At 40.3% G+C, this 72,089-nt stretch overlaps 1 protein-coding gene across 1 annotated transcript; it reads right to left on the bottom strand.

Annotated features, from left to right (window-relative positions):
* Nucleotides 1-34,805: 34,805 nt before the first annotated feature.
* LOC128642971 (LIM domain transcription factor LMO4-A) lies at nucleotides 34,806-71,814 on the bottom strand. The gene is made up of 5 exons (XM_053695877.1): nucleotides 71,545-71,814; nucleotides 55,799-56,045; nucleotides 43,040-43,136; nucleotides 40,745-40,915; nucleotides 34,806-39,209 (listed from the first exon to the last, which is right to left on the bottom strand). The coding sequence occupies exons 2-5, from the start codon at nucleotides 56,035-56,037 to the stop codon at nucleotides 39,201-39,203; spliced, it is 516 nt and encodes a 171-aa protein (XP_053551852.1). The 5' UTR covers nucleotides 56,038-56,045; nucleotides 71,545-71,814; the 3' UTR covers nucleotides 34,806-39,200.
* Nucleotides 71,815-72,089: the final 275 nt, after the last annotated feature.

The following is a 72,089-nucleotide window of genomic DNA, read 5'->3' as shown; positions in this document are numbered from 1 at the left end:
AATGGTGGGAAAACTGTGGCATTGTCTCATGTCTTATCAAGATGAGGTGTATGTATAAAAGATGTGTGTTTGTCCCAATAAAGTCAGTTCTTATTTCACCTGAATGCTATTCTGTCTAGTCAATTAGGGGGGCTCCTGCTAGAATCACTTTCCTGTGCAACATAGCATCTTGTTCCAGGCAGCGGAAGGACCCCTTTGGCGGAGCTACCCAGTCAGGGTAGTCGGGAATCCGTCACATTGGTTGGCAGCGGTGGGATGCTTCCTTCTACCTTGAACGTCCAAACCACCAACTGAAGATCTTGCTGGATGGAGCAGTACCATGGGCTCCAGAAGGAAGAATTGAGAACGTTGCTGCAGGCTAGAGGGAAAGTCACTGGCAACAAGACAAAGGCAGTGCTCCTTTCTGAACTGATGGAGGACGATCGGGCTAGCGAACAGGCTGGTGGGTTGGACAGCAATCAAAGCGGGGGACGGTCCAGTACAGCCTCCACTAAGGGGACTACAATGTCCGACCTTCAGAGGCATATACAGTGGCAACTGGCTCTCTATTGACCTATCCCCCCCTGAGGAGATCATTACTCGGATAGTGACTGAAGCCACCAAGGTACATATGTTGGAGCTTCAGAAGTCTATGGAGGGGGGTCATGCCGGATCCCCTGGACCCCCCTTCCGGCCCAAGAAACTACCTCACGGGGCTTTCCGAGCATTCCAGGATGATGAGAGCGAGGATATCGACCGCTACCTACAGCTGTTCGAGACCCAGTGCCGGATGCATGGGGTCACTGATGCAGATAGGGTTACTATCCTAATTGAGAAACTTTCCGGTAGGGCCCTGGAGGCTTTCCACACTGTTCCCTCCGGAGATCAAGACAACTATGACCGGGTGAAGGAGCGCATCCTTGCCCGGTATGGACTCACACCGGAGGCTCACCGGCTAAGATTCAGGGGACTACAAAGACAATAGGAGCAAACTTATACCAAGTTTTCCTACCGCTTAGTTCAGTCCTTGAACTCCTGGGTGCCACATCACCACCCTAGACGAAGCTGTTCAACTCTACAACCAAACGCCAGCAGAGATAAGGGACTGGGTAAAGGACAAGGGATTCAGAACAGCGGACCAAGCCGCCGCCCCGTCCGATCAGTATGTGGATGCCCGGCACCAGGTGGCCATAGACCTCCGGACAGCAACTCGCTCCAGCCCCAGCTCGACCCCCAACAGCTTTGCAGCAGACCCGGTCGCCCCCTGTCTACCCGACCAGAGGCAGCAATCCCCAGGGGTGTTATGGGTGTGGACACCCCGGCCATATAATACGGAACTGCCCAACAAGACAAAGAAACCCCCCAGCCCAGCAACCCTGTCCCAACTCTGTGGGGAGCTCCTCCAGCCCGCACCTACAAGGCCGCTACCCATTGTAACTATACAGCGAGCTCCGACCTGTATGCTGAGTGGCCAGAAGAAGTGGGTGTCTTGCACCACATCAACTCAGTGGACCTAGACAACTGACAACAACATCGGCAAGAGGTATGGGTCAACGGGCAGGCGGCTCAAGGAATGAGGGATACCGGGGCCACCGTTTCTTTGATTCAGCCCCATCTCGTTCCCCTCTCGGGTCGCACTGGTCGGACCCTTGCTGTAGGGATAGCGGGAGGTGCTGTTCTGAGGGTTCCTACAGCCTGGATCCATTTGGACTGGAAAACCGACGCCCGCAATGTAGAAGTGGGGGTTATGCAAAACATCCTTGCCGAGGTTCTGTTGGGAACCGACCTCGGCCACCTTGTCTCCGCCTTTTTGGGGAATACCTCTCCGGACACCTGCCCTGTGATTACCCGCCAACAGACCAGATGCCAAGCCACCTCACCAACTCTGGGGACCCAGGTAAGACCTACTGCCCTGACTCCTACCTTACCCCGACTGCCCGTCCCCACTAAACCTGAACTTGCCGACACCCCCTCCTGGGCAACCCCTTCTGACTTCGCCAAAGAGACCTTGAGCAACCCGACCACCTTACCGAGACCAAGTAGGTGCTGATGCCCAGGGCCCCGGAGACAAACAGTTCCAGTGGGAAGGCGAGCTCCTGTACCGGATCTCCAAGAGGAGAAAAGGACCGGTGCCCAAACGCCAGCTGGTCGTACCGAAGAAGTTTCGGTCCAACCTGCTGAAAATAGGGCATGACATTCCCTTAGCCGGCCACTTAGGAAAGCAAAGGACCCACCACTGCTTGACTCAAACCTGGCCAGGGATTACAGCCGATATTAAGGAAAAATGTAAATCCTGTGAGGTTTGCCAGAAGGTAGGAAAGACAGGAGACCATACGAAAGCCCCCCTCCATCCCCTGCCGATTATTGATGAACCCTTTAGCCGAGTAGCACTAGACCTTGTGGGGCCATTAGCTCGGCCGAGCCCCTCAGGAAAGAAATACATCCTTACAGTGGAAGACTATGCCACCCGATACCCAGAGGCAATCCCCTTGGCCAATATTCAGGCGGAGACCATAGCAGATGCGATGCTCCAGATATTCACCAGGGTAGGCTTCCCTCGGGAAGTGGTTTCCGATCAGGAAACACAGTACACTGCGGAAATCCCCCCTGCACAGCGCCCCTTACCATCCCCAGACGAATGGGCTGTGTGAGAGGTTTAACGGGACCCTAAAGCAACTGCTTTGGATGTTCTCGGCCACTCACAAGGACTGGGAAAAATTCCTGCCACACCTCCTCTTTGAATATGGAGAGGTGCCTCAGGAATCCACAGGCTTTTCCCCTTTGAACTACTGTATGGTCGAAAGGTTAGGAGCCCTTTAGATTTGGTACAAGCCCACTGGGAGGAAACAACAGAGGGGGAAGAGCACTCTGTTGTGGGGTACGTACTTCAGCTCAGGGACCGGCTGCAGGACCTGGCTGCCCAGGTCCATGAGAACCTTCAGGCCTCTCAACACAAACAGAAGCGATGGTACGATCGCAATGCCCGTACCTGAACCCTGATAGTGGGACAGAAGGTCCTCACCCTGAAGACTGTCAAAACAGACAAGCTACAGGCCTCTTGGCAAGGACCCTACCGGGTTGTGGAACAACTGAACAACACCACATACCTGGTAGCAAAGTGTTCAGATGGAAGGATCTGTCTGACCTTTCATGTGAACATGTTGAAGGCATACATAGAAAGATCCAGAGACGTGGCTGCTATCTGTGCGCCGGCAGTGGAGGACTCTGAACGTCTTCTAATGCCGGAGCTTCCCGGACCTATTGACGCCCCCCAGGGGGTGGATGACATATCCCTAGACGACAGGTTAGAGCCCGGACAGAAAAGGCAGGTCTGGCGACTCCTGGAACAGAGAAGTGACATGTTTCTTCTGTTAAGTGTGATCAGTCCACGGGTCATCATTACTTCTGGGATATTACTCCTCCCCAACAGGAAGTGCAAGAGGATTCACCCAGCAGAGCTGCATATAGCTCCTCCCCTCTACGTCACTCCCAGTCATTCTCTTGCACCCAACGACTAGATAGGATGTGTGAGAGGACTATGGTGATTATACTTAGTTTTATATCTTCAATCAAAAGTTTGTTATTTTAAAATAGCACCGGAGTGTGTTATTATCTCTCTGGCAGAGTTTGAAGAAGAATCTACCAGAGTTTTTGTTATGATTTTAGCCGGAGTAGTTAAGATCATATTGCTGTTTCTCGGCCATCTGAGGAGAGGTAAACTTCAGATCAGGGGACAGCGGGCAGATGAATCTGCATAGAGGTATGTAGCAGTTTTTATTTTCTGACAATGGAATTGATGAGAAAATCCTGCCATACCGATATAATGTCATGTATGTATACTTTACACTTCAGTATTCTGGGGAATGGTACTTCACTAGAATTACACTGTAAGAAATACATAAAGCTGTTTAATAACTAGAGATTATGTTTAACGTTTTTGCTGGAATGTAAAATCGTTTTCATTTACTGAGGTACTGAGTGAATAAATGTTTGGGCACTATTTTTCCACTTGGCAGTTGCTTAATCTGTTTTCTGACAGTTTCTGTTCTCCCTCACTGCTGTGTGTGAGGGGGAGGGGCCGTTTTTTGGCGCTTTTTCTACACATCAAATATTTCAGTCAGCAACTCATTGTATTCCCTGCATGATCCGGTTCATCTCTACAGAGCTCAGGGGTCTTCAAAACTTATTTTGAGGGAGGTAATTTCTCTCAGCAGAGCTGTGAGAATTATAGTTTGACTGAGATAAAAAACGTTTATTCTGTAATTTGTTTCCTGCTTTCAGAATTTGTTATCTTTGCTAATGGGATTAAACCTTTGCTAAAGTTGTGTTATTTACAAGGATTGAGGCTATAACTGTTTCAATTTATTAATTTTCAACTGTCATAGATCTTCTGTGCTTCTTAAAGGCACAGTACGTTTTAATATTATTCTAATTGAATTGTATTTCCAAGTTACAAGTTTATTTGCTAGTGTGTTAAACATGTCTGATTCAGAGGATGATACCTGTGTCATTTGTTGCAATGCCAAAGTGGAGCCCAATAGAAATTTATGTACTAACTGTATTGATGCTACTTTAAATAAAAGTCAATCTGTACAAATTGAACAAATTTCACCAAACAACGAGGGGAGAGTTATGCCGACTAACTCGCCTCACGTGTCAGTACCTACATCTCCCGCTCAGAGGGAGGTGCGTGATATTGTAGCGCCGAGTACATCTGGGCGGCCATTACAAATCACATTACAGGATATGGCTACTGTTATGACTGAGGTTTTGGCTAAATTACCAGAGCTAAGAGGTAAGCGTGATCACTCTGGGGTGAGAACAGAGTGCGCTGATAATATTAGGGCCATGTCAGACACTGCGTCACAGGTGGCAGAACATGAGGACGGAGAGCTTCATTCTGTGGGTGACGGTTCTGATCCAAACAGACTGGATTCAGATATTTCAAATTTTAAATTTAAACTGGAAAACCTCTGTGTATTACTAGGGGAGGTGTTAGCGGCTCTGAATGATTGTAACACAGTTGCAATACCAGAGAAAATGTGTAGGTTGGATAAATATTTTGCGGTACCGACGAGTACTGAGGTTTTTCCTATACCTAAGAGACTTACTGAAATTGTTACTAAGGAGTGGGATAGACCCGGTGTGCCGTTCTCACCCCCTCCGATATTTAGAAAAATGTTTCCAATAGACGCCACCACAAGGGACTTATGGCAAACGGTCCCTAAGGTGGAGGGAGCAGTTTCTACCTTAGCTAAGCGTACCACTATCCCGGTGGAGGATAGCTGTGCTTTTTCAGATCCAATGGATAAAAAATTAGAGGGTTACCTTAAGAAAATGTTTGTTCAACAAGGTTTTATATTGCAACCCCTTGCATGCATTGCGCCGATCACGGCTGCAGCGGCATTCTGGATTGAGTCTCTGGAAGAGAACATTGGTTCAGCTACTCTGGACGACATTACGGACAGGCTTAGAGTCCTTAAACTAGCTAATTCATTCATTTCGGAGGCCGTAGTACATCTTACTAAACTTACGGCGAAGAATTCAGGATTCGCCATTCAGGCACGCAGGGCGCTGTGGCTAAAATCCTGGTCAGCTGATGTTACTTCTAAGTCTAAATTGCTTAATATACCTTTCAAAGGGCAGACCTTATTCGGGCCCGGGTTGAAAGAGATTATCGCTGACATTACAGGAGGTAAAGGCCATGCCCTGCCTCAGGACAAAGCCAAAGCCAAGACTAGACAGTCTAATTTTTGTTCCTTTCGTAATTTCAAAGCAGGAGCAGCATCAACTTCCTCTGCACCAAAACAGGAAGGAGCTGTTGCTCGCTACAGACAAGGCTGGAAACCTAACCAGTCCTGGAACAAGGGCAAGCAGACTAGGAAACCTGCTGCTGCCCCTAAAACAGCATGAATTGAGGGCCCCCGATCCGGGATCAGATCTAGTGGGGGGCAGACTTTCTCTCTTCGCCCAGGCTTGGGCAAGAGATGTTCAGGATCCCTGGGCGCTAGAGATAATATCTCAGGGATGCCTTCTGGACTTCAAATACTCTCCTCCAAGAGAGAGATTTCATCTGTCAAGATTGTCAACAATCCAGACAAAGAAAGAGGCGTTTCTACGCTGCGTACAAGAGCTCTTGTTAATGGGAGTAATCCATCCAGTTCCACGATCGGAACAGGGACAGGGGTTTTACTCAAATCTGTTTGTGGTTCCCAAAAAAGAGGGAACTTTCAGACCAATCCTGGACTTAAAGATCCTAAACAAATTCCTAAGAGTTCCATCGTTCAAGATGGAGACTATTCGGACAATTTTACCTATGATCCAAGAGGGTCAGTACATGACCACTGTAGATTTAAAAGATGCTTACCTTCACATACCGATTCACAAAGATCATTATCGGTACCTAAGGTTTGCCTTCCTAGACAGGCATTACCAGTTTGTGGCTCTTCCATTCGGATTGGCTACAGCTCCAAGAATCTTCACAAAGGTTCTGGGTGCTCTTCTGGCGGTACTAAGACCGCGGGGAATCTCGGTAGCTCCATACCTAGACGACATTCTGATACAAGCTTCAAGCTTTCAAACTGCCAAGTCTCATACAGAGTTAGTGCTGGCATTTCTAAGGTCACATGGATGGAAGGTGAACGAAAAGAAAAGTTCACTCGTTCCACTCACAAGAGTTCCCTTCCTGGGGACTCTTATAGATTCTGTAGAAATGAAGATTTACCTGACAGAGGACAGGCTAACAAGACTTCAAAGTGCTTGCCGCACCCTTCATTCCATTCAACACCCGTCAGTGGCTCAATGCATGGAGGTAATCGGCTTAATGGTAGCGGCAATGGACATAGTACCCTTTGCACGCTTACACCTCAGACCACTGCAACTGTGCATGCTAAGTCAGTGGAATGGGGATTACTCAGACTTATCCCCTTCTCTGAATCTGGATCAAGAGACCAGAAATTCTCTTCTATGGTGGCTTTCTCGGCCACATCTGTCCAGGGGGATGCCATTCAGCAGACCAGACTGGACAATTGTAACAACAGACGCCAGCCTTCTAGGTTGGGGTGCCGTCTGGAATTCTCTGAAGGCTCAGGGACAATGGAGTCAGGAGGAGAGTCTCCTGCCAATAAACATTCTGGAATTGAGAGCAGTTCTCAATGCCCTCCTGGCTTGGCCCCAGTTGACAACTCGGGGGTTCATCAGGTTTCAGTCGGACAACATCACGACTGTAGCTTACATCAACCATCAGGGAGGGACAAGAAGCTCCCTAGCTATGATGGAAGTATCAAAGATAATTCGCTGGGCAGAGTCTCACTCTTGCCACCTGTCAGCAATCCACATCCCGGGAGTGGAGAACTGGGAGGCGGATTTCTTAAGTCGTCAGACTTTTCATCCGGGGGAGTGGGAACTTCATCCGGAGGTCTTTGCCCAAATACTTCGATGTTGGGGCAAACCAGAGATAGATCTCATGGCGTCTCGACAGAACGCCAAGCTTCCTCGTTACGGGTCCAGATCCAGGGATCCAGGAGCAGTCCTGATAGATGCTCTGACAGCACCTTGGGACTTCAGGATGGCTTACGTGTTTCCACCCTTCCCGTTACTTCCTCGATTGATTGCCAGAATCAAACAAGAGAGAGCATCAGTGATTCTAATAGCACCTGCGTGGCCACGCAGGACTTGGTATGCAGACCTGGTGGACTTGTCATCCTGTCCACCTTGGTCTCTACCTCTGAAACAGGACCTTCTGATACAGGGTCCCTTCAAACATCAAAATCTAACTTCTCTGAAGCTGACTGCTTGGAAATTGAATGCTTGATTTTATCAAGACGTGGGTTTTCTGAGTCAGTTATTGATACCTTAATACAGGCTAGGAAACCTGTTACCAGAAAGATTTACCATAAGATATGGCGTAAATACCTATATTGGTGTGAATCCAAAGGTTACTCTTGGAGTAAGGTTAGGATTCCTAGGATATTGTCTTTTCTACAAGAAGGTTTAGAAAAGGGTTTATCTGCTAGTTCATTAAAGGGACAGATCTCAGCTCTGTCCATTCTGTTACACAAACGTCTGTCAGAAGTTCCTGACGTCCAGGCTTTTTGTCAGGCTTTGGCCAGGATTAAGCCTGTGTTTAAAACTGTTGCTCCACCATGGAATTTAAACCTTGTTCTTAATGTTTTACAGGGCGTTCCGTTTGAACCCCTTCATTCCATTGATATAAAGTTGTTATCTTGGAAAGTTCTATTTTTAATGGCTATTTCCTCGGCTCGAAGAGTCTCTGAATTATCAGCCTTACATTGTGATTCTCCTTATTTGATTTTTCATTCGGATAAGGTAGTCCTGCGTACTAAACCTGGGTTCTTACCTAAGGTAGTTTCTAACAGGAATATCAATCAAGAGATTGTTGTTCCTTCTTTATGCCCAAATCCTTCTTCAAAGAAGGAACGTCTACTGCACAACCTGGATGTAGTCCGTGCTCTAAAATTTTACTTACAGGCAACTAAGGAATTTCGACAAACGTCTTCTCTGTTTGTCATTTACTCTGGGCAGAGGAGAGGTCAAAAAGCTTCCGCTACCTCTCTTTCTTTTTGGCTTCGTAGCATAATTCGTTTAGCTTATGAGACTGCTGGACAGCAGCCTCCTGAAAGAATTACAGCTCATTCTACTAGAGCTGTGGCTTCCACTTGGGCCTTCAAGAATGAGGCCTCTGTTGAACAGATTTGCAAGGCTGCAACTTGGTCTTCGCTTCATACTTTTTCCAAATTTTACAAATTTGACACTTTTGCTTCATCGGAGGCTATTTTTGGGAGAAAGGTTCTTCAGGCAGTGGTTCCTTCTGTATAAAGAGCCTGCCTATCCCTCCCGTCATCCGTGTACTTTTGCTTTGGTATTGGTATCCCAGAAGTAATGATGACCCGTGGACTGATCACACTTAACAGAAGAAAACATAATTTATGCTTACCTGATAAATTCCTTTCTTCTGTAGTGTGATCAGTCCACGGCCCGCCCTGTTTTTAAGGCAGGTAAATATTTTTTAATTTATACTCCAGTCACCACTTCACCCTTGGCTTTTCCTTTCTCGTTGGTCCTTGGTCGAATGACTGGGAGTGACGTAGAGGGGAGGAGCTATATGCAGCTCTGCTGGGTGAATCCTCTTGCACTTCCTGTTGGGGAGGAGTAATATCCCAGAAGTAATGATGACCCGTGGACTGATCACACTACAGAAGAAAGGAATTTATCAGGTAAGCATAAATTATGTTTTTCTACTGTCCCTGGGTTTACCACCACAGCCATCCACCGGGTGGAGACCCCAGGACAGACTCCCCTGTGAAAGGCTGCCTACAGGGTCCCAGAGGCTGTCAGGGAAAGTATGCACCAGGAGCTCCGGGGAATGTTGGACCTCGGTGTCACTGAACCGTCCAACAGTCCCTGGGCCTCCCCGGTAATGTTAGTACCCAAAAAGTATGGAACTTCCTGGTTCTGTGTTAACTACCGTAGACTCAACGACAGAACCACCACTGACGCCTATCCCATGCCCCGAGTAGATGTCCTGTTAGATCGAATCGCCCGGGGCCACTTCTTGACCACCCTCGACCTATGCAAGGGTTATTGGTAAATTCCCCTCGACCCTGAGTCCATCTTCAAGTCTGCCTTCATCACTCCCTTCGGCTTATACCAGTTTAAGGTCATGCCGTTTGGAATGAAGAACGCCCCAGCCACTTTCCAAAGAATGGTAGACTGCCTGTTAGATGGCCTCCAGTACTATGCCTGTGCATACCTGTATGACATCGCCATCTATAGCGAGACCTGGGAGGACCATCTGGTCCATCTAGGCGTCGTCTTAGAGCCGCCGGCCTAGCCTTGAAGCCAGATAAGTGTACCATTGGGCTCTCGGAGGTTCAATACTTGGGCCACCGAGTCGGCTGCGGTAAGCAGCGACCCGAACCGGCCAAAGTCGAGGCAGTGGCTAACTGGCCCACCCCCAGGACCAAAACCCAAGTCCTTACCTTTCTGGGTACTGCAGGCTACTACCGGAGGTTTGTCCCTAATTACAGCATCCTCGCCAAACCCCTGACTGACTTGACCCGTAAATGACTTCCCCGACAGGTCCTGTGGTCCCTCGAGTGTGAAAAAGCCTTTCAGAGTCTTAAGTCTGCCTTAATCTCTGCTCCAGTACTGGCCGCTCCTAACCCAGCCAAATGCTTTTCTGTCCACACAGATGCCTCTATGTTTGGGTTGGGGGCCATACTAAGCCAGGCAGACGAGGAAGGAAAGGACCACCCCATTGCCTACCTCAGTCAAAAACTGCTACCCCGGGAAGTAGGCTACGCGGCGGTCGAGAAAGAGTGTCTGGCGCTGGTATGGGCTTTGAAGAAGTTGCCCTACCTATATGGAAGACCTTTCATCGTCCTCACTGACCATAATCCCCTTGTATGGCTCAACCAAGTTTCCAGGGAAAACGGGAGACTGTTGAGGTGAAGCCTAGCCCGGCAGCCATTTAACTTTGACATTCAGTACCGACCGGGAAAAAGCAATGGGAATGCTGACGGACTTTCCCGGCAGACTGAAGTGGCATAAATTCATCCCCAGGCCTACCCGTATGTGGATCTAGCCGGGTCTGCCGAACTGGAAGGGGGGAGTTGTCACGGATACTGGGCTGCAGGGATTGATCCCTTACCCCCCTATGACCTCACCCCTGCTGTCTCTCAGCGGTTTTGGGCTCCTCAGAGCAACCGCGATTCCCCAGACCTTCTGTTCCCGTTGTTTTGTGTATTGAATGTCGTCTTGGAGGAGCTGGTCGCTGACTGCCACTTTCCCCTTCGGCCGGCCGGGCCCCTGGAACTAACGGTCGGCCGCATCATCCAAGATTACCGATGCCCTTTGACCCAGGTCGCTCCAGTGGCCCTTTGTCCCAGAGCTCCGCTCTTCTGGGGTTTGATGCCTCTCAGGGTGAGCCAGAGGTGGGGTGATTGCCTGAAGGGAGCTCCCTTGGGAACCGGGGGTTCCGGTTCCTCCTATAACCCCTATTCTCCCTGGACTTCCAGGTGGACGTTTAAACCAGCATAACTCCGGTCCCCAGCCATGGATCACGTCGCTTTTTGGACTGTAGATTCTGGGGACCGAGATCACCCCTGGGTAATGGGAAATTGTAGACCATGGCTGCTATGGCTGGTGCCAGCCTGTTTGGAGGGGCGGGAAAACTGTGGCATTGTCTCATGTCTTATCAAGATGAGTTGTATGTATAAAAGATGTGTGTTTGTCCCAATAAAGTCAGTTCTTTTTTCACCTGAATATTATGTATCAGTAGCAGATAGGGCAGATGGGTGCAGAAGCAGTAGCAGACAAGTTATGTATCGGTAGCAGATAGGGCAGATGGATGCAGAAGCAGACAGGTTATGTATCGGTAGCAGATAGGGCAGACAGGTTATGTATCAGTAGCAGATAGGGCACATAGGTGCAGAAGCAGTAGCAGACAAGTTATGTATCGGTTGCAGAGAGGGCAGATGGGAACAGAAGCAGTAGCAGACAGGTTATATATCGGTAGCAGATAGGTGCAGAAGCAGTAGCAGACAGGTTATGTATCCGTAGCAGATAGGCACAGAAGCAGTAGCAGACAGGTTATGCATCGGTAGCAGATAGGTGCAGAAGCAGTAGCAGACAGGTTATGTATCGGTAGAAGATAGGGCAAATGGGTGCAGTAGCAGACAAGTTATGTATCAGTAGCAGATAGGGCAGATAGGTGCAGAAGCAATGGCAGACAGGTTATGTATCGGTAGCAGATAGGGCAGATGGGTGCAGTAGCAGACAGATTATGTATTGGTAGCAGATAGGGCAGATGGGTGCAGCAACAGTAGCAGACAGGTTATGTATCGGTAGCAGATAGGGCAGATGGGAACAGAAGCAGTAGCAGACAGGTTATGTATCGTGGCAGATAGGTGCAGAAGCAGTAGCAGACAGGTTATGTATAGGTAGCAGATAGGGCAGATAGGTGCAGAAGCAGTAGCAGACAAGTTATGTATCGGTAGCAGATAGGGCAGATAGGTGCAGAAGCAGTAGCAGACAAGTTATATATTTGTAGCAGATAGGGCAGATGGGAACAGAAGCAGTAGCAGACAGGTTATGTATCGGTAGCAGATAGGGCAGATAGGTGCAGAAACAGTAGCAGACAAGTTATGTGTTGGTAGCAGATAGGGCAGATGGGAACAGAAGCAGTAGCAGACAGGTTATCTATCGGTAGCAGATAGGCACAGAAGCAGTAGCAGACAGGTTATGTATCGGTAGCAGATAGGGCAGATGGGCACAGAAGCAGTAGCAGACAGGTTATGTATCAGTGGCAGGTAGGGCAGATGGGTGCAGAAGCAGTAGCAGACAAGTTATGTATCAGTAGCAGATAGGGCAGATGGGTGCAGAAGCAGTAGCAGACAGGTTATGTATTGGTAGCAGATAGGGCAGATAGGTGCAGAAGCAGTAGCAGACAAGTTATGTATCGGTAGCAGATAGGGCAGATAGGTGCAGAAGCAGTAGCAGACAAGTTATGTATCGGTAGCAGATAGGGCAGATGGGTGCAGAAGCAGTAGCAGACAGGTTATGTATCGGTCGTATCAGATAGGGCAGATAGGTGCAGAATCAGTAGCAGACAAGTTATGTATCGGTAGCAGATAGGGCAGATGGGAACAGAAGCAGTAGCAGACAAGTTATGTATCGGTAGCAGATAGGGCAGATGGGTGCAGAAACAGTAGCAGACAGGTTATGTGTCGGTAGCAGATAGGGCAGATGGGAACAGAAGCAGTAGCAGACAGGTTATGTATCGTTAGCAGATAGGGCAGATGGGAACAGAAGCAGTAGCAGACAGGTTATGTGTCGGTAGCAGATAGGGCAGATGGGAACAGAAGCAGTAGCAGACAGGTTATGTGTCGGTAGCAGATAGGGCAGATGGGAACAGAAGCAGTAGCAGACAGGTTATGTATCGGTAGCAGATAGGTGCAGAAGCAGTAGCAGACAGGTTATGTATCGGTAGCAGATAGGGCAGATGGGAACAGAAGCAGTAGCAGACAGGTTATGTGTTGGTAGCAGATAGGGCAGAAGTAGTAGCAGACAGGTTATGTATCAGTAGCAGATAGGGCAGATAGGTGCAGAAGCAGTAGCAGACAACTTATGTATCGGTAGCAGATAGGTGCAGAAGCAGTAGCAGACAAGTTATGTATCGGTAGCAGATAGGGCAGATGGGTGCAGAAGCAGTAGCAGACAAGTTATGTATCGGTAGCAGATAGGGCAGATGGGAACAGAAGCATTAGCAGTCAGGTTATGTATCGGTAGCAGATAGGGCAGATAGGTGCAGAAACAGTAGCAGACAAGTTATGTATCGGTAGCAGATAGGGCAGATGGGTGCAGAAGCAGTAGCAGACAAGTTATGTATCGGTAGCAGATAGGGCAGATGGGAACAGAAGCAGTAGCAGACAGGTTTTGTATCGGTATCAGATAGGGCAGATAGGTGCAGAAACAGTAGCAGACAAGTTATGTATCAGTAGCAGATAGGGCAGAAGGGTGCAGAAGCAGTAGCAGACAGGTTATGTATCGGTAGCAGATAGGGCAGATGGGAACAGTAGCAGTAGCAGACAGGTTATGTATCCGTAGCAGATAGGGCAGATAGGTGCAGAAGCAGTAGCAGACAAGTTATGTATCGGTAGCAGATAGGGCAGATGGGAACAGTAGCAGTAGCAGACAGGTTATGTATCCGTAGCAGATAGGGCAGATAGGTGCAGAAGCAGTAGCAGACAAGTTATGTATCGGTAGCAGATAGGGCAGATAGGTGCAGATGTAGTAGCAGACAGGTTATGTATCAGTAGCAGATAGGGCAGGTGGGTGCAGAAACAGTAGCAGACAGGTTATGTATCGTTAGCAGATAGGGCAGATGGGAACAGACGCAGTAGCAGACAGGTTATGTGTTGTTAGCAGATAGGGCAGATGGGAACAGAAGCAGTAGCAGACAGGTTATGTATCGGTAGCAGATAGGGCAGATGGGAACAGAAGCAGTAGCAGACAGGTTATGTGTCGGTAGCAGATAGGGCAGATAGGTGCAGAAGCAGTAGCAGACAAGTTATGTATCGGTAGCAGATAGGGCAGATAAGTGCAGAAGCAGTAGCAGACAGGTTATGTGTCGGTAGCAGATAGGGCAGATGGGAACAGAAGCAGTAGCAGACAGGTTATGTATCAGTAGCAGTTAGGGCAGATGGGAACAGAAGCAGTAGCAGACAAGTTATGTATCGGTAGCAGATAGGGCAGATGGGAACAGAAGCAATAGCAGACAGGTTATGTATCGGTCGGTAGCAGATAGGGCAGGTGGGAACAGAAGCAGTAGCAGACAAGTTATGTATCGGTAGCAGATAGGGCAGATGGGAACAGAAGCAATAGCAGACAGGTTATGTATCAGTAGCAGATAGGGCAGATGGGAACAGAAGCAGTAGCAGACAAGTTATGTATCGGTAGCAGATAGGGCAGATGGGAACAGAAGCAGTAGCAGACAGGTTATGTGTCGGTAGCAGATAGGGCAGATAGGTGCAGAAGCAGTAGCAGACAAGTTATGTATCGGTAGCAGATAGGGCAGATAAGTGCAGAAGCAGTAGCAGACAGGTTATGTATCGGTAGCAGATAGGGCAGATGGGAACAGAAGCAGTAGCAGACAGGTTATGTATCAGTAGCAGAAAGGGCAGATAGGTGCAGTAGCAGACAAGTTATGTGTCGGTAGCAGATAGGAACAGAAGCAGTAGCAGACAGGTTATGTATCAGTGGCAGATAGGGCAGATGGGTGCAGCAGCAGTAGCAAAGAGGTTATGCATCGGTAGCAGATAGGGCAGATTGGTGCAGAAGCAGTAACAGACAGGTTATGCATCGGGAGCAGATAGGGCAGATAGGTGCAGAAGCAGTAGCAGACAAGTTATGTATCAGTAGCAGATAGGGCAGATAGGTGAAGAAGCAGTAGCAGACAACTTAGGTATCGGTAGAAGATTGGGCAGATGGGAACAGAAGCAGTAGCAGACAGGTTATGTATCGGTAGCAGATAGGTTCAGAAGCAGTAGCAGACAGGTTATGTATCAGTAGCAGATAGGCACAGAAGCAGTAGCAGACAGGTTAGGTATCGGTAGCAGGTAGGTGCAGAAGCAGTAGCAGACAGGTTATGTATCAGTAGCAGATAGATGCAGAAGCAGTAGCAGACAGGTTATGTATCGGTAGCAGGTAGGTGCAGAAGCAGTAGCATACAGGTTATGTATCAGTAGCAGATATGTGCAGAAGCAGTAGCAGAAAGGTTATGTATCGGTAGCAGGTAGGCGCAGAAGCAGTAGCAGACAGGTTATGTATCCGTAGCAGATAGGTGCAGAAGCAGTAGCAGACAGGTTATGTATCGGTAGCAGATAGGCACAGAAGCAGTAGCAGACAGTTTATGTATCGGTAGCAGGTAGGTGCAGATGCAGTAGCAGACAGGTTATGTATCAGTAGCAGATAGGGCAAATGGGTGCAGTAGCTGACAGGTTATGTATCAGTAGCAGATTGGTGCAGAAGCAGTAGCAGACAAGTTATGTATCGGTAGCAGATAGGGCAGATAGGTGCAGAAGCAGTAACAGACAGGTATGTATCGGTAGCAGATAGGGCAGATGAGTACAGAAGCAGTAGCAGACAGGTTATGTATCGGTAGCAGATAGGGCAGATAGGTGCAGTAGCAGACAAGTTAATTATCGGTAGCAGATAGGTGCAGAAGCAGTAGCAGACAAGTTATGTATCGGTAGCAGATAGGGCAGATAGGTGCAGAAGCAGTAGCAGACAAGTTATGTATCGGTAGCAGATAGGGCAGATAGGTGCAGAAGTAGTAGCAGACAGGTTATGTATCGGTAGCAGATAGGGAAGATGGGTGCAGAAGCAGTAGCAGACAGGTTATGTATCGGTAGCAGATAGGGCAGATAGGTACAGAAGCAGTAGCAGACAAGTTATGTATCGGTAGCAGATAGGTGCAGAAGCAGTAGCAGACAAGTTATGTATCAGTAGCAGATAGGGCAGATAGGTACAGAAACAGTAGCAGACAGGTATGTATCGGTAGCAGATAGGGCAGATAGGCACAGAAGCAGTAGCAGACAAGTTATGTATCGGTAGCAGATAGGGCAGATGGGTGCAGAAGCAGTAGCAGACAAGTTATGTATCGGTAGCAGATAGGTACAGAAGCAGTAGCAGACAGGTTATGTATCGGTAGCAGATAGGGCAGATAGGTACAGAAGCAGTAGCAGACAGGTTATGTATCAGTAGCAGATAGGGCCTGTTAATAGGGTTTTCAGGTGTCCAGTATTCAACCGTACAGTCGAAGTAGTTAAGCAGACGGTTAGGTTAGTGGCAGCAAAGGGGTAAAATGACTGCCTAGTTATGAAATATATACATGGTAGGATCAAGAGTCAGGTCTAAGGTAGAGCTTTGGTGGATGGGACTGGTGTGACCATCATACCCAGTCACCTATACACTGCCCAGTATTTTTGTGGAGGACAGCTGGCGACCCTACCTGTTAATTGCAGTAAAATCAGGTCTATAATAGTGTAGAAAGGTTGACAGGAGGTCAGGAACTATACAGCATTGGCCAGCAGGTAAGAAAAGGTAATGGCCAGCAAGTCAGGCATAGAAAGGGTAGTTATAGGTGGCTAGCAAGTGAAACTATCAGCATCTGCAGTATAACAATATATTAAGGAAAGATGGCATTCATTTATGCAGCAGCCCTTGGGTACGATTATGCAGCATTAAACCTATAGGTGCAATGTGTACTCAGAGCAAATACAGTAACCTTGAGGGATTAGGCAGTTGTCAGTAAGTACAGCAGACGTGGTAAACCCCAGTGAGTCTTGCTTTGAAAAAGATAAGTTTTACTGCAAAGAAATAGTTTCTAAGATAGATTAAATGGATTTTCAGCTCAATGAAGATTTAAAGGGACAGTCTAGTCAAAATTAAACTTCCATGATTCAGATAGAGCATGCAATTTTGAACAACTTTCCAATTTACTTTTGTCAACAAATTTGCTTTGCTCTCTTGGTATTTCTTTGTTAAAAGCTAAACCTATTTAGGCTCCTATGCTAATTTCTAAGCCCTTGAAGGCCGCCTCTTATCTCAGTGCATTTTGACAGTTTTTGTAGCTAGATAGTGCTAGTTCACATGTGCCATATAGATAACCATGTGCTCACTCCCATGGAGTTACATATGAGAGGGCATTGATTGGCTAAAATGCGTCTGTCAAAAGAACTGAAATAAGGGGGCAGTCTGCAGCCTTAGATACAAAATAATCACAAAGGTAAAAACTATAATAATATATGTGTTGGTTTTGCAAAACAGGGGAATGGGTTATAAAGGGATTATCTATATTTTTAAACAATAAAAAATTTCAAGTAGACTGTCCCTTTAAAGCAGAAAAGAAAAAGAGAACAGATAAGGCCCATTATCTTAGAAAAACATATAACACTAGCACCAAGTCAGCAGTCTTTACCCAGAGAAACAGGTGCATGAAATACTGTACTAGCAACAGGCAGGCACATGTTATTCTAACTGTATTCTGAAAACTAAAATCTGAAGCTTCTTTCATTTGCAGGCCCACTGTATCATGTGACAGCCCTCAGCAAATCACAGACTAATATCTATAGTCTAATCTCATACACATGCTCAGTAGAAAATGTGCATATAAAAAAAAACCTCTTTATTAAATTAGAAAGCGGTTTAAAATTTCAAGCTCTATCTTGTATCATGAAAGAATAGTTTCAACTTTAAAGGGACATGAAAACCACATTTTCTCTTGTAAGATGAGTCCACGGATTCATCCTTACTTGTGGGATATTCTCCTTCCCTACAGGAAGTGGCAGAGAGAGCACCCACAGCAGAGCTGTCTATATAGCTCCTCCCTTAGCTCCACCCCCCAGTCATTCTCTCTGCCTCCTTAACTGCTAGGAAGGGCAAAGAGCTGTGTGGTGACATAAATGTTAGTTTTTTATTTCTCAAGCAATAGTTTATTATTTTAAATGGTACCAGTGTGTACTATTTACTCTCTGGCAGAAAAGGGATGAAGATTTCTGCAAGGAGGATGATGATCTTAGCACTTTGTAACTAAGATCCACTGCTGTTCTCACAAGGGCTGAAGAGTACTGGAAAACTTCAGTTGGGAGAACGGTTTGTAGGCAAAGCTGCATATGAGGTATGTTCAGTCTATATTTTTCTAGACAGACTGTGTTAATTCTAGAAAAGGCTGGCAATATCCCCATGAGGGAAGGGTAAGCTGTATTCAGACACTTTGATAGGAATTTCAGCTTGCTTGAAGGGCTCATTAGTTACTGGTGACACTGTTAGGAAAAAACGTCTTTGTTTATTCAGTGAATGATGCAATTCTAACGTTTTTTGAAGGGACTAAAGGGGTCATTGTGGCTTGTTTTTGAGTTTTGTAACTCACATGGTTAATTAAGAGACACTCTAGTGTTTCTCTGATAGGCCTCAAAACATTGAGTGAGGTGGGAGGGGCCTATTTTTGTGCCTCAGTTGTGCAGTTTCTTTTCCTCTGAGACATCTAACTGCTTCTCCTGAGGTTCCTGCTGTGTTTGAGGGCTGTAAAAGAAGTTTTTTCCCCACAAATCTTTCTGAAGGGCAGGAAGAAGCCACAGCAGAGCTGTGGCAAGGTGCTGAAAGACTTTTTTTTACCGGTTTTGACGTTTTTTTCAATCCGGTTTTGCCATTAAGGAGTTAATTGTTTATTTGCATAGCTGTGCAAAGTCGCTAAGTCTTTTTGATGCTACTGTAAAAATTTCGTTAAGTTTACTGCTTTTTTTACACTGTTTTACAGAATTTGTGCAGCTTTTTTTTCTCTTAAAGGCACAGTACCGTTTTATTTCTAAATGTTATTTACTTTGATTACAGTGTTTTCCAAGCTTGCTTGTTACATTACTAGCCTGTTTAACATGTATGACACCAAGGAAAATCCTTGTTCAATATGTTTGGAAGCCATTGTGGAACCCCCTCTTAGAATGTGTCCCAATTGTACTGATATGTCTATAAACTATAAAGAACATATATTAGCACTTAAAAATAGAGCAATAGATGATTCTCAATCAGAAGTAAATGAGGGTTCACCATCTAGCTCTCCCCAAGTGTCACAACCAGTAACGCCCGCACAAGTGACGCCAAATGCCTCTAGTGCGTCAAATTCTTTTACTTTACAAGACATGGCCACAGTTATGAATACAACCCTCACAGAGGTTTTACCTAAACTGCCTGGTTTACAAGGAAAGCGGGACAGCTCTGGGTTTAGGAAAAATGCTGAGCCGTCTGACTCTTTAGTAGCCGTATCTGATATGCCCTCACAATGCTCTGAAGTAGGGGTGAGGGATTTGTTATCTGAGGGAGAAATTTCTGATTCAGGAAAGACGCTTCCTCAGACAGATTCTGATATGACGGCCTTTAAATTTAAGCTTGAACACCTCCGCTTATTGCTCAGGGAGGTATTAGCGACTCTAGATGATTGTGACCCTATAGTGGTTCCAGAGAAATTGTGTAAAATGGATAAATACTTAGAGGTTCCTGTTTACACTGATGTTTTTCCAGTCCCTAAGAGGATTGTGAATATAATTACTATGGAGTGGGATAGACCAGGTATTCCGTTCTCTCCCCCTCCTGTTTTTAAGAAAATGTTTCCCATATCTGACACCATGCGTGACTCGTGGCAGACAGTTCCTAAGGTGGAGGGAGCTATTTCTACTCTGTCTAAGCGTACAACTATACCTATCAAAGACAGTTGTGCTTTCAAAGATCCTATGGATAAAAAAAATAGAGGGTCTCCTGAAAATTTTTTTTGTTCATCAGGGTTTTTCTCTCCAACCTATTGCATGCATTGTTCCTGTAACTAATGCAGCTGCTTTCTGGTTTGAGGCTCTAGAAGAGGCTCTTCAGATGAAGACTCCATTAGAGGAGATTATGGACAGAATCAAGGCCCTTAAGTTGGCTAATTCTTTTATTACAGATGCGGCATTTCAACTGGCTAAATTAGCGGCAAAGAATTCAGGTTTTGTCATTTTAGCACGCAGGGCGTTATGGCTTAAGTCCTGGTCTGCTGATGTGTCATCTAAATCTAAACTTTTGAACATCCCTTTCAAAGGAAAGACCCTATTCGGGCCTGAACTGAAAGAGATTATTTCAGACATCACTGGAGGGAAAGGTCATGCCCGTCCTCAGGATAAATCAAATAAGATGAGGACCAAACAAAATAATTTTCGTTCCTTTCGGAACTTTAAGAGTGGTTCCATTTCAGCTTCCTCTGCTGCAAAGCAAGAGGGGAATTTTGCCCAATCCAAGTCAGTCTGGAGACCTAACCAGGCTTGGAACAAGGGTAAACAGGCCAAGAAGCCTGCAGCTGCCTCTAAGACAGCATGAAGGGGTAGCCCCCGATCCGGGACCGGATCTAGTAGGGGGCAGACTCTCTCTCTCTTCGCTCAGGCTTGGGCAAGAGATGTTCACGATCCCTGGGCTTTAGAAATTGTGTCCCAGGGATATCTTCTGGAATTCAAAGACTCCCTTCCAAGGGGGAGATTTCATATTTCTCGATTGTCTGTAAACCAGACAAAGAGAGAGGCGTTCTTACGCTGTGTAGAAGATCTACATACCATGGGGGGGATCCGCCCAGTCCCAAAAGAGGAACAGGGGCTAGGGTTCTACTCAAACCTGTTTGTGGTTCCCAAAAAAGAGGGAACTTTCAGACCAATCTTGGATCTCAAAATTCTAAACGAGTTCCTCAAAGTTCCATCATTCAAGATGGAGACCATTCGGACTATTCTGCCTCTGATCCAGGAGGGTCAATATATGACTACTGTGGACTTAAAGGATGCGTATCTACACATCCCTATTCACAGAAATCATCATCAATTTCTCAGATTTGCCTTTCTAAACAGGCATTACCAGTTTGTGCCTCTTCCCTTCGGGTTGGCCACGGCTCCAAGAATTTTCACAAAGGTGCTAGGGTCCCTTCTGGCGGTTCTACAACCTCGGGGCATAGCAGTGGTGCCTTATCTAGACGACATCTTAATTCAGGCGTCGACTTTTCAGCTAGCCAAGTCTCACACGGACATTGTGTTGGCTTTTCTGAGATCTCACCGGTGGAAGGTGAACATAAAAAAAGAGTTCTCTCTTCCCTCTTACAAGAGTTTCCTTTCTAGGGACTCTGATAGATTCGGTAGAAATTAAAATATTTCTGACGGAGGTCAGAAAATCAAGATTCTTAACCACTTGCCGAACTCTTCATTCCATTCCTCGGCCATCAGTGGCTCAGTGTATGGAGGTAATCGGACTCATGGTAGCGGCAATGGACATAGTTCCTTTTGCCCGCCTACACCTCAGACCACTGCAACTATGCATGCTCAAACAGTGGAATGGGGATTATGCAGATTTATCTCCTCAACTGCATCTGGACCAGGAGAGACAGATGTCAGCCTGCTAGGCTGGGGTGCAGTCTGAAACTCCCTGAAAGCACAGGGCTTATGTCTCTGGAGGAATCTCTTCTTCCGATAAACATTCTAGAACTGAGAGCGATATTCAATGCGTTTCAGGCGTGGCCTCAGCTTGCTGCAGCCAAATTCATCAGGTTTCAGTCGGACAACATCACGACTAGCTTATATCAATCATCAAGGAGGATCACTCTTGCCATCTCTCAGCAATCCACATCCCAGGAGTAGAAAACTGGGAGGTGGATTTTCTAAGTTGTCAGACTTTTCATCCGGGGGAGTGGGAACTCCATCCGGAGGTATTTGCTCAGCTGATTCAGCTATGGGGCACACCAGAATTGGATCTGATGGCGTCTCGTCAGAATGCCAAACATTCAGAATCCCACAAGTAAGGATGAATCCGTGGACTCGATACATCACAAGAGAAATAAATTTATCAGGTAAGCATAAATTATGTTTTTTCTTTCATAAGTTAGAAAGAGTGTGCAATGTTAAACAACTTTCTAATTTACTTCTATTATCAAATTTGCTTCATACTCGTGATATCCTTAGCTGAAAAGCATATCTAGATAAGATCAGTAGCTGCTAATTGGAGGCTGCACAAAGATGCCTCATGTGATTGGCTCACCCATGTGCATTGCTATTTCTTCAATGAAGCACATTAGATAATAGAAGCAAATTGGAATGTTGTTTAAAATTGTATTCTCTTGTATTCCTGAATCAATGTGCCAATGTCTCTCTGCTTGTATTGGGTTAAATTATTTTTTTGTAACAGCAATTGTAACACAGAAAACGGCCATAATATTTTAGGCGTAACCACGTCCGCCCTCTCATCCCCTTTAATTGCTATACCGCACTATCCGATAGCCAGAAACAGCAGCTGAAAGATTCATTTCCTGCCCAGACTGTTTTAGAAGTGAGCAAACCACTAGGAATATGAGAAGTGAAAGCTTGATCCAACTTGGAGACAACAAATGTTGGGGGCCAGATTTCTTTTTTTTTTTTTTGTGTGTGGTGTGAAATATTACCCAGTGCACTTACAGAATGATCTTAATTGTGCAGCATCTGCAAGTCAGAAACCGGACACTTAACATTTGGCCTTTTAGATTTTAAGAAAAGTATATAAACGTATCTGAAATATTAAACGGACACAAAGCACAGAAATATTACATCATTTACAAATATATAATGAAAAAAACAACCTTTCAAATAAGTTGTAGATTCATTTTTTTCTGACAAGGTTCAAAGTTAGTTCTATTTTACTTCCCACTGAATCATGTGACAGGCATCAGCCAACCACAAAAATGAAAGAAAGAAAAAAAAAAAAAATTGTGCTAAAGTTTGCTCAAACAATATATACAGGTATATAGCGATTTTCAGATAGCAATAGAAACCAAACATTAAAAAAACTCAGGAAAGCATCCCAATATTCAACAAGCAATGCGAGTTCCAAATAGGTAAATGTGCTCCTGCAGTATCGTAAGGAGTAAATAAAGTAACTCACAAACAATTGCAAAGATATGCGGCAAACGATCCAGCAATGTAGACTCAGTCTTCTTCCGATCAGCTCTTCATTCGTGTGCTGCCTTTTACACTGAGCTTTCCTCTCAGTGGTGCACGGACATATAGAAAAGGGAAACAGAAAACAGAGTGCAACAGCGAATCAAGTGAAGTTTATTTTAACCCTTTGATGACAGGGTTAATTTGTCTACATCGGAACAATGTTCCTATGTAAACAAATTGAAATCCTGCGATCGCGAGATTTCAATGATGGGATCGGGGGCGGGATGGGATTGATGATACTAGGCACACCTTCCAGACCGCGATCACATCATGGAAGCGCCGTTGGCTTTAGGACAGCCAATGGTTATGACGTTCTATTTCGTCCTAACAGCACTAGAGCCCAGTGTAATTATGACGGAATAGAACGGCATAACAGCGTTAAGAGGTTAAACAGCCAAATGCGCATAAAAACACACACTCCCTATTATGTAAAATTTCAAGCCTGTAAAATGCAAAGCTCCAGCACGTGCATGGCAAGTGATCACTAAGAGAGGAATCTCAGGTGATACTGATACCCGCTACTGGATGTTTATAGCAACATCAGGGGAGGACAGGTGTCATCAGTAAATGCAATATCTCCCTCTTGAGAAAGCCCGGCCGTTGTCCAGGAGAAATGCGTAGAGGCATCAGTATCACCTGGTCTATCCGAACCCAGCGTGAAGCATCCTAAGGTCACATGATAGTATCCACTCGTGGGATCGAGAGACGCTTGTTAGTGGCACTCTGAAGGGGGATTCCTCTTAGTGGACACTTGTGACGCACAATATGGAGCTTTGCATTTTACAGGCTTAGAAATTTACACATTATAGTGAGTGTGTTTTTATATGTACATTTGGCTGTTTAAAATAAACTTCACGTGATTCGCTGTTGCGCTCTGTTTTCGGTTTCCCTTTTCTATATATCCACAAAAATGCATATATCTATTTCCTGTGAAATCTTGCACATGCTCAGAAGCTGGTGAGTCAGAAGTCGTGCAAATAATAAAAATCTTAAATGGATTGGGCAGTGCATGGAATTTTAAACTTACCAATTTATATTTATTTTTTATTAAATTTGCTTTGTTGTCTTGGTATCCTTTGTTGAAGAGTATAATTAACTACGCTCAGCAGAGTCCATGTAGCTTAAATGGCCATTATACATTAGATTTTTCTTTGCATAAATGTTTTGTCGTTTATCTATATATATAACCTATCTGGGAGTGGTTTTGTAACAATGTATAGTTTTGCTTATTTTTAAATGAAATTGTGCCGATTTTCAGACTCCTAACCAAGCCCCAAAGTTTTTGATGTAAACTGATGTCTACAGAGTCCTGTTTGTGTAATGAGTCTTCTCATATGCAGGGAATGATCAGCTCTTTTTGCTTTCACAGTCCCTTTCACTGGGTGTCCCAGCCTAACCTCATCAGTCTAAACTAGGAGCTTTTAAATAAGTTTTAAAAGGTTTTATACTGGATGTTTAGATCAGTATCTGTGCATATTCTTCTTTATAGTAGTGTATTACATGCAGTAATATGAAAATTGGCGCATACTGTCCCTTTAAACAGTCTTTGGCAGCATTGTTTATAGCATAGAATGCTAGACACGTGCGCTCCTGAGCCTACCTAGGTTTACTCTTCAACAAAGGATACCAAGAGAACAAAGCAAAATAAACGCAAGTTGTTTAAAATTATATGCTCTACATCAGTGTTTCTCAACCACGATCCTTAAGTACCCCCAACAGGCCAGGTTTTCATTATAGCTGAACCAGTGCACAGGTTAAGTAATCAGCTGATCAGTAGCCATGGTTACTAACCTGCTCTCACCCATCAGCTGATTATTTCACCTGTGCACTGGTCTGTTGGGGGTACTTGACTGCAGTTGAGAAACAATGCTCTACATGAATCGTAAACATTTCTTTTTAACTTTTCTGTTTGGTTACAATATGGCCAATCCACAGGTAAAGGGACAGTCTACACCAGCATTTTTGTGGTTTAAAAAGATAGATAATCCCTTAATTACCCATTCCCTAGTTTTGCATAACTAACAGTTATAATAATACAGGTTTTACCTCTGTGATTACCTTGTATCTAAGCCTCTGCAAACTGCCCCCTTATTTCAGTTCTTTTGACAGACTTGCATTTTAGCCAATCAGTGCTCACTCCTAGGTAACTTCACGTGCATGAGCTCAATGTTATCTACATAACATATGTGAAGTAACACCCTCTAGTGCTGAAAAACTGTCAAAATGCATTAGAGGCGGCCTTCAAGGTCTAAGAAATTAGAATATGAGCCTCCTAGGTTTAGCTTTCAACCAAGAATACCAAAAGAACAAAGCAAAATTGGTGATAAAAGTAAATTGGAACGTTGTATAAAACTACATGCCCAATCTTAATCATGAGAGTTTATTTTGGACTTGACTGTCTCTTTAATAGAAGTTATATAATTTAATATAGGTGCCAACAATCATGACTAGAGGTGGAATATTTGCTATAGTACAATAGTCCCAGAGCTAAGACCTATTGCAGCAAACCTAAAGCCGTAGTTTACTTCTAAAAGTAAGAGGGGAGGAAAATCTTTACAAAGTAGCATATAATGTTTCTGGAACACACGTCACATGCTTTCACCAACCCTTTCATATACTTGTACGGGAGCGGCTACACATATCTGTAGTGTCTATACAAAGGTAAAAGTACATTGTACTATTTTTTGGGCTTAAAGGGACGACGCATTTTTCCTTTCTCAATTCAGCTTAAATCATTAAAAAAAAAAAACAACACTTGCCAGCTTGCTTCTATTATTAAATTGTCTTCATTTTCTTGGTGTCCTTTGTAGAAGGAGCAGCAATGCACTGCTGGGAGCTAGCTGTACACATCTGGTGAAGTAATGACAAGAGGCATATGTGCAATCACCAATCGGCAGCTAGCTCCCAGTAATGCATTGCTGCTCCTGAGCCTACCTAGATATGCATTTTTAACAAAAGAAATCAATTGAACAGAGCGAATACGATTATAGAAGTACTATGGAAAGCTGTTTAAAATCACATGTTCTATCTATATCATGAAATAAAGATTTCTCCAACATTGGTGTGTCCGGTCCACGGCGTCATCCATTACTTGTGGGAATATTCTCTTCCCCAACAGGAAATGGCAAAGACCACAGCAAAAGCTGTCCATATAGCCCCTCCTCAGGCTCCGCCCCCCAGTCATTCTCTTTGCCGCTCTGAACAAGTAGCATCTCCACGGAGATGGTAAAGAGTATGTGGTGTTTAGTTGTAGTTTTTTATTCTTCTATCAAGAGTTTGTTATTTTAAAATAGTATTGGTATGTACTATTTACTCTGAAACAGAAAGAGATGAAGAGTTCTGTTTAAAAGAGGAGTATGATTTTAGCAGCAGTAACTAAAATCAATTGCTGTTCCCACGCAGGACTGTTGAGATGAGAGAACTTCAGTTGGGGAGGGGGGGAGGAACAGTTTGCAGACTTTTCTGCTCAAGGTATGACTAGCCATTTTTCTAACAAGACTGTGTAATGCTGGAAGGCTGTCATTTTCCCTCATGGGGATCGGTAAGCCATTTTCTTAGACTCAGAAAGAATAAAGGGCTTATTATGGGCTATTAACTGGTGGACACTCTTAAGGGCTAAATTGATTGTTTATTTAAGTTGTTGTTTGAAGTAGTTTTCACACTTTTATTGTTTGGGGAACGTTTTTATCGCCAGGCACTAGTTAAGACACCTTCCCAGTCAGGAAAGGCCTTTCACGGTAGTAGGCAGAGCCTCATTTTTGGGCCATTATTGCGCAGTTTCTTTTGAGTGCAGTGCATGCAGCTGCATGTGTGAGGGTCTGGTATCCACTGAAAACATTCCTAGAAGGCTTGAATTGGTATCGTATACCCCCCTGGGATAGGTGAAGTAGCAACAAAGGCTGTGGCTGGGACTGTAGTGGGGTTAAAATTGCAAACGGCTCCGGTTTCCACATTTTAAGGGTTAACAGCTTGAAAATTGGGATGCAATACTTTGAATGCATTAAGTCACTGTGGTGAAAATTTGGTAAAGATTGGATAATTCCTTCATAGCTTTTCACATTTTCAGTAATAAAGTGTGCCCTGTTTAACATTTAAAGAGACAGTAACAGTTTTGTTTTAAAACGGTTTTTGTGCTTTATTAACCAGTTTAAGCCTGTTTAACATGTCTGTACCTTCAGATAGATCATGTTCTGTATGTATGGAAGCCAATGTGGTTCCCCCTTCAAATATATGTGATAATTGTGCCATGACGTCCAAACAAAGTAAGGACAGTATGTCACATTTAGTAAGGTTGCCCAAGATGATTCCTCAGATGAAGGAAGTAGGGATAGTTCTGCATCCTCTCCTTCTGTGTCTATACCAGTTATGCCCGCGCAGGCGACCCCTAGTACTTCTAGCGCGCCAATGCTTGTTACTATGCAACAATTGACGGCAGTAATGGATAACTCCATAGCTAATATTTTATCCAAAATGCCAGCATTTCAGAGAAAGTGCGATTGCTCAGTTTTAAACACTGTAGAGCAGGAGGGCACTGATGATAATTTTTCTGTCATACCCTCACACCAGTCTGAAGTGGCAGTGAGGGAGGGTTTGTCAGATGGAGAAATTTCTGATACAGGAAGAATTTCTCAGCAGGCAGAACCTGATGTTGTGACATTTAAATTTAAATTAGAGCATCTCCGTGCATTACTTAAGGAGGTGCTATCTACTCTGGATGATTGTGACAATCTGGTCATCCCAGAAAAATTGTGCAAGATGGACAAGTTCCTAGAGGTCCCGGTGCACCCTGATGCCTTTCCGATACCTAAAAGGGTGGCGGACATAGTGAATAGGGAGTGGGAGAAGCCAGGCATACCTTTTGTCCCTCCTCCTATATTTAAGAAATTGTTCCCTATGGTCGACCCCAGGAAGGACACATGGCAAACAGTCCCTAAGGTCGAGGGGGCGGTTTCTACACTAGCCAAACGCACGACCATTCCCATTGAGGACAATTGTGCTTTCAAAGATCCTATGGATAAAAAATTGGAGGGTTTGCTTAAAAAGATTTTTGTACAGCAAGGTTACCTCCTTCAACCTATTTCGTGCATTATTCCTGTCACTACAGCGGCATGGTTCTGGTTCGAGGAACTGAAAAAGTCGCTCAGTAGGGAGACTCCGTATGAGGAGGTCATGGACAGAATTCACGCACTTAAGTTAGCTAATTCCTTTATTTTAGACACCGCTTTGCAGTTAGCGAGATTAGCAGCGAAAAATTCAGGGTTTGCAATTGTGGCGCGCAGAGCGCTCTGGCTAAAGTCTTGGTCGGCAGATGTATCTTCCAAGACAAAATTGCTTAATATCCCTTTCAAAGGTAAGACCCTTTTTGGGCCCAAATTGAAAGAAATTATTTCAGACATCACTGGGGGAAAGGGCCATGCCCTCCCACAAGATAGGCCTTTCAAGGCTAAGAATAAGTCCAATTTTCGTTCCTTTTGCAATTTCAGGAACGGACCAGCTTCCAACTCTGCAGCCTCTAGACAAGAGGGTAACGCTTCCAAGACTAAACCAGCTTGGAAACCAATGCAAAGCTGGAACAAGGGTAAATAGGCCAAGAAGCCTGCTGCTGCTACCAAAACAGCATGAAGGGGTAGCCCCAGATCCGGGACCGGATCTAGTAGGGGGCAGACTCTCTCTCTTTGCTCAGGCTTGGGCAAGAGATGTTCAGGATCCCTGGGCACTAGAAATAGCCTCTCAGGGTTATCTTCTAGAATTCAAGGAACTACCCCCAAGGGGAAGGTTCCACGTGTCTCACTTATCCTCAAACCAAATAAAGAGACAGGCATTCTTACATTGTGTAGAAGACCTGTTAAAGATGGGAGTGATACACCCAGTTCCAACTGTGGAACAAGGTCAGGGGTTTTACTCAAATCTGTTTGTAGTTCCCAAAAAAGAGGGAACTTTCAGACCAATTCTGGATTTAAAAATTCTAAACAAATTTCTCAGAGTTCCATCGTTCAAAATGGAAACCATTCGAACAATTTTACCTACAATCCAGGAGGGTCAATATATGACTACCGTGGATTTAAAGGATGCGTATCTACATATTCCTATCCACAAAGATCATCAGTTCCTAAGGTTCGCCTTTCTGGACAAACATTATCAGTTCATGGCTCTCCCATTCGGACTAGCCACTGCTCCCAGAATTTTCACAAAGGTGCTCGGGTCCCTTCTAGCGGTTCTAAGACCAAGGGGCATTGCAGTGGCACCTTATCTGGACGACATTCTAATGCAAGCATCGTCTCTTTCCAAGGCAAAGGCTCATACAGACATTGTTCTAGCCTTTCTCAGATCTCACGGGTGGAAGGTGAACGTAGAAAAGAGTTCCCTGTCTCCGTCGACAAGAGTTCCCTTTTTGGGAACAATAATAGATTCTTTAGAAATGAAGATCTTCTTAACAGAGGTCAGAAAGTCAAAGATTCTAAACGCTTGTCAAGTTCTTCTCTCTATTCTGCAGCCTTCCATAGCTCAGTGCATGGAAGTAGTAGGGTTGATGGTTGCAGCAATGGACATAGTTCCTTTTGCTCGAATTCTTTTAAGACCATTACAACTGTGCATGCTCAAGCAGTGGAATGGGGACTATACAGACTTGTCTCCAAAGATTCAAGTAGACCAGATGACCAGAGACTCACTCCGTTGGTGGTTGTCCCAGGATCACCTGTCTCAGGGAATGAGTTTCCACAGACCAAAGTGGGTCATTGTCACGACCGACGCCAGTCTATTAGGCTGGGGCACGGTCTGGGATTCCCTGAAAGCTCAGGGTTTATGGTCTCGGGAAGAGTCTTCTTCCGATCAATATCCTGGAACTGAGAGCGATATTCAATGCTCTCGGGGTTGGCCTCAACTAGCGAAGGCCGGATTCATAAGATTCCAGTCAGACAACATGACGACTGTAGCTTACATCAACCATCAGGGGGGAACAAGGAGTTCCTTGGCGATGAGAGAGGTATCCAAAATCATCAAATGGGCGGAGGATCACTCCTGCCACCTATCTGCAATCCACATCCCAGGAGTAGACAACTGGGAGGCGGATTATCTGAGTCGTCAGACTTTCCATCCGGGGGAGTGGGAACTCCACCCGGAGGTGTTTGCCCAGTTGACTCAATTATGGGGAATTCCAGACATGGATCTGATGGTGCCCCGTCAGAACTTCAAAGTCCCTTGCTACGGGTCCAGATCCAGGGATCCCAAGGCGACTCTAGTGGATGCATTAGTGGCGCCTTGGTCGTTCAACCTAGCTTATGCGTTTCCACCGTTCCCTCTCCTTCCCAGGCTTGTAGCCAGGATCAAACAGGAGAAGGCCTCTGTGATTCTGATAGCTCCTGCATGGCCGCGCAGGACTTGGTATGCAGACCTGGTGAATATGTCATCGGCTCCACCATGGAAGCTACCTTTGAGACAGGATCTTCTAGTACAAGGTCCATTCGAACATCCAAATCTAGTTTCTCTGCAGCTGACTGCTTGGAAGTTGAACGTTTGATTTTATCCAAGCGTGGGTTTTCAGATTCAGTGATAGATACTCTGGTCCAAGCCATAAAAAACCTGTGACTAGAAAGATTTACCATAAAATATGGAAAAGATATATCTGTTGGAAGGGATTCTCCTGGAGTAAGATTAAAATTCCTAAGATCCTCTCCTTTCTCCAAGAAGGTTTGGATAAGGGATTGTCAGCGAGTTCTTTAAAAGGACAGATTTCTGCTTTATCTGTCTTGTTACACAAACGACTGGCAGCTGTGCCAGATGTACAAGCTTTTGTACAGGCTTTGGTCAGAATCAAGCCTGTTTACAGACCTTTGACTCCTCCCTGGAGTCTAAATTTAGTTCTTTCAGTTCTTCAAGGGGTTCCGTTTGAACCCTTACATTCCATAGATATCAAGTTCCTATCTTGGAAAGTTCTGTTTTTGGTTGCTATTTCTTCTGCTAGAAGAGTTTGAGTTATCTGCTTTGCAGTGTGATCCACCCTATCTGGTGTTCCATTCAGATAAGGTTTTGCGTACCAAGCCTGGTTTTCTTCCAAAAATTGTTTCCAACAAGAATATTAACCAGGGAATAGTTGTTCTTTCTTTGTGTCCGAATCCAGTTTCAAAGAAGGAACGTTTGTTACACAATTTAGATGTAGTCCGTGCTTTAAAGTTCTATTTAGAAGCAACAAAGGATTTTAGACAAACCTCATCAGCTGTCAGCTAGGAGGATCCTGACACAAGGCGACTCTAGTGGATGCATTAGTGGCGCCTTGGACCTTCAACCTAGCTTATGCGTTTCCACCGTTCCCTCTCATTCCCAGGCTGGTAGCCAGGATCAAACAGGAGATGGCCTCGGTGAATATGTCATCGGCTCCACCATGGAAGCTACCTTTGAGACAGGATCTTCTAGTACAGGGTCCATTCGAACATCCAAATCTAGTTTCTCTCCAGCTGACGGCTTGGAAATTGAACACTTGATGTTATCTAAGCGTGGGTTTTCGGATTCTGTGATAGATACTCTGGTACAAGCCAGAAAACCTGTGACTAGAAAGATTTACCATAAAATATGGAAAACATATCTGTTGGTGTGATTCCAAGGGATTCTCATGGAGTAAGATTAAAATTCCTAGGATCCTTTCCTTTCTCCAAGAAGGTTTGGATAAGGGATTATCAGCGAGTTCTCTAAAATGACAGATTTCTGCTTTATCTGTCTTGTTACACAAACGACTGGCAGCTGTGCCAAATGTTCAAGCTTTTGTTCAGGCTTTGGTCAGGATCAAGCCTGTTTACAGACCTTTGACTCCTCCCTGGAGTCTAAATTTAGTTCTTCAAGGGCTTCCGTTTGAACCCTTACACTCCATAGATATCAAGTTGTTATCTTGGAAAGTTCTGTTTTTGGTTGCTATTTCTTCTGCGAGAAGAGTTTCTGAATTATCTGCTGTGCAGTGTAATCTGCCCTATCTGGTGTTTCATTCAGATAAGGTTGTTTTACTTACTAAACCTGGTTTCCTTCCAAAAGTTGTTTCCAACAAGAATATTAACCAGGAAATAGTTGTGCCTTCTTTGTGCACGAATCCAGTTTCGAAGAAGGAACGTTTGTTACACAATTTAGATGTAGTCCGTGCTTTAAAGTTCTATTTAGAAGCAACAAAGGATTTCAGACAAACGTCTTCTCTGTTTGTCGTTTATTCTGGCAAGAGGAGAGGTCAAAAAGCTACTGCTACCTCTCTTTCTGGCTGAAAAGCATCATCCGATTGGCTTATGAGACTGCCGGACGGCAGCCTCCTGAACGAATCACAGCTCACTCTACTAGGGCTGTGGCTTCCACATGGGCCTTCAAGAACGAGGCTTCTGTTGATCAGATATGTAAGGCAGCGACTTGGTCTTCTCTGCACACTTTTGCCAAATTCTACAAATTTGATACTTTTGCTTCTTCGGAGGCTATTTTTGGGAGAAAGGTTTTGCAAGCCGTGGTGCCTTCTGTTTAGGTAACCTGATTTGCTCCCTCCCTTCATCCGTGTCCTAAAGCTTTGGTATTGGTTCCCACAAGTAATGGATGACGCTGTGGACCGGACACACCAATGTTGGAGAAAACAGAATTTATGCTTACCTGATAAATTGCTTTCTCCAACGGTGTGTCCGGTCCACGGCCCGCCCAGGTTTTTTAATCAGGTTTGAAAAATTTCTCTCTATACACTACAGTCACCCTATAGTTTCTCCTTTATTCTCCTAACCATCGGTCGAATGACTGGGGGGCGGAGCCTGAGGGGCTATATGGACAGCTTTTGCTGTGCTCTTTGCCATTTCCTGTTGGGGAAGAGAATATTCCCACAAGTAATGGATGACGCCGTGGACCGGACACACCGTTGGAGAAAGCAATTTATCAGGTAAGCATAAATTCTGTTTTTTGGGTTTCGTGTTCCTTTAAAGAACACATTTCAAAATATTTTCTTAAAGGGACCTGAAACAATTGTCATTCATACAATTTTAAACTACTTTCAAATGTACTTCAATTTAATTTGCTTCATTCTCTTGGTATCCTTTGTTAAAGATTAAGAAACCACAATGCACATGGATGAGCCAATAGCATGAGGCATATATGTGCAGCAACCAAACAGCTCCTTAGCCTACCTAGGTTTCCTTTTCACCAAAGGACACCAAGAGAATGAAAGATTATAGAAGTAAATTGGTTTATAATTACAGGCTCTATCTGAATCATGAGAACATTGGTTTTCATGTCCCTTTACTGGATGTTCCTATTGAATAAACCAAATATTCATGTTTGGGGACAGTGTCCCTCTTCACCAATAGCGAAGTGGGAAAGGTCCCCATCAACCAATAAGCAGATGTGAGCAATCGTGAATTTAGTTTGTGTTAACATGTTTGTATGAAACAATAGTTTAACTGACAATCTCCTGTTTCATAGGCTAGATAGAATTTAACATGGTCCTGATTTCGCCACTGTAAATGAATTATATTCTACTTGAAACACAAAATGTATACACAACCCCCTATTGGTCAAAGATTTGTAACAAATAAGTTCTGCTTTCCAACTGGAATAGAATGAACCCTTTACAGTCCGTCTTTATCCAATTCCAAGACAAGGGAGAACTGAGCAGGTTACATGCTGGTAAACATATTTCCTCTTGGAACAGCATCTGATTTAAAGGGACAGTCAACACCAAAATGGTTAATGTTTAAAAAGATAGACAACGCCTTTACTATCCATTCCCCAGCTCTGCACAACCAACACTGTTATATTAATATACTTTATAACATTTAAATCTCTAAATTTCTGCCCGTTTCTAAGCCACTAAAGACAGCCTCTTATCACACAAATTGTTTTATTAGCTTTTCACAACAAGAGACTGCTAATTTATGTGAGCCAACCCATGGGTTGTGGATGGAAGCACTAATTGGCTAAAATGCAAGTCAATAAATAAATATCCTTGTGATCAGGGGGCAGTCTGCAGAGGCTTAGATACAAAGTAATCAGAGGTAAAAGTGTATTAATAGAACTGTTGGTTATGCAAAACTGGGGAATGGGTAATAAAGGGATTATGTTTTTAAACATTTTGGAGTTGACTGTCCCTTTAAGCTGACTGTCATAATGCATTACTGAAGCTATAAGACCAGTTTTTGTTACAAATAGATTAGGTTAAATCATTTAGGTGGATATTTTATTGAGATATTGGGAGACATTTCAAAGTCAGCAAAAGTATAAGAAGATGCTGTGATAAGTTAGCACATTTACTTATTGCACTATTGATCGCTCGTTTCTGTTTAACCTCAGGAAATGGGTTAAACCCATTTAACCCCTGCTCCTAACGTCTGATGAGCCAATGACAAGTTGTATAGCCACCAATAAGCAGCTACCTCATAGCAGTGCATTGTTGCTCCCGAGCCTACCTAAATATGCTTTTCAACAAAGTATACTAAGAAGATTTTTTTTAAATTGAAGAAATTTAAAAAAAAGTCTTAAAATTGTATGCTTAGGTATTGGATGAAGTTTTGCTCAATACAAAATGCATTGTTACCCTTTTCCTTTCACATTAATATATTAATTTCAACTTTGTATTCATTTTGATCTTCATATTATTGTATAAATGTTATTTCCAGTGATTAAATGTTAACACTTTGGATATATTTTACTATGAATGCCTGTGGCTGCAGATTATAATCAATTTCTCTATAGATGGGACCACAAGCCTATGTTATGTATACAGCACCTATAGAACTTAATGTTTGCACTGATTAAAAAGATATTTCACAACAGTTGTCATGGAAACCTGGATTTTATTATTCAATATAAGATCGAAATGGGGAAAGGGGAGAAAAGTGCAATTTAATAGCTCATTTTTGTTACAAAACTGGTTATTTTGCCCCAGGACTGGAAGCTGTACACCAGGAAAAAAAAAAAAAAACAATAGTATTTTCTACAATAAAAAGCACAATACTTTGTATTTTAAAATATTTACATTTTAAGCCTTTTCTTTGCATATACAATAGGTTTGGGAGGAAGAAAATGGATATACAACAAAAGTACAGAAAACTGAGAAGCCCATTACAGAGTGATTTGCTGAGCTCAGAGATCTTAAATATCCGTCGTCTGGCAGGGAAGGTGTTAACATAACAAATCCGTTTGGCAATAAAAATCAACATCACACAGGAGCACAAAATAAAGGTTCGTCACCGCAGTTTTACATCAGGTTAGGCACATTTTTCAAAGGTACATTGGTCAATTTTTTGCATTTGTTTCAAAATGTTTGCAGGGTAAGACCTTATCCTCCAATAGAATTTTGGGAGGTGTCTAACCAGTGACCAATTTGGGATCAGAAGCACTTACATTTTAAAAACTAATTTAGCTTAAACCTTTTCCATACAAAATACATTAACATGTTCAGACTCTTCCTTTTTTCAATGCACAATAGTTTAATTACATAAGGGATATCTGTTAAATGTTTTTAAAAAAAGTTAAAGGGGCAGTGTGTTCAGGAAAGCAGAATAGGATAGTTCATTGTATATAAAGCTGGAGGAACACCATTTAAAAAGGTTTGGTTCTCTATCTCCACCAACCCCACTAGATTGATGTCTTCTGATGTGTCTTGATTACATAGCTTTTCTTTACTGCAGTATTGACATTTTCAGTATAGGTGTTTCAACAGACAAAAGCACCTAATCACAAAATAAAAGGTAAATTAACTATTAGTAAACAATCAACTACAATAGGTAAAATAAATCATTGAGAACACAATTTCACAGCACACCGTCCCTTTAAACTAAACATCTATTAACAGTTTTTTGTTTTTTTTTAGAAAAAGGTCATCAAACAGTGGGGTTTTCTTATGGCATAAACAGCTCTATGCACATGTACCTATAAATGAAGTGCTCTTTAACAAATCAATGTGACTACATTTTGTAAGCCAAAGCCAATCACAGTAGTGTCCCTTAAAATAGTACTGAAAGTAAAAGGGAGATTCTAAAGCAGAACTCATATGTTTTGTTACAGACTTCCAATAAACACTGTTTACTGACATTAAAGGTTTTAAAGTCCCACCTGTAGCGCCTGAGTAGGTAACACCCAATCATTAGCAACTACATGTGACTGCCGCTTTGATTGGCTCACTGGCTGCAGGTTTGTGGCCGCCAGGTGGCACTTTTTAAATAGTTATCCAGGCCCAACAATTATTACATTAGTTAGTCCCTAGTGCAGTAGCTCCCCATGATTAAACATTTAGTAGAGCATTTTGTGGGCTGCTGCTACCTAGCCAGTTGTCTGCTATGTTTATATTTAGTATAGTCCTATCCGCATCAAGCATTCTAAAACCCTGTTATCAAATCAATAAATTCTGTGCCCTATTACTCAATCTCTGCTGTAGTACAGAATTTTCCCTTTACCGTGCAGAAAGCCTAACTGAACCAAAAAACTGTTCCATACTTAGCTTGGGAAAATTTACAACACATTTATAGTGCAATTACCAATTACGTGAAAACATCTAAAATACATCTGTGTGCCAAGGACATTGCAATAGTGTGCTCTTAAAAGTAGATTACAGGACTATTCTAAATATAAAGAACAAATAACTCAAATGGAGTAGGGGTAATACAGTAATAGGCCTAGTCATATCAAATCTGTTTATGCATAACCTGAGCTTTATGTATGGATTTAATACCTAACAGGTGTTAATCACACCGATTGCCAATTAAATATTTCTCACATGGCGTGGCACTTTAACTTCTTAGCTGAGGAGTTCAAACAAATCAAGTGACTGGATACAACAAACAATTTAACTTCATTATTGTGCAAACATGATTTTTAAAAATAAAATAAAAATCAATATGTTTAAAGGGACATTTTACCCTAAATTTTTCTCCCCATTTATTTGTTCCCAGTGATCCAATTTTACCTGTTGGAGTGTATTAAATATTTTATAAATGTACCTTTATTTTAGCATTTGAAATAACTGGTTTTGCCTGTGGATCCGTACATATACTGAATGTCTCTTTATTCATGTATAGGCTATTAACAAACTATGTAAACAGAAGAAGTTACACTCCCAGTGTGGAATGTGAGAGAAAGTTGTAAAATGTTAATTGTCTATTGTATAGACAGAGATAAGGGAAGAATTTGAGTGATAAGATAATGATGTCTGATCTCTCTCCAAGCTTAGCCCTATTTGATGGGTTGTGGTTTCTAAGAGCAAATACTGCTATTTCATTTAAAAAAAGATAAAGGATCAATTTCTTATACATTTTATACTCTGCAGCTGGCATAAAAAGTCATTTGGAACACATTAAGGGGAAACCAGTTTCACAGTACACACCCTTTAATGGTGCATTTCTGTATGTAACTGTTTATTAATACTGCAACATAAGGGGTCTGGTTAGGGCAAGAGCAGGCCGTTCACCTTAAGAGTGAAGATATAGTCGGTATTCAGAGACATTTATTGCTTTGCAACAGACCAGTGCCGCGCTGAGCGTTTCTCAGAATTTAAATGCAATTAACCTTTGATCTACGTCATTCCTCGGGATAGATTTGGCAATGGCCGACCACATAGCAAAGCTTACATGGTGCTAACAGCTTTGTCCCACCTGTTGTGTTCTGCTCTTGTATTCAGAGCTCTGCTTAAACCATTCATTAATATCCGCTGGCATTGGCTGAGAATCACTAACCTGAAATGCATTTTTTTTAGTCATTTTGCTACCATTTTTTTTTAAAGGGGCAGTAAAAAAAATATGTAACTTATAATTCAGAGAGCGTGCAATTTTAAAATACTTTCCAAATTACTTTTAATTAGCTTAATTCTCTTAGTATCCTTTATTGAAAAAATAACCTAGGTGGCCTTATAGGATTTGTGGAGTGTGCATGTGTTGCAATCATTACTGCAAACTGCTGCCTTAGAGCGCTAAGACACGTGCATGCTCCTGAGGTCCTAAGTTTACTCTTCAACAAAAGATATCAAAACAAAGTAAATGGAGAGTTGTATTAAATTATGTTCTATCTTAAACATAAATGTTTCATTTTAAAATGACTGTCCCTAAAATACATAGAATAATCATATACAGATGTTTTACGCTACTGCAAAATGAAGACCCCAATAAGAAATGCTTTTACAGATTTAGGGACGTGGTATATAGAAAGATTCATAGACATCTATTCTGGCATAATATATACACGTGCTGTACATGTTCATACAAAGTGTAGGTAATGGTATGTTCCAGTCCTTTAAGGGATATGAAATCCTAATATTTTCTCCTTCATAACTCAGCTTGTGCAATTTTAAACAAACTTTCCAATTTACTTGTATCTAATTTGTTTTGTTCTCTTGGTATCCTTTGTTGAAAAGCATACTTAGGTAGGCTCAGAAGCAGCAACACACTATTGAGCTAGCTGTTGGCAGCTGCACATATATGCCTCTTGTCATTGGCTCACCCTATGTGATTAGCTAGCTCCCATTGCTGCTCCTTTAACAAATACTAAGAGAATAAAGCAAATTTGAGAATAAAACTAAATTGTAAAGCGGTTTCCAATTCTATGCTCTATCTGAAACATGAAAAAATATTAGGGGTTTTGTGCCCCTTTAAATCCCAAGGAAATTTTATTTTAGAAATTACCCTCATTTTGTAGAACAGCTTTTTGTTGCTAGAAACATTCAGCCTTTTAACCAAATGTTTGAAAATGACACATTTGAAGTCACTTGCACCAGTTAACTACTTCCCTGCCGTTGAGGCTGAGTGCATCCACACAAAAAAAGTCACTGCTTTTAAAATTCTTGGAAAAATCAATTTTTTTATGAAGAAAATCCAGGAGAGAGAAAAAAAAAAACCCTCAATGTTGTGATGTGCTGGATAATAAGGAGAATCTTCTCAGTAAATAAAGTATATATCTGTGTCTTCCAGTCCCAGTTCCTCCGCGAAAGTCTAATGTGGCTGTTTCCAAAATAATTGATTTTTTTTTTTACATTTTATTTACAAGTTCAAAAAAAACCTCAGAAGCCAAACAGAATTTGGTGGTGAACAAAAAGCGAAAATGTGTGCAGGCACCACGTTAGCAAGCAAAAAAAAAAAAAAATTGAAGGGAATATATATTTATTTAGGTGAATATATATGCCAATATTCTGACTCCAAGGGAATATTAACAAAAGGCACAGGAACCGACAGTCTCACAACCTTAGCATACCTGTTAAAAAAAAATACAAAAATCAGTATGGTAACTTAAAAACTACAGATATTCTTCAGAAAAAAACAAAATTGTGTGTGTGTAACAGTCTTTAGAAGTTTCTGCAAAAAGAATTTGTGAACTTGGTCATAGAAGAGTTAATAAAATGTGCACAGGTGCATTTACAATGTAAAATTTTTTTTTTTGCAATATACATTCAATAGCAAAAATGCTTCAAGCAAGAGATACTTTAAAGCAGCATACGCACATATTCTGTGAGTGCTCCGTGCACCAGCATTCAAACACTACATCTGAAACCGCAGTGGGTTGTATGCCGCAAATGAAGTTTTCACTGATTGACTCACACAACACCGCTAGCTCTGAGCAGACTGAATGCTGATCATTTAGTCATACATAGCATATGTGCGTATGCTGCTGAAACCGTAAAATTACTAGAAGCATTTTTGCTAATAGAAGTAAACTGCAAAAATGATTTTATTTAAAACTGAACATTTTAATTTTGACCTTTCTATCCCTATAATAAAGAAATGATCCTAAAATGGATACACTCCAAACCTATAGAATAGAAATCTGCAACAAATCTGCTTCTGCTATGTTACTTGTGTAGTGGCATTTTATTGTCACATTTAGCGCCAGTACCTTGTGACATCACTAACCATGAGTAGCGTGGAAATGCTATAGCCTATGCCTAAGAGCAGTAGGTTATTACCAACAGTTAAAATCTCAAGGTGAGCATTATAGTAAACTAATTCTGCCCCTTTCATGTAATTTAGCTATGTTGATTTTCTAATTCTTACAAATGAAAACATGCTGTAGACTTCTCAAGACTAACCCTGCTACATATCTTCCTAGAATTCTCACTCAATCCTGGATAGAATCCGCCAAATAAGGCAAATAGTAGATGGAGTTTAGCTATTAAAAAATTAAAAATCTTTAGAATATTCTATTCTATAGCAAGAAACCAATTATGATTAAAGGATCATGAAAACCTAAATTTTCCTTTCATGATTCAGATAGAGCGTATCATTTTAAGCAACTTTCCAAATTACTTCTATTATGTAATTTGTTTCATTCTCTTAGTATCCTTTGTTAAAGCAGTACTGCACTACTGGGAGTTAGCTGAAAGGCAATGGCAAGATGCATATAATTGCAGCCACCAATCAGCAGCTTTTAAATACCTAGGTATACTTTTCAACAAGGGATACAAGGAGAACAAAAAGTAAATTGGAATGTTATTTAAAATTAACTCATAAAAGAAAGAAAATAGAGTTTCATCTACAAAATACTTCTGTAAACTGTCTGCCCCATTATGACAAGATCAAAAGAGATCATTAATTCTACCGAAAGTAATATACATCCAACATACACATTTACAAGAAATGAAGATCATTATTTTAAACTCCTTGCAAAAGAACGTTTTGCCTTAGAGGTTTTACCAGTAGGAACCAGAAAAGACCTTTACACCCAAGACAAACCCATATGGTTGCCAGCAGCCAAAAAAAGACAAATTTTTAACGGAGCCATGAAATACTCACTTTCTGATCTGGGAGCATGGGACTGCTTTGAAGGGGGTTATTCTGATGTGGATTTAAGTGTCCGTTCAGAAGTCCTGTGGGCCGGTCATGTTCGCAGAAGATTGTACCGTTGACATAGTGGAACCGGTCTCCTGGTACGAGTCTGTTCCTGCATGTGGCGCATGTGAAACACTAAGAAAAAGGAACTTTTTTTTAGTTTTTTTATTATTTGAAAGAAGCCGTGATGTGTTGTGCTAATTGTACCATGGTGTCAGATTTAATATATTATAATCCACAACCATTCATCAAGGTTATTTAAAGGGACATAATACTCATATGCTAAATCACTTGAAACTGATGCAGTATAACTGTAAAAGGCCGACAGGAAAATATCACCTGAGCATCTCTATGTAAAAAAGGAAGATATTTTACCTCACAATTTCCTCAGCTCAGCAGAGTAAGTTCTGTGTAAAAAGTTACTCAGTTGCAGTCAAAAAATAAAAAAAAATGAAGAAATTAACAGCAGCCAATCAGCATCAACAGTGCTGAGGTCATGAACTCTTTTACTGTGACCTCATGAGATTTCACTTAACTCATGAGATTTCATAGTGAACTTAAACTGAACTTAAACTGAATAGGGAAATAATATGAGTGTGCATGTAAGCTCACTCCCTTAGCTGTCCTGGGACAGACATACTGATTTGCTGCTTAGAAATCCTTTACAACGGGATGTGGCTACTGAGAAACTTTTGAGGTAAAATATATTTTACATAGAGATGTTCAGGTGATATTTTCTAGTCAGCTTTTTACAGCTATGCTGCATCACTTTCAAGTGTTTCAACATTTGGGTATCATGTCCCTTTAAGGTATATTGAAGGTTATTCCTGTTAAAATATGACACAGATCAGTCTGCTATACGTTCACCAGTGCTTAAAGGGACACTAAACCCAAAATTTCTATTTCATGATTCAGGTAGAGAATACAATTTTAGACAACATTCCAACTTACTTCTATTATATAATTTGCTTCATTCTTTAGATATCCTTTGTTTAATAAATAGCAATGCACAGGGGTGAGCCAATCACACAAGACCTCTGTGCAGCCACCAATAAGCAGCTACTGAGCCTATCTAGATATGCTTTTCAGCAAAGGATATTAAGAGAATAAAGCAAATTAGATCATAGAAGTACATTAGAAAGTGGTTTAAAATTGCATGTTCCTTTAAAGGGACATGAAACCCAAAACATCTCATTTTTATCAATTTTAAAGATAGTTTACAATTTTCTTCTATTGTATTTGATTTGCTCTAATTCTCGGTTGATACCGAGGTAGGTCACATGCACATGCCCGAAGCCCTACATGACAGGAATTAGTGCTGCCAAATAGTGCACCTGCTAATGTATAACATTGTTGCAAAACTGCTGCACATAAGAAAAACTAAGAACATTCGATATTAGAAGTAAATTTGATTAAAATTGTATGTTCTATCTAAATCATGACAGAACAGTTTGCGTTTTATGTCCCTTTAAGACCAGTGTTGGGTCTCCCTAATATTTCCCTGCATTAGAATTTGCCATCTACAAGAACATGGAAACAATTTCGTACAGAGGTTTCATGTCCCTTTAAATGTCATGATTCAGACAGAACATACAATTTTCTAATTACTACATATATATATATATATCACATTTCCTTCATTCTCTTGGTATATTTGTTGAAAAGCAAGGGGTAAACTTGGGAGTGTGCACGTGTCTAGAGCACTATATGGCAGCAGTTATGCAATAATGTTATGCATTTGTAAGAGCACTAGATGGCAGTCCTATTTCCTGAAATGTAGTGCTGCAGATGGCTACCTAGGTATCTCTGCAACAAAGAATATCATAAGAACAAAGCGAATTTGATAATAAAAGTCAATTTCAAACTTAAAAATTGTTTGTTCTGTCTAAATCGGAAAATAAAGTTTTTTTGGGTTTCATATCCCTTTAACTTGCCATACGTGGTTGTGCACCACATACGGTTACATTTTTTTTTAAACAAGTTGCACAAAGACAACAAATTACCTGACTATTTCTATGAATATAGCTGAAGGGCTATAAAGGGGTTAGAACCGACTAAAGACTGATCTATTGAGTTCACCAATTATTCAGTGTTAGAGCATTTTATTACTGAGCTATTGTTTAGATAGAATTAGACACGTGGATGAAACCTCAACACCAGAGCAGAAATGCACTACTGGGAGCTAAACACATCTGGCAAGCCAATGACAATGCATGTGTAGCTAGAAATGCTGTGCAAACAAGATTGGTCTGTGCTTACCTTCAGGTGGTACACACTTCCTTGTGCTCTCATGACCATTTCACTGGCTGGTATGGACTGTCCGCACGCACTGCACGCCCCGCTGCTGCCAAATAACCTGCCAAGCAAAAGAACTGGACGTAAGGACTTCAGCAAACTGTGCAAAAAAATAGCCATCTCTAGCAATTTCTATCTAATCATTTTCTTTTGTTTAAAACGCGCATTGGAATCTTCAGCTAAGCCATTTATAATCGTCCAAAAACTCACTAGTTCTTGACTAGTCAGCAGATTGCTATCTTTATTTGAAAAAGCAAGAATATTAGTTTAGGAGCCGGCCCATTTTTGGTTCAGCACCTGGGTAGTGCATTTTGATTGATGGCTAAATGGAGCACTACCCAGGGTACTGAACCAACAATGGGGCAACTCCTAAGCTTTCAAATAAAGATACCAAGAGAACAAAGTAAATTCAATAGGAGTAATTTATAAAGTTGCTTAAAATTACACGATCTATCTGAATCATGAAAGAAATGTGGGTTTACTATCCGTTTAAAGGGACAGTCTACAATAGAATTTTTATTGTTTTAAAAGATAATCCCTTTATTATCAATTCCCTAGTTTTACATAGCCAACAGTTACATTAATACTTTTAACCTCCGATTACCTTATATCTAAGCCTCTTCTGGCAGCCCCCTGATCACATGACTATTTAAAATCTATTGAGTTGCATTAAATATTGTGTTATACCAACTCTTAAATAGCATCTCGGGCATGAGCACAATGTTATCTATATGGCCCACATGAACTATCAGTCTCCTGTTGTGAAAAGCAAAAGCATGTGATTAAGAGGCTGTCTATATATATATATATATATATATATATATATATATATATATATATATGTGTGTGTGTGTTATAAAGTACATTAATCTAACAATGTTGGCTGTGCACAATAACAATTTTTGTGTAGACTGTTCCTTTAATTGTTATATATGCATACCTAGACACTGCATTGCAAAATAAAGTATTTAAAACATTGTTAGCAACAGAGTCACTTCCCATAAAGCACCACAGGGTCTGATATAAACAAGCTGATCAAGCAATCACTGGTGTTTTGTAGTGTTAGTTTAGTATCCAGAAAAGCAGACAAGCAAGTTAGGTATTTTCTTTAAACTATACACATGATTAAAGTGACAAGTGCATGTGTTACAGTATTTTATTGCACTGATACTTGCGTATAACCATTTAATCCCTGAAAAAAAGTAATCTTTACTTGTAAAATCTGGTGAGACCATGACGAGACACAGCCACCAATTAGCAACAAGCTACCAGTAGTGCATCGGTGCTCCTACAGTTGTGCTCATAAGTTTACATACCCTGGCTGAATTTATGATTTTTTGGCCATTTTTCAGAGAATATGAATGATAACACAAAAACTTTTACTCATGGTTAGTGTTTGCCTGAAGCCATTTATTATCAACTGTTTACTCTTTAAATCATAATAACAGAAACTACCCAAATGGCCCTGATCAAAAGTTTACATACCCTGGTGACTGACCTGATAACATGCACACAAATTGACACAAAGGGGTATGAATGGCTATTAAAGGTAACCATCCTCACCTGTGATCTGTTTGCTTGTAATTAGTGTGTGTATAAAAGATCAGTGAGTTGCTGGACTCCTGACAGACCCTTGCATCTTTCATCCAGTGCTGCACTGACGTTTCTGGATTCTGAGTCATGGGGAAAGAAAGATTTGTCAAAGGATCTGTGGGAAAAAGGTAACTGAACTGTATAAAACAGGAAAGATATAAAAAAGATATCCAAGGAATTGAGAATGCAAATCAGCAGTGTCCAAACTCTAATCAAGAAGTGGAAAATAAGGGGTTCTGTTTGATAACATACTGCATTCATCTTGCCATCAATTCTGATCAAAATTTCCTGTGCCTTTGTAGCTCACACATCCACAAAACATCAGCGATCCACCTCCGTGTTTCACAGTAGGAATGGTGTACCTTTCATCATAGGCCTTGTTGACTCCTCTCCAAATGTAGCGTTTATGGTTGTGGCCAAAAAGCTCAATTTTGGTCTCATCACTCCAAATGACTGCCAGAAATTTTGAGGCTTGTCTGTGCTGTTTGGCGTATTGTAAGCGGGATACTTTGTGGCATTTGCGTAGTAATGGCTTTCTTCCGGCGACTCGACCATGCAGCCCATCTTTCTTCAAGTGCCTCCTTATTGTGCATCTTGAAATAGCCACACCACATGTCCTGTATTTTACCTGAAGTTATTTGTGGGTTTGTCTTTGCATCCCAAACTATTTTCCTGGCAGTTATGGCTGAAATTTTATTTGGTCTAAATGACTGTTTTTTTTTCAACAGAACCCCTCATTTTAAACTTCTTTATTAGAGTTTTAACACTGCTGATTTGCATTCTCAATTCCTTGGTTATCTTTTTATATCCCTTTCCTGTTTTATACAGTTCAACTACCTTTTCCCGCAGATCCTTTGAAAATTATTTTGCTTTCCCCATGACTTAGAATCGTCAGTGCAGCACTGGATGAAAGATGCAAGGGTCTGTCAGGAGTCCAGAAACTCATTTACCTTTTATACACACACACTAATTACAAGCAAACAGATCAAAGGTAAGGATGGTTACCTTTAATAGCCATTCAAACCCCTTTGTGTCATCTTGTGTGCATGTTACCAGGCCAAAATCACCAGGGTATGTAAACTTTTGATCAGGGTCATTTGGGTAGTTTTTGTTATGATTTAAAAAGAGTAAATACAGTTGACTGATAATAAATGGCTTAAGCCAAACACTAACCATGAGTGAAAGAAAAGTTTGTTTTATCATTCATATTCTCTGAAAAATGGCAAAGAAATCAAATTCTGCCAGGGTATGTAAACTTATGAGCACAACTGTATGCTTTTCACCAAAAGATACAGAGCAAACCAAGTCAATTTGATAACAGAAGCTGAAAAGTCTCTTAAAATTGCATCAGACTAAAAGTTTTGATAGGGAAGCTTATTCTTGGTGTAATTTCCATTTAAATAATATATTTGGAAAATGTAAGTAAAAATCAATCAATAATGCTGTGCAGATTCCCTTACTAACTAGCTAAAGTGCATGGCTAAAATTGACAATCAAGTGACTCTGTTGCTGTCTGGAGCAGGGCCGGGCAGAAAATGCTGATCAAGTAACGCATTTCGCTATCATAGTTTATATGGTGAAATCCCAATATTGCAACCAAGGAAATCAGGGCTCATTCTCATCTCTTACAAAGATCAGAGGCAGTAATATCCCACTCTGCAGGGGGTCCATAGGGTCTTCTAGTAGTTCTGGCAATAGCAGTTTCTACTTTACACCCAAAGAAGAATATAACATCTATGAGAAACCCGAATGCTGAAGTAGTTTGCAAACCTTTCCTGACTGTCAAATAGCTACATTTCTAGATTTTATAGGAAAATGAAGTTGAAGAAATAGAATGTTGGGGTGAATCATTTACCTGGGATATCACCAGTGAACTAAAACAAGCTCATTGAAAACCGTAGAAAGACCACCACCGTGATTTAATATTAAAGTGCATGTAGTTAATTAGTAGGTTATATTAAAGGGACATGGAACAATTTTCTTTTGTGATTCAGACAGAGCATGTGATTTGAAACAACGATCAAATTTATTTCTATTGAATTTTCTTTGTTCTCTTGGTGAAAAAAAGGTCAGGAGCGTGAATGCGTCTGGATTACTATATGACAGCAGTTGTGCAAGAATGTTATCCATTTGCAAGACCACCAATTCCTGCCACACACACTTATCATTGGCTCACGCATGTGTTCAGTTAGAAACCAGTAGTGCATTGCGTCTCCTTCAACAAATGATATCAAGTGAATGAACAAATTTAATAGAAGTAAATTGGAAAGTTGTTTAAAATTGTATGTTCTACCTAAATCATGAAAGAAATGTTTTGGGTTTCATGTCCGATTAATATCACATTTGCTCAGATGTTTCCCCTCCCATCATCAGAAACAGCAACTAACAGCACCATTACTTGGCAAACCCTAGGGATATTAATGGACTGGGGGGGGGGGAATCAATCAAGCATGACAGGCAGCCAGAGGGTTAAATCTGAGTGCATCTAAAGAATGAGTTACTGTAGTGATGGGGTGATGAAGAAAAAGCAATCTGATGATCTTCAGCATATAACAGGGGCGGCTTACGTTCATTCTGACTTTAAAAGGAAAATCCATTGATAACTCCTGACCTTTAACTGCCTAGATGTCCTCTGGCACTAATGAGTTTTTAATTAGAAAGATCTACAGCCATTCCGGGAAGGGATGTAAATGTACCAACCAGAAATATCAGTGCAGCACAAACAGAAAGACCTTCGTTTTCCTTGTACATAATAGATGTAAAAAAAAAGCCTCAAATTTCACAGAAACCAGGCACCTAAATCCAAACACTAGCCCAGATAAACATGTAATGAGCTCTACGTTAGAAACTCCTCCGGGTCTGGTGCATCCCTTTAGCAAACTGTAAAGCACAGAATTTTAAAAGGCAAATTCTTTAAATGCTTTTTTTTAAAACCTAAATAAATTTGAGCCCTTTGTATCTTGTTCAAATCCCCAAAACCAAGAATTATGAAATACAGAATATTTATTAAAAGGAAAAAAAATGCACCTAAAAATCATCATTTGCCCCCACCAGTCACAATAATCTCTGCCTGCGTTTATTTTGTGTGTGTTGTGTTAAAGCCACAATTTCCTTTCTTCTTACAGCGCTGTACCACCTTTTCACGTATACATAAGTCTTAAAAATGATCTAAAATTAGCTATATAGGTTACATGTCTAAGCTGTATTATGACAAATATTGCCTGAATTGCATAGGATGCTGTTTACACTTGGTTCCACCCCCTTTCTACAGATATTCAGAAATCCACTTTACCAGTCCAAAATAAGTTTAGATAAAGGGTTTTGTACCTGTATCAAAACGGATTACTTAAAGGGATAGGAAAGTCAAAATAGAGTATTACATTTGTTAGAGGCACATCTCCTATACTAGTGGGAGCTAGCTGCTTATTGGTGCCTGCAAACATTTATCTTGTGATTGGCTAACTAGACTTGTTCATCTAGCTGCCAATAGTGCAATGTTGTTCAATTAGCAAAGGATAACAAAAGAATGAAGCAAATTTGATAATAGAAGTAAATTAGAAAGTTGTTACATTGTATGTTCTATCCAAATAATGGAAGAACAAGTTGGGATTTCTGTCTAACAAATCCCTATGCAAAACCATTCCCTGGTTTCTAAACATTGTATGGCCAGTTAGTTGGCAAATTTTAATTGTTTTAACCCCTGACCTGTACACTTTTTGGGAAAAAGAAACAAAGTGTGCTCATATTGTAATCACTGCAGTATATATATTTAAAGGACCAGTAAATATAGATTTGCATAATCAAAATATATTTGAAGTTCAGACAAAGTGCTATTGCATTGCCTTTTAATCATACGAGTAGATTTTTTTCTAACAAAAGTCAGTTATGTCTAATTCCACTCCCCCTGTATCATGTGACAGCCATCAGCCAATCACAAATGCATATACATATATTCTGTAAATTGCTGCACATGCTCAGTAGGAGCTGTTGGCTCATAAAGAGTTAATATAAAAAGAGTGTGCACATTTTGTAAATTGGAAAGTTGTTTAAAATTGCTGCTCTTTCTGAATATTAAAGTTTAATTTTGACTTGAGTGTCCCTTTAAGTGTGGCTAATGTAGGAATGTAATGAAACAAATATACACCCTAAATAAACTGTAAATACCAGGCATTGCCCCCTTCCTTACACCTTCGGCAATAAATGAGACCATAGTTTAGCAAACAGATGTGATGGAGAGAGGAGGGAGAAAATTAAATTTACACAGAAGCTTCCTCACCCCCCTTCTTGCTTTAAAAAAAAAAATCTTCTATTAAATGAACTGCTCTTTATTAAATGTTTTTCCTCCGTCTCCTTGAAAATCTCGTCTGAATCGGCCGTGTAATTGATGTGAGTTTGCCTTTAATATCCTGTTCTCTGGCTCTTTGACACTATCCTAGTGCAGCCGCCAAACTGCCGTCCAATCTCATAAAAAGGGCCCCGTAATGAATTTTCGATCTTAATTTAAACAGTAATTTAAGCGGGGAGAGGGAGGGAGGGCTGGGCAAGAAAGCCCTGTTATTTCTTCTAATTTAAATTTGTCTCAAAGTGGGGGAAGGGTCGGACAGAGTGAGAACTATCAGCCTAGATGAGTTAAGGACTGGAATATGCCAGGCACACCCAGGTTCTAAAGAATGTACAACAGACTCCTTAGCCTTGTAATGCCAATGTCTGATTCATTCTTCATGCATGGTGGCTATCCAAAGCAAGCTATTGCCAAAATGGCATGCTTAGTCCCTGGTATAAGATGCCCACCCTATGGCATGTAATTCATATTGCCTGGTACAATGTACCCATCTGAAGTAATACTCACACCCTTACAATGAACAGAGACCATTATCTTATCACTCAAAACAAAGCTTCCTTATCTTATTAAGCCTCCACTTAGATACTAAAATGTTCATTTTCAATTGTTCTATTACCCCCACACTGAGAGGATGATTTTTTTTTTGGACTTTACATAGGTTTTCTGTATCCAGCACTTCAGTATTTAAAGTGAATGTAAAGTTGAATGAAAGTGTCCGGTTTGTAAAAATACAATAAAAAAAACAGGGGCACTTTCATTCATTAAACTTTACATTGCAGCATTTTAAATCTTCAATATAGGTGGCTTTTTCAGAGAAGACCAGTTATTTCAGATGACAAAATAAAAGTAAAGGAACTGTTTGTAAACCATGTAATACACTCCAGCAGCTAAATAGGTAATTGGGAACGAATTAAGGGGGGGGGGTGACATTTACAGTACACTTTCCCTTTAAGGCTACTCTGTCAACTCTGAAGAATAAGCATTGCTTTTGAAATCAGTGAAGTCAAGGCTACTTTAATATAAATTGGTTCGAGTTTAGAAGACTCAAGGTTAGTACGTCAAAAAAACTAAACTCAAAACTGCTATGTAACAGCTTTTTAGAGATAGCGACAAACTAGAAGGTGCCCAGGAATTCTTGGTGTAGGCCCACAATACAGATTTAGAATAAAAGTGTTCAAACAAGTAACACTGAAACAACTTTATTGTTGAGGGCTGCAGTCCGACCTTGCTAGTCTGTTACAGTGGCGGTTCTACACGGGGGCCTACAGGGGCCAGTGCCCCTGTAAAAATGTCCCTGCCCCCCCCCCCCCCGAGATGGCCACTGAGCTGACTGAATATTATACATACAGGGGACAGGCCTGGAGGGGGGCGCCTGATATAGCTTTATTATTCATGATGGGCAGGGGGGCGCTCGGCGTGTGTGGGCACTACTGGCACTAGTCTGGGCAGTTCAGAGAGCTTGAGTCAAGTTTCATTGCTGCGCATCGGCACGCATAAGTAACGCCCACCCCCCCTGACTAGCTAGAGACTGGCTCACTGTCACTGCGTCACGTGCACAGTCAGAGTCTGACTGTCAGTCAATGAAGTGAGAGGCTGGCGGGCGGCTCAGGCAGTGGAGCAGCCCGTCTGTGAGAAAACACGTGAGGATGCTGGCGCCTCGTGACTGTACTTGTGTGTCACACACTACCTATGATTTTGAAATTGAGGCTGAGGCAGCCTCAGCCACATATATATATATATATATATATATATATATATTTTGTCTCCATTTTTGAGCTGGTGACTCAGTATGTAAATATAAAAAGAATGCACATTTTTTTACTGGAAGTAAATTGGAAAGTTGTTTAAAATTGCTGCTTTATCTGATTCATGAAAGTTTAATTTTGACGTGTCCCTTTAAGGAATATTATTTAAAGGGACACTCAGGTAAAATACAATTGTAATGATTCAGATAGAGAATGTAATTTTAAACAAATTTCCAATTTACTTCCAATAACAAAATGTGCACATTCTTTTTATATTTACACTTTGAGTCACCAGCTCCTAACTGAGCATGTGCAAGAATTCAGACTATACGTATATGCATTTGTGATTGGCTGATTGCTATCACATGGTACAGGGGGAGTGGAAATAGACATAACTGAAATTTGTTAGAAAAAAAATCTACTACTTATTTGAAATTCAGAGAAAAAAACTATTGCATTGTCTTGTTATCTTGCAATTGTTGATTATGCAAATCTGTGTTTACTGGCCCTTTAAAAGGTTTATCAAACGGCACAAGTAGAAAAATGTTCTCTCTTCTTATCCAAGATACATATTTGCATTGCTTACAGTATAAGGGGGGGGGGGTGAGAAAAAAAGCAAAATAATTTTTTGCAATTAAAAATGACTGCAGTTTAATCACAAACCAATAAGACAATTAACTCTCACTAACAGATGGTTGAGAATCCAGCTGGGTGCAGTCAGTGTACAGTTTACACTTTTATGAAATTCTCCGCTTTGCCGATGAGGGGTTAATAAATGTGGCCTGGGGGGACGTGAAAAAGATGGTAATTTTGGAGCGTTCAGGGCCCTCCCGGTGAGGAGCAGAATTGAACTTAACAGAATATAACAGGAATTTAATTGATGCCATATGTTTCAATAAAGCCAACAGGGGACATCACCTGCCAAGGGGGGAGCGCAAAGCTTGTAGCTGTATTAATACCCAGATTCACTTTGTTAATGTAGCCAAGCAGGGGGTAGGTGTGAGGCCTAGTGGGGTCTGCATACAGTATCTATACATATCTGGTGTAGTGTTGCATTGGGGACTGCACATTCAAGGCATGATTTACAGCCAGGCTGCTTGTTATTAAAAAGGGACACTCAAGTCAAAAATAAACTTTCATGATTCAGATAAGAGCAGCAATTTTAAACAAATTTCCAATTTACTTCCAATAAAAATGTGCAGTCTTTATATTTACACTTTGAGTCATCAGCTCCTACTGAGCATGTGCAAGAAATCTGAATACAGATCTGCATTTGTGATTGGCTGATGGCTGTCACATGGTACAGGAGGCGCGGAAAGATGTCAGAAAAAAAAAAATCTACTGCTCATTTGAAGTTCAGACTATTGTCTTGTGCAAATCTATTGTATTTACTGGCCATTTAATGATTCTGCATCAAGTTCTAGGAGCTAGAATAAGACTGGATAACACTAAATAGCATTTGTCCATAGATCACAAAAATATAACAGCATTATTTGCTAACCTTTTATGCATCTTTAGGTGTGGAAAAGTTACTAGTTCAGGGGGGACAATGTTACTAGTCCACCAAATAATAAATACAAGCAAAAGCCAAACATTCTATTAGTCTGCCGCATTTTCTTTCTAGTCCACGCTCCCACGTGTAATGGTATTCTTCATAACAGTAAGCCGACTTACTAGCAAATGGGGTTCACAGATCAATATGTTAGATAACTGATAAACGCCCTAAAAACTTAGTGACACAGCGCCAAATTAGAGGGACATGAAACCCAAAATTTGTTTCATGATTCAGATAGAGAATACAATTTAAATAGTTTCCAATTTACTGCTATTAAATATGCTTTGTTCTCGTGTTATTTTGTTGGAGATCTAGATAGGCAGCGTGCACATGTTTAGAACGCTACACGACAGGAAATAGTGCTGCCATCTAGTGCTCTTGCTAATACATAACATTGTTGCAAAACTGCTGCAGACACGTGCACACTCCTGAGCTTACCATTCTGCTTTTCAGAAATGTTCTGATTCATGAAAGTAAAATTGTGGGTGTATGTCCCTTTAAGTTAAGATTTTGCAGGATACCCTCTGTCTACTGATCTTCCTTCTAGAGTGCTTGTTTAAGCCGTGGTTACTGCTTTTTCCTGATACTATAAACTTATATTAAAGGACCAGTCAATAAAATAGATTTGCATAATCAACAAATGCATGATAAGAAAACAATGCAATAGCACTTAGTCTGAACTTCAAATGAGTAGTAGATTTTTTTAAAATAAATTGCAAAGTTATGTCTATTTCCACTCCCCCTGTACCATCTGACAGCCATCAGCCAATCACAAATGCATATACATATAGTCTGAGTCCTTGCACATGCTCAGTAGGAGCTGGTGACTCAAAAAGTGTAAATATTAAAAGACTGCACATTTTGTTAATGGAAGTAAATTGGAAAGTTGTTTAAAATAACATGCTGTATCTGAATCATGAAGTTTAATTTTGACTTGAGTGTCCCTTTAATACATTCTGAGTTATGATTGTCCTGTGGACTGTAAAAACTAGAGCAGTGGGCTACATGTAAAAATATGTTTTGTAACAAATTCAGCTTCTAACTGCCCACCTTGTCAATTAAAAAAAAAATGCTATGATTGCAGCTGGTCAATCCAACCCTGTAGTTCTGACCACTCTACAATGGTAGCACATAACATTCCCTTTTATTGATCTGATATTTCACTATCTATACTGGACACTACAGCAGACTACAGACCCCAAAACCTCAGATGAACTGTGATGTAGAGATCCACTGGTGTCAAATTAAACAAGGCGACACTTCTCTGTGATTGGATGTGGTGGGTCTTCTGAATTCTTTCCACATTCTCAGCTGCTGACCATATACACAGGACATCTGCTCGACTGTTCTCATAACCAGCTCTCCCAGATACCCATTAACATGGCATTTGCTATTTTCTTGGTTTTTTTTTTCTCTGAAGGCAAACTAATGGTAATGTACTCTGAATTCCTAATTCATTTTGGTTGGGCATCTTATTCATCTAAACATTCCCAATATTGAATGCCTTTATTCAATGCAAACTAAACAAAAAAAAAAAAAATATTTAAAGAACCAGTAAATAAAATAGATTTGCTTAATCAACAAATCCATGATAAAAAGACAATGAAGAAGTACTTAGTCTGAGTAGTAGTTTTTTTTCAGACAAATCTGTTATTTATATTTCCACTCCCCCCTGTACCACGTGACAGCCATCAGCCAATCACAAATGCCTATATGCATATTCTGTGAATTCTTGCACATGCTCAGTAGGAGCTGGTGACTCCAAAAGTGTAAATATAAAAAATACTGTGCACATTTCGTTAATGGAAGTAAATTGGAAAGTTTAAAATTGAATGCTCTCTCTCAATCATGAACGTTCTATCTCAATCATGAACGTTTAATATGACCTGAACTGTCCCTTTAAATATTGTAGTTAATTTATTAAACAATGGCCGATTAGCAATAAGTATTTTTTATTAGATTGCCAACTAGGTTCTCGCAAAGCAAATGATATTGCTCTGTCCCCTACTGCAGCAATCTCTGGCACAGCATCATAGAATACCAACCACAGTGCTGGAGAAAGACACCCAAATGGATACTAAATAGTTGAGATTTCAGAACTCTGCACATCAAAGGTAGTGGTGGTGGTGGGGGGGGGGGGGGGCACAGTACTAAATTTCTACTCTCGACCAAAGAGAGAGGTCTCATGGGAAGGGTCTGGCTGTGTTTCCCAACAGGGACAGATCAAACATGAGCTCCCAATTCTTTGTGGGGTTCACAGGCAACTAATCAGATTGTTACAATTTTTCAGAAAGTCTGGTATAAATAAAATAAAAGCTAAGAGCATAACATCAGAATTGGATAAGGAGAGCTAGGCTGAGATAATCAAAAAGGCATAACCTCCTTAGAGATACATTAAAGGGACAGTATACACTCATTTTCATATAACTGCATGTAACACACACTACTATAAAGAATAAGATGCACAGATATTGATATAAAAATCCAGTATAAAACTGTTTAAAAACTTACTTAGAAGTTCTAAGTTTAGCTCTGTTGAAAAGGTGGCTGGAAAGCCCACTGCAAGTGGGAAATAAGACACTCCCCCCCTCCCCCTTCTTTTGCATATGAAAAGACCCTTTACACAAACAGGAGCAAGCTGGAGTAGGTATACGTCAGTATTCACATAAAACTTTGAGGCTTGGTTAGGAGTCTGAAAATCAGAGCAATGTTACTTAAAAATAAGCAAAACTATACATTTTTTTTAAAAAACAACTTTATGGGCTTTATAAATAGACCATCTACAAAACATTTATGCAAAGAAAAAATGAGTGTATAATGGCCCTTTAATGTCTTCTGTATGTGTGTGGCTAAAGCGTAGTAGATCTGTTTATGCGGGAGGCTTGTCCCTATTCCATCATTAATCAGAGCTGTCAGAATGATCCTTAGACAATGAACGTTTGTCCCTGTGTAGACCAATTTCAATATAAAAAACTTTTATTCCCCATAACATGTTTAACTGTGCACAGTAACAAAAACGTTCGTTATTTCCTGCTTCTCATTACATCTGAAATTGATGTTTCTATACTGTACACAAGAGACATGAGTACACCCTGCAACATGCTACACAGCAACTGTGATAATGAAGGAGCTCATCTATATCTATGTTGCGCAAATGGCATGTCAAGGAGTATGTCTCTGGACTGCAAAAGGTAAACTTAGCTCACAGATTTTAAATACATAAGCACTTCATTTCTATAGACTTATTTTAAATATTGCATTACAAACATGCACTAAACTTACAAAAAAAATGAATGTTTCTTTAGTCTTGCACAAAAAAAAAGGAAAAAAGTTAACATTTAATAACAAAAGTAAATTGGGAAGATGTTTAAAATTGTATGCTCTCTGAATCATAAAAAATGTTTGGGGTTTCCTGTCCCTTTAATTTAGGTCATAAGGTAAACACAGGAAAATCATTACATTTTTCCCTCCCAGAGAAACCAGCTCACCGAATATAGTCGTTCCGGCACAGGATCATGCCGCTCTTTGTGTAACAGGAAGTGCCTATCTCGCCCAGCTGAGCCTGGCAGCAAGAACACTTGAGGCATCGCGTGTGCCAGTACCTCTCCATGGAGTACAGAAGGAACCGATCTGCAATCTTTCCACCACATCCGGCGCAGGCTTTGGGAGGCGAACCATTGCTACTCACAGCCGTGGTTGTGGATTCGTTAGTCCGATTATTCACCATGCCTGTCCCTGAGAAAAAAACATTAAATGACCATTTAATACAGTAGAAAAGCATAATGAACTACATAATAGACTGCAAAAGCACTTAATCTGAATATAAAAATGTACTTTCATTAGCTGGCCCCTGTATCATGTGACAGCAGACAGCCAATCAGACATACATATACACTACTCTTGCACATGCTCAGTAGGAGCTGGTGCCTCAAAATGTGTTCATATACAAAGACTTAATTTGACAACTGAAATAAATTAGAAAGTCTCTTAAAAGTGAAAAACCAAAGTGCATTAGCAGTTTTGTAAGGTTTATCAGTATAGCCAAAGCAGTGTAACCTAGTCCTGCTTCTTGACTCACAAACTGGTAACAATATAGCCAATAATCTGATTGCAAAACGGGGATTTGTGTTAGGAAACCGGGGTTTCAGGAGTGAAAAATTAGTCAAAAACTTGACACTTTCTTAGCGACTGGTTGTTCATTTCATGTACTATTCAAGAAAATTACAGTATGTTTTATTTAAAGTCCCAGCAGAATGTGAGGAATAAAAAAGCTTTCATGTTGGCAAAGTGTGACAAACCGAAAAGCGATCTCTGCCAAAAAGATGTAACAGAATCTGTACATGTAAATTACAGCTAAAGTGCAGTGTTATAAATCATATCAGCCAGTACACAACATTGTATCTCATGCTACCAAACGGAAATCAGATTGGAAAATAAAATGCTTAAAGGGACACTAAACCCAAAAAAATTCTCATGATTCAAGTAGAGAATACAATTTTAAACATTCTAATTTACTTCCATTATCTAGTTTGCTTCATTATTTAGTTATCCTTAGTTGAAGAAATAGCAATGCACATGGGTGAGCCAATCATATGAGGCATCTATGTACAGCAATCAGCAGCTACTGAGCATATCTAGATATGCTTTTCAGCACAATATATCAAGAGAATAAATCAAATTAGATAAAAGAAGTACATTAGAAAGTTGTTTAAAATTGCATGTTCTTTCTAAATCATAAAAGAAAAAAATGTGGGTTTCATGTCCCTTTAAAGGGATAGGAAAGTCTAAATGAAGCTTGTAGGATTCAGTAAGAGTCATTTTAAAGGGACATTAAACCCACATTTTATCTTTCATGATTTAGAAAAAGCATGTCATTTTAAACAACTTTCTAATTTACTTCTATTATCTAATTTGCTTCATTCTCTTGATATACTTTGCTGAAAAGCATATCTAGATAGGCTCAGTAGCTGCTGATTGGTTGTTGTACATAGTTGCCTCATGTGATTGGCTCACCCATGTGCATTGCTATTTCTTTAACAAAGGATATCTAAAGATTGAAGCAAATTAGATAATAGAAGTAAATTAGAATGTTTAAAATTGTATTCTCTACTTGAATCATGAAATAAAATGTTGGGGTTTAGTGTCCCTTTAAGACACAAATCCACTTCCATTTTAAAATGTGCTCTCTCTTGGTATCCCTTGTTGGAAAAGGATATGCACATATCCTACACTAGTGGGAGCTAGCTGCTGATTGGTGCCTGCACACATTTGTGTCTTGCGATTGGCTAACTAGATGTGTTCAGCTAGCTGCCAGTAGTGCAATGCTGTTCCTTTAGCAAAGGAGAAGATGAAGCAAATTAAATAGAAGTAAATTAGAAAGTCCCTTTAATCTACTGGAAGACTGCAGAATCTCTCTAATACACAAACACTTTAATGGGCTGGATTCTAATATTATATTTCATCTTTTTTTAACATGGTCAGAATAAAAGTTTTCCAACTTCAGTTGCTGTGATTAGTTCTCACTACATATGACCTGAGAGGGCAGCCGAGGGGGGTGATTGCTGCCTGTATCCTGATCTCTTCCTACCCAGTGTGTTAGGAAACCGTATATGAGAGTCACTTTGCTCAAGCAGCAGAAAATAGGTCATTACACAGAGAGCTCCCCTGAGACTGGTGCTAATCACCCCTCCTGCAGCTCCCAGAAACAGCTCACTGCTCCTCCTACTGCCTGGAAAATTAACCCATTGTCTTCTTAAATGGCACATACTGATTAACCCTTGGCATGCCAGAATGGGAAAGTTAGGCGTTGTGCAAATTTAAACACACAACTATTTAAAACAGAGGTGCATTTATCTAAACAAGTGGTGGCAAGAAATGTAAATGGACAGTAAAGAGTAAACTTAAAGGGGCAGTATACTCTAATGTTTTACCCTTAACGGGACAAAGCCCAAAATGTCTCTTGATTCAGATAAAGCATACAGTTTTAAACAACTTGCCAATTTACTTCTATTACCTAATTTGTTTTGTTTTCTTGGTATCCTTTGTTGAAAATACCTAGGTAGGCTCAGGAGCAGCAAAGCATTACTGGGAGCTAGCTGCTGATTGGTGGCACATAAATGTCTCTGCTCATTGGCTGTGTTCAGCTGCCAGTAGTGCATTACTGATCCTTCAAAAAACAATACCAAGAGAAGAAAATTTGGTAACAGAAGTAAATTGGAAAGTTGTTTAAAATGACATGCACTATACGACTATTGAAAGAAAATGTTTGGGTTTCATATCCCTTTAATATGTTTCGAGTTACTTGCAATACCAGCAGCAGAATATAAAATGTATGAGAAATTGCTCCTTTAGGACAGCACATAACATTTTAAACAACTTTCCAATTTACTTTTACGCGTGTTTAGTTCTCTTGATATCCTTTGTTAAAGAGTAATCCTAGGTGAGCTCAGGAGCATGCACGTGCCTAGCCATCTGGCAGCAGTGTTATACATGTGACAGAAAAAATTGCATGTCCCTTTAAATGTGATCTCTATCAGCACCACGTCTTAGCTCTAGAAACTTGTCCGGCTCCTAAGTTAAAGGGACATGAAAATGTTTCTTCGCTCAAGATTCAGATAGAGAATACAATTTTAAACATTCCAATTTACTTCTATTATCTAATTTATTTCATTCTTTAGATATCCTTTGTGGCAGAAATAGCAATGCACATGGGTGAACCAATCACACAAAACATCTATGTGCAGCCACCAATCAGCTACTGAGCCTATATATGCTATTCAACAAAAGAACGAAAACAAAGCAAATTCAATAGAAGTAAATTGGAAAATTGTTTAAAAATGTATGCTCTTAATCACACAAAAAAAAAATATGGGTTTCATGTCCCTTTAACACTACTAAAACTACTCTTGACCAGGGACAATGCTGTAAAGGAGATCTATTTTACACAAGGAATCCCATCATCGTCATTCACGATGCGCATGTAAAACTGCAAGGTGGACATAATCTCCCTGTAACACGAGATTAAGGTGTATTTACATTCAAATCCATTCTCCTGCGCAGAAAAGGATTCAGATTACAGTGCGACCAGGGATCCTCTCCTCCACACCAATTAACTTGAGATTTGCACATGATCTGGCATCCAAACGCTGGGCTTTCCACTAGCCAGCTGGGTCTCGCATTGCTTGAGCCGCGATAACGTGATAATGTAGGTCTGACGGACATTAAGTTACGCAATGTGTCACTAATACACGCCGCTGAGCATCTGAGCCGGAAACATAAAACTTTACGACTACCATTAAATCATCAACCTGGTCGTCCAACAGCAGAGCATCTAATGCAAATGGCTCAACTGGCTAGAAGGGGTTAAATCCTTTTTCTGGAAAGGGAAATGAAACCCAAAAATTAATGTGTGATTTAAGGGACAGACTACACCAGAATTGTTATTTTTAAAAATAGATAATCCCTTTATTACCCATTCCCTAGTTTTGCATCACCAACAGTTATATTAATACACGTTTTACCTCTGATTACCTTGTATCTAAGCCTCTGCAAACTTACCCCTTATTTCAGTTCTTTTGACTGACTTCCATTTTAGCCAATTAGTGCTGACTCCTAGGAAACTCCACGTGCGTGAACTCAATGTTATCTATATAACACAAACTAACGCCCTCTAGTGATCCAAATGCATTCAGACAAGAGCAGGCCTTCAAGGTCTAAGAAACTAGGTTTAGCTTTCAAGAATACCAAAAGAACAAAGCAAAATTGGTAATAAAAGTAAATTGGAAAGTTGTTTAAAAGTACATGCCCTGATTCACGAATGTTTATTTTGGAACTGTCCCTTTAAGACAGAACATACCATTTAAAAAAAAGTTTCTAATTTCCTTTATTAAATTTGCTTTGTTCCCAAGATATTCTGTGTCGAAGAGATACCTAGGTAGGCATGTGCAGCACTACATGGCAGGAAATAGTTCTGCCATCTAATGTTCTTGCAAATGGTTAACATTCTTGCAAAACTGCTGCTGTTGAACAAAAGATACTAAGAACAAAGAAAAATTCTAAGAAAGTGCTTTAAAATTGCATGCTTTATCTGAATCAGAAAAAAAAATTGGGGTTTCATATTCCTTTAATTGCAACACATCCTGAAAAACCAAGATCTGTTACAGCTGAGTGCGTAATGTAAAAGATCCTCTGTACATAAGTAATTAACCTCAGCACAGACACATTTGTTTCAGACTAATTCAGCACATAAGATTCTCTCATTTTGTCTGATATCTTTAAGGGGTGTGTTCAGAAACTTTCATTCTTACAATATTTTCTATGGGGCAGCAGAGAAGCATCTGGAGAGCTGCTGAAACTTAAAGGGACATTAAACCCAATTTTTTTCTTTCATGATTCAGACAGAGAATACCATTTTAAACAACTTTCTAATTTACTTTCATTATCTAATTTGCTTCATTCTCTTGATATTCTTTCATGAAAAGCATATCTAGATAGGCTCAGTAGCTTCTGATTGGTGGCTGCACATAGATGCCTCATGTGATTGGCTCACCAATGTGCATTGCTATTTCTTTAACACATGATATCTAAAGATTGCAGCAAATTAGATAGAAGTAAATTGGAATGTTGTTTAAAATTGTATTCTCTATCTGAATCATGAAAGAAAATTTTGGGGTTTAGTGGCCCTTTAAGGACATTCCAGTCAAAATTTAAATACACAGATTAATCACATCTTTGATAAGAAATATATTTGCAATATACATGTATTGTCATAATGCTTCTGGTAAAGGTTCTCACCGTTTTAGTGTTAACATTTTTCTCTGCACGTGCATGTGAAGCATAGCTAGATATTCTCAGTGCACCAGCATGTTATGTACTACAGCTGCTCAGAGTGGGGCTTGTATCATGTCAGCAATTAAACTAAGTCAATACCAGATGGCACAAGCACCTTAAAGGGACAGTACACTATAAAATTGTTTCTCCCTTAATGTGTTTCCAACAACTTTTTTTTACCAACTGCAGAGTATAAAACAGATGGCCTTGTTTTACAATGGTTCAATTTACACAGTTTCAGAATAACCTTTTTTTCCAGTCATGTGACTGCTATTGAAAAGCATTGAGAAGCAGTGCATTTATTAAAATAGCCAGTAGGTGGAGCTGTCCGCTTGTGTTGCAGCAAAGTCAAGCAAGCTGAAATTAATCAGTTTAACCAGACCTGAGCTATCGAGCAGATATCAAAGGAACAAGACCTTCCTGTCTATAAATCAGTCCAGATTGGAATGCATAGAAAGAACTGTTTGCAGACTAATGCAAGTTATGTCTGTTGTGTGATTATTTTATTAGGTTTATAATGCTGTTTAGCATTTAAAGTCTTCATTTCAAAGCTTTAAAAATAATGTATTAGGTGTTACTTATGACAATTTTGAGAGGTGCCTGGAACCGAACTCCCTCACTTCCCATTGACTTACATTATAAACTGGGTTTCAATTTACAACGGTTTCGATTTACAACCATTCCTTCTGGAACCTAACCCCGGCATAAACTGAGGGCTACCTGTACTTGGAGAGAACAATGGAAAATTAACATTTTATTACATTATCTCTTCTATATCCCACTGGGAGTGTAATTTCTTCTACTGGCTGTGTTTACACAGCTTGGCCTTGAGGCCAAAAACTTTCAGGGTATGTGGGGATACCACAGGCTAAATAAACCATTTCAAATGCCAATATGAGGGTAAAGGAAATACTTGTAAACAATTTAATACACTCCAGCAGGTAAAGAGGATCATTGGGAACAAATTAAAGGGGAGAACATGTTTGAGTAAACTGTCCCTTTAAGCTCTAAGCAAGTGCTGTATTTAAAATGCTGGTGCACGGTGCATACTTAAATACACTTGAAACAGCTAAAGCTTTTACTAGAAGCATTTGTGATAATACATATATAATACAAAAAGGCAATGCATCCATGTGGAACAGCTATGGCTACTGCTACAAGACAACAGGAGCCCAAAAAAAAAGTTATTTTTTTGAACTTTTTATATTTACTGGCTGACACCAGAATCAGACAATTGCATTACTATTTAACAGTGCAAATTTGAAATAGTGAAACCTTTTTCTTTAAGAGTAATTGTTTTATCTGCAAAAGGAAGAGTTTGTTTTTGGACAAATTAAATCATGGACCAATGTGCCGTTTTTTACATTTGTCCAAAAACAACCGCACACGTCTAAGAGATAAATCGCGATAATCTGCGTTTGATCCAAGATCAGTGTGGAAGTTCTACCAGACAACCTAGCAAAATAAAAATCCTGCAAGCCGGTCTGTTAAATTGCTTCCATCAGCTTTAGGGTAACAAGTCAGAGCACTGATCTTGTGTTGGGATAAGACCCATGTAGGGCCCATTAGTTTTAAATGATGTTGACATACGGAGAAATAACTATGCAGGAGGCTAGAAATATAACTTCACTGCTCTACTAATCGGACTGTTAAATAATGACACAGAAGAAGTTAATGTATACCAATGTGACAATGGAATTTTACCTCCCGAGTCAGATTTAACCCCTTGTTGTACACAGATGCCTGGACACTGGTTAAACTATGAGCACTTGCCTCTTAAAGGTACAGACCCTTGTTGTACACAGATAGCTGGACACTGGTTAAACTATGAGCACTTGCTTCTTAAAGGTACAGACCCTTGTTGTACACAGATGCCTGGACACTGGTTAAACTATGAGCACTTGCCTCTTAAAGGTACAGGAAACCACCATTTTCTTTTATGATTTGGATAGAACATACAATTTTAAACAACTTTCCAATTTACTTGTATTCTCAAATTTGCTTCACGATCTTGTTATCCTTTGCTGAAGGAAAAGCATTGCACTACTTACAGATTCCGCAGCACTAGCAGCTAGCTGAACACACATCTAGTTAGCCAATCACAAGAGACAAATGTGTGCAGGCACCAATCAGCAGCTAGCTCCCACTAGTGTAGGATATGTGCATATTCTCTCAAGGGATACCAAGAGAACAAAGCACATTTGAAAATAGAAGTGAATATAAAAGCGTCTTAAAATGACACGCTCTGAGTCGTGCAAGTTTAATTTTGACTTTCCTATCCCTGTAAGTTTTATTATATGCATTACCAGAAAACAAACCAATATTTTTATTAGCAGGGTTTGTGATTCAGACAGAACACAAACTAAAAAAACGTTTTCAATTTACATCTTAAATTTGCTTCAATCCCATGGTATTCCTTGTTGAAGATGCCTGGAGCACTGCATTGCAGGAAAGTGGGCTTCTATCTAGTGCTCTTGCAAAACTGTTGCCATATAGTGCTGCCGACATGTGCACGCTCCTGAGCTTACCTGTCAGCTTTTCAACAAAAGATATCAAGAGAATAAATTAGAAAGTGGTTTAAAATTGCATGTTCTGTCTGAATCATGTTCCTTTAAAGTTATAGGTTTAACATTGTACAATAAAAAGCTAACTTTTTTTAACCCTTTATATGGATACTAGTTTTTCCCCCCTCTATTGCATCCAAAAGAAATGAACTTTAAAAAATAAAAAAAAACATTTATGTAGCAAAAACCCTTTGCTTGTGGGGGTAATTTGTCCACCAATAGAACTATAGGACTTTTCCTTGTCAGCCAATAAACTTCTATATTATAGAATATGCCCAGAAATCTCTGTAGGAAATGCTATGCATACAAAGCTACTACAATGTTGCTCAGTTTAAAGGGATATCAAACTCAATAAATGTTGCCACAGTGCAGCATTGCAACTGGCGATTGCAGACTGACAGGTTCCCTGCTTGCAGGGGTTAAACACTGTCTTATACAAACAGTCAAATGCAGAGACTCTTAACTGCCCCCCCCCAAAAAAAGTGAATCTGCCTTAATTTTCTTTCTGACTCCTTAATTGGATATACATTTGACACGCAGTTAATTTACAACACACGACCCACTGCTGATACAGCTTTAGGTTGCACCCACCTGTTAACTGGCTCTGCATGTCAGTGTCTCTGTGCCTTGTGGGAATTTGAAAGAACCAATTAAAGGCCCAGTAAGCAGATAAGTTTGATGTTGTGTATAGGATTTGTGTTCTTGTGGTCAGTGACTCAGAACATTGACACTATGTGGTGTCAGCACCCAGTTAAAGGGGCATGAAACATTACATTCTAGATACAATGTATACAAAGCCAAGAAATGCCTGAAGCCAGTCATTTTTTAACAAGTAGTTTAAACATTAAAAATAAAAAAAACTACTTTTTCCTTTAAAGTGCTTTTGATGCCAGAAAGGAAGAACAGTAGCTGCCATGTTGAAACCTCCCCTGCTGAGGACAATCAGGGACAGTCAATGTTTCTAAGAAGGCTATATTCCTCGCAGCCATTGCTTGCACACTGTCAGTCCCCAATTGTACTCAGCAGAAAAGGTTTTAACATTGCAGCTCACGGTTACTTTGTGGGCTTTTTATAGTTGCTATAATGTGGGAATATAAGTATATTTCAATTTTTGATTGTTCATAATTTGATCAGATTGTTCATAATTTGAATTTGGCCATTAATTTGGTTCACAGTATTACACAATAGTTTCAGGTTTACAATAGGATCTATGGGGTGTGCACATGAATTTTTTTTATATCAGGGAACTCAGAGGAAGTGATATTACAGGCTCCACACGTCTGGTTCGTAACAGAGGTACTTCCAGAATTAACATATACCCCCCCCCCCCCTGCCTTGGTACAGATGGATTAACTTGTGTTGTGCTACAATTTTACAACCTTTGATCCAGTACAACCAACTAGAAATCGGCACATTCTACAAGGAAGACTTCAAACAATCATTAACGCAACATAAAAGGGACATGGCATAAATTATCTCCAAATTTAAAGGGACATAAAACCCAAAATTTATTTTGTGATTCAGACAGAGCATACAATTTAAAAAAAAAATTGCTTTGTTGACATATATGCTTCATGTTATTGGCTCACCCAATGCGTTCAGCTAGCTCCTAGTAGAGCATTGCTCCTTCAACAAAGGATACCAGGAGAATGAAGCAAATTAAATAGAAGTAAATTTGAAAGTTGTTTAAAATTGTATTCTCTATCTGAATCATGAAAGTAAATTTGAGACTCAACGCCTCATCTCTAGGCCATACCTAGGAACTACAGCTCCTAGTATGCTGCAGGGTCAGCAGGAGTGTAATTAGTTAGGTACAATTTTCTAACTGCTGATTATTTGGAGCTGGCTCCTAGATCTTGAATAGTTTTATCAAGCAATAATATACGTTGATAAAAAAAAAAAACATACCTGAAATGTTAACATAGAAAATAATGATTGTAATATAAAATCTTTATGAATAGTAAGAAAAATATTGCTACATAACTTTCTGTAACTTCATTTTTCAAGCCATGTAAGGGTTGATAAGGGGAAGAGTGGATTGTGTCTCAATGCTACTGAGGGGAGAGGTTCTCTTGGGACCTACATCACCTTTCCACTTGCAAAAATGCAGTGCATTTTACCAGGGCCATTTTATTTGTGTCCTGGTGCCCATGAATCATAGAATCCTGGTAGATGCATGAATGTTTACAGTACTATACTATAAAGTTATACCCCTAACTTATTACCATCACCCCCAGCTAATTACCTGAACTTCTAAAACTGGGGTTTGGGACCCAAGGGATCACTTAATTTTTAGGGGTCCCCACAAAATGTGATAATTTACTGTGTACAGGGGACAGAGCAGGAGGGCTCCCTGGTACAATGACCAAACCGCAGTGACGCAATTAGGCTGAAAGGAATAGGAGGCTATTGACCTCAGCTTGTTTTTAAATATAATTTTTTGGGATAAAGGTTTTCAATTCTTCACACAACCTTGTTCATAACAAATAAATTATAAAATCTGTTGTATTAATGTTGTGGGACACCCAGCCTATATGTATACATGTGTGTGTATGCAAGAGTGTGCAAGTCACTTTCTGCATATGTTACTAATGTGAAGTACATAGCTAATTTTGTACCTCTTCAAATGTGCGCACTGCCTGTGACTAAATAGTGTAGCTTTATGTGAGTGCGATAGCAACGAAAGCTGAGTCTGTTTATGGGTCATGGGGTGTGTACCCGGTCCGGATGTGCTGTCCTTTCTCCTTGTTTTGCTTACACACACACATTTTAGTCATGACCACAAATGTAAGAAATACATTTTTTATGCACACTTAAAAAAAAACCCCGAACATTTGTGTGCAGAGTACACAGGTGTTGATCACAGAGTAAGATAAAAACCTATATGGAAGCTAAATGAGTTTAGTGATAAGCAATAGCCACAAAATTTTAATTTATTTTGCTATTAACCACTTGTCAGGCACAGTGATGTATATAAAAAAACTATTTTATACCCGTCTGACAAGGGGCTCGTTTTAGATTATAAAAAAGGTAACAACAAAATTTCCAATGTAAAAAGGGTTCCCAGGTGAACAAAAATTGTTTAAGAAGCTCTGATCTAAACCATTATAGGACCAGACTTCAGCTCGCCACAGGACAAGTGTCTGTATTTGTATCCTGGACTCAAGCCCAGGAATGCTGGGGCCAGTATGGTCCTTGGTACATCATAATCTGTACTGGCCAAAGACAGACAAGCCCTACAGACCATTCAGACGGACTAATGGTGACATTCTGTAATCTCTGGCAACACGACAACACTCAGATCATTAAAGGATTTAACAATTAGTGGCTCTTGTATCTTTTTAAATAGACCATCCAGGAAATATCTGTTGGAATTTGTCAGTATCCTGGAACAGAAAAAAAATTTAAAGAACTTTTTTTACACCCACATCTCACAGTATACATTTTCTTCTAAGTCATTTTAGTATTTTCTTTAGATTTTTTTTTTTAGTATTTTATTAAATGTTTGAAAAAAAAATACTAATTTCAATTTATCAAATATTCTATTTAGTATTTAATATTAAAACTAAAGTAACAGATTATGTCCCCTTTATGCGCAGCTATCTATACAAAAACTAAAGGGAGTATATAGGAAAGATGACGCTAGTCTACTCATATTCTAGACCACTTGTGGATATCAATTCATATGGACAAGGTCAGTGATGTTACATTGAATATGTATGAAGATGTGGGTTGGATTTAACAAATATTGTTCATGGATTCCTGTATTTGGGGAATCTATTGGGCCCAACAAAAAAACACCCTTGTAAAATGATGAATATGTGTCAGTAAAGGGGACACAGTAATGTAGAGTTAAAAGGACTGTTTTTCCTTAATGTGTTTTCAATAACTTTTTATATCAGCTGCATAGGGGGACAAGAGGGTATGATAAAGTGCTTCTCTAGGTTTATTTTAGTATATGAAATAAGTTCTTTAAAACCACAACCCATTAAAATTGCAGGGTAAGTAGACCCTTATTTTATACCTTTCTGTGCATGCTTCTTTATTTTATCTGTATAGCAAAACTTGAAAATTAACATTTTATCACTTCTCTCCTACTTCCCACTGTAATTTCTTCTGCTGGCTTGTTTGCATAGCTTTTCTATAGCTTATACTTAAAGGGACAGTCTAGTATAAACTAAACTTTCATTATTCAGATAGGACATTTAATTTTAATCAACTTTCCAATTTACTTTTATCATCAAATTTGTTTTTTTCTCTTGGTATTCTTAGTTTAAACTAAACATAGGTAGGCTCATATGCTAATTTCTAAGCCTTTGAGGGCTGCCTCTTATCACAGGCTTTTTAAATCTCTTTTCAACACAAAGAGACAAAGTACACGTGGGCCATATAGATAACACTGTGTTCAGGCACAGGGGGTTATTTAAGATCTAGCACAAACCAATGCTAAATTTAAGACAATAGATAATAAACAGTCACAGTCATGTGATCAAGGGGCTGGAAGAAGGTTCCTAGATACAAGGTAATCACAGAGGTAAAAAGTATATTAATATAACTGTGTTGGTTATGCAAAACCAGGGAATGGGTAATAAAGGGATTATCTATCTTTTAAAACCATAACAATTCTATGGTAGACTGTCCCTTTAAAGGGATACTGAACCCAATTTTTTTCTTTCATGATTCAGATAGAGCATGCAATTTTAAGCAACTATCTAATATAATCCTATTTTTTCTTCATTCTCTTGCTTTCTTTATTTGAAAAAGGCATCTCAGCTAAGGAGCCAGACAATTTTTAGATCAGAACTCTGGGCAGCACTTGTTTATTGGTGCTGTCCAATCAGCAAGGACAACCCAGGTTGTAAACCAAAAATGGGCCGGCTTCTAAACTTACATTCTTGCTTTTCAAATGAAGATAGCAAGAGAATGAAGAAAAATTAATAGGAGTAAATTAAAAAGTAGCTTAAAATTGCATGCTCTATCTGAATCATGAAAAAAATATGGGTTCAGTGTCCCTTTAAGTATAGAACCTATCAGTGGTATGTAGGGCTACCCCCAGCAAAAAACATTTCAAATGCTGAAATAAAGGTAAAGTCACAATTTGTAAATATAATACACTCCAGCAAGTAAAACGTATTATTGAGAACAAAAAAGGTGACAATTTTAGAGCACACTGTCCCTTAAAAGGGACAGTACTGTAAAATATGTCTTCCCAATTATCCATTTTACCTGCTGGAGTGTATTATATTGCTTATATGCAGCTCATTTAAATTAGCTACTTTTTCCTGTTGTATCCCCATCTAAACTGAAAATGTCAGTACAGCGGCACCGATTATAGAAAGGTTATGTAAAGAGGCATCAGATTAAATCACTCCTGATGAGGTTGGGAGAGAGATACTAAATATTGACATTTGTATATACAAACCCTTTAGATGAGATCTTTGAGTATAGAAAATAAATTATGGCTCCGCTCCCTGCAAGCACAGCCCGTTTAAATGGGTTTGTTTTAAACAAGGAAAACAGCTATTTTATGTACAACATAATAAAGAAATGTCCCAAACATTTAATACTGGCATAGAACGTAATTTGAAACACAATTAAAGGGAAAGCAAATTTTCTGGACACAATCTTAATTTGTACCAGCAATATTTCTCACATAACAGACTAAGCCATTACTTTGGGCATTATCACACTAATATCCAATCCCTTACACATCAGCATTGATTCATATAATTCTTTCTAACAGTTACTCAACAATTCTGGTTACCAGTGGACTGTATATATGTCTGTATACGAAGGGGGTTGAGTATAAATGTGAGTGGAGCAAAATTTGCATATGGTGCGGAAAGATGAGCAATTAGAAATAAAGAAAAAAAGTTCTGAATGGACAATGTCTCATTATAGCTGTTCATTGTTGAAAGATATTTTGCATTTCTCATTCCTCTAAAAACAAACTATGAAAACCTAGTGTAGAATATTTACGATAACATACACCACCTTATAAACTGATTATGTATATATATATATATATATATATATATATATATATATATATATATATACACACACACAATTACATATATATATATATATATATATATATATATATATATATATATACACACACACACACACACAATTACATATATATTTATATACACAAATACTTATAGATATACATACTGTATACACATACACAGTAGAGTGGTTCCTGAACTTTGCTCTCTGAAGCCAAAACAGCTCAAAATCTCAAATATTTCACATTTGTTTTAAATAATTGTTAGAGACAATGCTTACTAGTTAACTCATAACTTTAATCCACATATATCTTAGAAAGCAGACAAATGTGTTTGTATATATATATATTAGTCCCTAAGAATCTTAAAAGCCTGCCACAATGCTGTATTAGTACACAGGAGGTTAGAATTCAATGCATCTCATATTTATAAACCCTGACCCCTCATTGAGAATCAAAGCTACACTAGATAGATATAATCTGTATAATTTTTAATTTGCCCTTTAACAAAAAACCCCTATACCCAACTAACTAGCATCACAATAGCAATGAGTTTCTCTTACACTTGAAGATAAAATGGGCGTTCAGGATATCAGATAAACAAATTCAGCACCACTTTATATGCTAATGTTAGCAATTGTACAGACACAGGAACAGGCAAGCAGTTGCTGAGATGTAGTCAGAGTAATTACATCCAGGGAAGGGGGCTGTTATATCTAGATAAGTCTTCTGTAGATTTGCACAAGGCAACAGGAAAAGAAAAGTTTAAATATTTGTTTAATGGCATCAATATTTAACTGTTTCATTCTACTTTCTCCAACATTTATTGATTGGGTTAGCATATTTATGGCATATGATTAAATATATTAACTTTTCATGGATCAAGTTAGATATTGTTGTGCCATTGTGCATTGATTTGGAAACTAAAACTAAAATAATATTAGTGTAATACAGAATGACCTTACAGTACTATGAGCAGGTGCTATATACAGTAATACAATAGTACAGTATACAAACTTTAACAGACCATACTATTAAATATTAAAACAGGGGGGGCAGCTATTTTGGGTAGATTCAATTTTAGCAGAAAAGTTTTTTATTGTCATAAAAACAATTTTCCAAAAGTTATGTTCAACACTGGATTTATATTTATTTTTTGGAAACCTCAGCTAGCTATTTCTGAACTCTTATTAGACGAGCACAGCTGTACACTGTCAGTTCCGCAGCGTCCCCAAACATAGGTCGCAGTGACAGCTGAATTACAGCAGATAATGCATGTGAGGAGCTGCATGACAATCTATAGTTATGGGACATCCCAGGATCCCAGACACCAGGTGATAAGTGAAAGCAGATTACAAGAAAAAAAAAGTTCCTCCATTAATAGGAACCGCACATTACAAAAATAAGATCCGCGGTCAGATACAAAGGATAAGAGGGGGCAATGGGCATAAGATCATAGGACACCACGTAGACAAAGTCAGCACTTTAAATCAATAGGACAAAAAGCACCTCCTATGACAGGGAGATAAAAAGACCAAGCAGGGTACCCTAGTAGGTAGTCAGGGGTATAACTTTAGCAGACAGTACCCCAAAGTACAGAAAAAGATGCCCAATAAAGTAACAGATTGGGTAGAGGTCCCTAAGGTTATCTCTTGGGACAGAGGATACATTACATGGCAGAGGAAGTGATGCTACAGGGGATACCCAGTAAGGCAGAGTAAGGGCCACGGATCCTTAAATTAATATAGGCTGCTACAGAACTTATAAAATTGTCTTGTTAAATAAGATATAAAGTTAAACCCACTGGGAACCAAACCCCCCTTTCTACCTTAGTGCGCGCCTCTTGTGTCTGTGAGTTGTCCGCAGGTTAAACAAGATCCAGTGAACTTGCAGCAGCCCCGCAGATCAGATCCTCTCGTGCGCGTTGAGCTACTAGTAAGACAAATAGATCCTTATCCCCTAGACAGCGGATCCCAGGTACCGTGCACCGAAGCCTTTATCCAAGAAAAGGACGCTCCTCACCCTGCACTACTCTACTACTGCAGGGCAGCCTGTGATGCTCCTCCCTATATAACCACTGCTGTGTCGTCACCAGGGGGACTGGCAGGCGACCAATCACACTCGCTGGGGCGTGTCCAATGTCAAAAAAAGATCTATTGAGTTTTAAAGAGTTAAAGTCTCATTTGTGCCCTCAGCAGGCTTGTTTAGAAATGTTTCTCCGGAGTCTATAGTGCAGCTACGGCTCCCTCAGGCAAATAAAAGCTATCACTCAGCACACACTTTATTGCTTCACATCTTGCTATTATCACCAGTAATAGGAACAAAAATAATATCTAGTACCAGAAGTCATAAGGAAAATAAATATATGATGAT

Source organism: Bombina bombina, chromosome 12 (genome assembly GCF_027579735.1).
Source record: "Bombina bombina isolate aBomBom1 chromosome 12, aBomBom1.pri, whole genome shotgun sequence".
NCBI classification, from domain to species: domain Eukaryota; kingdom Metazoa; phylum Chordata; class Amphibia; order Anura; family Bombinatoridae; genus Bombina; species Bombina bombina.
Note: the sequence above shows the minus strand (reverse complement) of the source record. Positions and strands in the feature narration are given on the sequence as shown.

What these genes read in the sequence shown, in the direction of transcription:
- LOC128642971 (XM_053695877.1), bottom strand. Translation starts at nt 56,037, where the DNA reads ATGGTGAATAATCGGACTAACGAATCCACAACCACGGCTGTGAGTAGC. An exon ending in TGCCGGAACGACTATATTCG is followed by an intron (nt 43,137 to 55,798) that starts GTGAGCTGGTTT and finishes TTTGCTTGGCAG; the next exon opens with GTTATTTGGCAGCAGCGGGG. An exon ending in GAAGTGTGTACCACCTGAAG is followed by an intron (nt 40,916 to 43,039) that starts GTAAGCACAGAC and finishes CCTTTTTCTTAG; the next exon opens with TGTTTCACATGCGCCACATG.